Source organism: Phacochoerus africanus, chromosome 7 (genome assembly GCF_016906955.1).
Source record: "Phacochoerus africanus isolate WHEZ1 chromosome 7, ROS_Pafr_v1, whole genome shotgun sequence".
Taxonomy (NCBI): Eukaryota; Metazoa; Chordata; class Mammalia; order Artiodactyla; family Suidae; genus Phacochoerus; species Phacochoerus africanus.
Window position 1 is genome coordinate 22,563,405 of NC_062550.1, and position 67,625 is coordinate 22,631,029.

The 67,625-nt window shown below is 36.2% G+C and overlaps 3 protein-coding genes and 2 pseudogenes across 3 annotated transcripts; 2 read left to right on the forward strand and 3 right to left on the reverse strand.

Annotated features, from left to right (window-relative positions):
- Positions 1-4,577: 4,577 nt before the first annotated feature.
- On the reverse strand, positions 4,578-5,573 carry LOC125131780 (olfactory receptor 9K2-like). The gene has a single exon (XM_047788547.1). It carries the CDS (start codon positions 5,544-5,546, stop codon positions 4,578-4,580), a length of 969 nt encoding a protein of 322 aa, XP_047644503.1. The 5' UTR covers positions 5,547-5,573.
- A 10,114-nt stretch (positions 5,574-15,687) lies between these two features.
- Positions 15,688-16,623, forward strand: LOC125131763 (olfactory receptor 12-like; annotated as a pseudogene).
- An 8,828-nt stretch (positions 16,624-25,451) lies between these two features.
- On the reverse strand, positions 25,452-26,435 carry LOC125131775 (olfactory receptor 9K2-like). The gene has a single exon (XM_047788541.1). The coding sequence runs from the start codon at positions 26,406-26,408 to the stop codon at positions 25,452-25,454; it is 957 nt and encodes a 318-aa protein (XP_047644497.1). The 5' UTR covers positions 26,409-26,435.
- An 8,137-nt stretch (positions 26,436-34,572) lies between these two features.
- Positions 34,573-35,508, forward strand: LOC125131764 (olfactory receptor 12-like; annotated as a pseudogene).
- Positions 35,509-51,973: 16,465 nt separating this feature from the next.
- Positions 51,974-52,969, reverse strand: LOC125131680 (olfactory receptor 9K2-like). Its single transcript, XM_047788449.1, has one exon. The coding sequence runs from the start codon at positions 52,940-52,942 to the stop codon at positions 51,974-51,976; it is 969 nt and encodes a 322-aa protein (XP_047644405.1). The 5' UTR covers positions 52,943-52,969.
- Between the last annotated feature and the right edge of the window lie 14,656 nt (positions 52,970-67,625).

Consider the following 67,625-nt stretch of genomic DNA (forward strand, 5'->3'; position numbering starts at 1 on the left):
CCTGGGAAACTCCATATGCCGCGGAAGCAGCCCAAGAAATAGCAAAAAGACAAAAACAAACAAACAAACAAACAAACAAAAAACCCCACACAATTATGGGAAGGGGTTAGCATACTTAAAAAACAGGGCAACCACAAGCCAAAACCAAATATTGCATTTGCAAAAAAAAAAAAAAAATACACTCAAGCAGATAATAACAGGAGACCATCCAACCAAAAAAAAAAAAAAAAAAAAAGAAAGGAAGAATGGAGAACCATAGAATCAACTGGAACATGAGGTTCAAATGGCAATAAATAATCATCTATCAATTATCACCTTAAATGTCAATGGACTGAATGCCCCAATCAAAAGACACACAGTGGCTGAGTGGATAAAAAGGCAAAAACCTTCAATATGCTGCCTACAAGAAACTCACCTTAGGACAAAAGATACATATAGATTGAAAGTGAAAGGGTGGGGAAAAATAGTTCACGCCAATAGACATGACAGAAAAGCAGGAGTCGCAACGCTCATATCAGACAAAATAGACTTTCAAACAAAAGACATAAAGAAAGACAAAGAAGGACACTACTTAATGATTAAGGGATCCATCCAAGGAGAGGATGTTACTATCGTCAACATATATGCCCCAAATACAGGAGCACCCAGATACATACAACAAATATTAACAGACATAAAGGGAGATATTGATGAGAATACAATCATAGTAGGAGACCTTAATACCCCCCTCACATCAATGGACAGATCCTCTAGACAGAAAACCAATAAAGCAACAGAGATCCTAAAGGAAACAATAGAAAAGGTAGACTTCATTGATATCTTCAGGACACTACATCCAAAAAAAGCAGAATACACATTCTTCTCAAATGCTCATGGAACATTCTCAAGAATCGACCACATAGTGGGACACAAAGCTAACCTCAATAAATTTAGGAGCATAGAAATTATCTCAAGTATCTTCTCTGACCACAATGCCATGAAATTAGAAACCAACCATGGGAAAAGGAAAGAGAAAAAACCTACTACATAGAGACTAAACAACATGCTACTCAAAAACCAATGGGTCAATGAGGAAATCAAGAAGGAAATTAAAAACGACCTTGAAACAAATGATGATGAAGACACAACCGCTCAAAATCTATGGGATGCTGCAAAAGCAGGGCTCGGAGGGAAATTTATAGCAATACAGGCCTTTCTCAAAAAAGAAGAAAGATCCCAAATTGACAACTTAACCCTCCACCTAAATGAATTAGAAAAAGAAGAACAAAAAAGTCCTAAAGTCAGCAGAAGGAAGGAAATTATAAAGATCAAAGAAGAAATCAATAAAATAGAGACTCAAAAAACAATAGAGAAAATAAAACCAAGAGCTGGTTCTTTGAAAAGGTGCACAAAATTGAGAAACCCCTGGCCAGACTCACTAAAAAGAGGAGAGAAAGAACACAAACAACCAAAATTATAAATGAAAAAGGAGAAATCACAACGGATACAGCAGAAATACAAAAAACCATAAGAGAATACTATGAACAACTATATGGCAACAAGTTTGACAATCTGGAAGAAATGGACAATTTTCTAGAATCTTACAGCCTGCCAAAACTGAATCACGTAGAAACAGACCAACTGAACAGACCGATCACTAGAAATGAAATTGAAGAGGTCATAAAATCACTCCCTACAAATAAAAGTCCAGGACCAGATGGCTTCACAGGTGAATTTTATCAAACATATAAAGAGGAACTGGTGCCCATCCTCCTTAAACTCTTTCAAAAGGTTGAAGAAGAAGGAATACTCCCAAAGACATTCTATGATGCCAACATCACCCTCATTCCAAAACCAGACAGAGATACCACCAAAAAAGAAAACTATCGCCCAATATCATTGATGAATATAGATGCAAAAATTCTCAACAAAATCTTAGCCAACCGAATCCAACAACATACCAAAAAAGTTATACACCATGACCAGGTTGGGTTCATCCCAGGTTCACAAGGATGGTTCAACATACGCAAATCAATCAGCATCGTATACCACATTAACAAAAAAAAAGTCAAAAATCATATGATCATCTCAATAGACGCAGAAAAAGCATTTGACAAAGTTCAACATCCATTCATGATCAAGACCCTCGCCAAAGTGGGTATAGAGGGAACATTCCTGAATATAATCAAAGCCATTTATGAGAAACCCACAGCAAATAGAATCCTCAATGGGGAAAAACTGAAAGCCTTCTCACTCAAATCTGGAACAAGACAGGGATGCCCACTCTCACCACTGCTCTTCAACATAGTTTTGGAAGTCCTAGCCACAGCAATTAGACAAACAAAAGAAATCAAAGGCATCCATATAGGAAGAGAAGAGGTCAAACTGTCACTGTATGCAGATGACATGATACTATACATAGAAAACCCTAAGGACTCAACCCCAAAACTCCTTGAACTGATTAATAAATTCAGCAAAGTAGCACGATATAAGATTAACATTCAGAAGTCAGTTGCATTTCTGTATACCAGCAATGAAATATTAGAAAAGGAATACAAAAATACCATACTTTTTAAAATTGCACCTCACAAAATCAAATACCTCGGAATACACCTGACCAAGGAGGTAAAGGACCTATTTGCCGAGAACTATAAAACTTTAATCAAAGAAATCAAAGAAGATGTAAAGAAATGGAAAGATATTCCATGTTCCTGGATTGGGAAAATCAATATTGTAAAAATGGCTATACTGCCCAAAGCAATCTACAGACTCAATGCAATCCCTATCAAATTACCCATGATATTTTTCACAGAACTAGAACAAACAATCCAAACATTTATATGGAACCACAAAAGACCCAGAATCGCCAAAGCAATCCTGAGAAACAAAAACCAAGCAGGAGGCATAACTCTCCCAGACTTCAAGCAATACTACAAAGCCACAGTCATCAAAACAGTGTGGTACTGGTACCAAAACAGACAGACAGACCAATGGAACAGAATAGAGAATCCGGAAATAAACCCTGACACCTATGGTCAATTAATCTTTGACAAGGGAGGCAAGAACATAAAATGGGAAAAAGAACGTCTATTCAGCAAGCATTGATGGGAAACCTGGACAGCTGCATGCAAAGCAATGAAACTAGAACACACCCTCACACCATGCACAAAAATAAACTCCAAATGGCTGAAAGACTTAAATATACGACAGGACACCATCAAACTCCTAGAAGAAAACACAGGCAAAACACTCTCTGACATCAACATCATGAATATTTTCTCAGGTCAGTCCCCCAAAGCAATAGAAATAAGAGCAAAAATAAACCCATGGGACCTCATCAAACTGAAAAGCTTTTGCACAGCAAAGGAAACCCAAAAGAAAACAAAAAGACAACTTACAGAATGGGAGAAAATAGTTTCAAATGATGCAACCGACAAGGGCTTAATCTCTAGAATATATAAACAACTTATACAACCCAGCAGCAAAAAAGCCAATCAATCAATGGAAAAATGGGCAAAAGACCTGAATAGACATTTCTCCAAAGAAGATACACAGAATGCCAACAAACACATGAAAAAATGCTCAACATCGCTGGTTATAAGAGAAATGCAAATCAAAACTACCATGAGATATCCACCTCACACCAGTCAGAATGGCCATCATTAATAAATCCACATCTTGCTCAATTCTGTCTTTAAAAAGTGCCCTTATGGCATTTTCCCTGATCAATTAGACCACTCACCTCTACAGGATCCATTTCCTTTATATTTTCTATATATGTCTTTATTCACTGGGTTTACCGTAGGCACATTATCCTCTATTCAGATATTTCCTTCACCTATTAATTGTAAGCTTAAGTACAGAAATTATTTATACCTATATTTTCATAAGGCAAAGAGGTCAAAATTCAAAAATATCACTTTTCTGGAGTAGTCTCATAAAGGAAGATATATATGTGTACATACACACACACACACATACACGCATATAATATACAAAGGAATCATCTTTAATTTTGGTTTATTTTCATTACAATTTTCTTACTAAAAGGGAGTTTTTTTTTAAGAATAACCTATCCGATCATATATAAATGTGTTAGTCATCTACCCTTGGACAATTAAGACTGGCTCACATGTGCACTGCAGAGTATCCGATACATTCACAAAGCATTCAACAACTTTTTAGTAAATCTGATATTTTGTTTTGTCTGCTTATTATATCAGATTGTGTTACCTCTACCAAGTACATACATGTCCTCATAATATATGTTACTGACTCAAAATAAAAAATACATCCCAAACACCAACCTTACAGAGTCAGCAGCAAGTTTGGAATACTTGTTTTCCTAGAAACAAATTACATGGCAATCATTATTTTCACCCAAAATAACACTGAAGTGCAAAGAAGATGTACATCATGAAAGAATGAGGAAGTGCTGATTCCACTTCAAAGTCAACAGCCAGACAAATACAATCCGAATGTGTTCTTTGGCTATAAGCCCATTAAATTCAAATAAACTCTTTAAATATCTCTAAGATAAACGGGTGCATTTTTTTAGTTAATGTTTCCGATATTGTCATAATATCCCAGATTTTCAGTTATATCACTGTTAAAATGGAACTAAATAAAAACATTTTTCCCCCCAGGATCTTTCCCAGAGCCTCTTTGACATCTCTGTTTCTCAGAGAGTAAATCAAAGGGTTCAACATGGGAGTGACCAGGGTGTAACACAAGGAGGCCACTTTACTCAGCTCAGGATATCCATCAGGGATGAAATACATAAAAATAATGGCACCATACAGTACACTCACGACTCCTAGGTGAGAGCTGCAAGTGGAGAAGACTTTCTTACGCCCTTCAGCGGAGCGGATTTTCAGAACTGTGGACACAATATACACATAGGACACAACGATGACAATTATGGTAGGAAAAATGATAATGATGCACAAGAAAAAAGAAACCATCCTATGAACATAGAGATCAGAACAAGAAATGCTCTGAAGGGGACGGTCATCACAGTAAAAGTGGTCAATGGCCCGAGACGCACAAAAGGATAAAGTAAATGTCATGCTGGTCTGAAGAATGGAGCTGATGCAGCCACAAAAGTAGGAACCTGCCACCAACTGAGTGCAGAGACGTGTTGACATGTGGACAGAGTAGAGGAGTGGGTTGCAGATGGCAATGAAGCGGTCATAAGCCATGACTGCCAGGAGAAAGCCCTCAGTCACAATGAAGAGGGCAAAGAGAAAGAGCTGGGTCACACAGCCTGCCAAGGAGATGGTCTTGCTCTCAGACCAGAAGTTGATCATAGCCTTGGGTGCAATAACAGACGAATAGACGAGATCAACGAAGGAGAGGTTGCCTAGGAAGAAATACATTGGTGTGTTCAGCTGGGGGTCAGTCATAATAACGGCCATCATGCCAACATTCCCCAGCAGGACCATGGTGTAGACCAGCAGAAAGAGCAGGAAGAGGAGAGAGTGGAGCTCTGGGCGGACCCTGAAGCCTACAAGAATGAAGTCAGTCACTCCTGAGTGGTTGCTTGTTCCCCTGTCCCCCATGCCCATGGCAGAAACCTATTGAGAGGCACAAGGCAAAATCAATGAAACTGTGGCTGTGAGTCTGGTGCCATAAATCCTCTCTAAATTGTAGAAATAAATTATTTACCACCTAATGAGATACTGCACACAAAACAATTTTAAGTTCAAGAGGATGCAAGAATTTGGATTAGAGTTTACTAGGCTCCTGAAACTAGTAAGCAGCGAAAGAAGTTATTTGGTTATTTTATTTAAATCAGACCTTTGTAAGGAATTCAGTAAGAAAGTAGCTTATTTTCTTGTGTAATTTTACTTACTTTCTGAATTTCTAGTCTTAATATCATTATAATTATCTTTATCTAAAATAAGAGTACTGCATATTATTTAAAATAGAAGTACCGCATGTCATATAATCTCTATGATCGTGTTTGTAGTCATTATAATACCTAAGTTAGTGTCTGAATCATTACATGGCAGTAATACATATATTTTAAAATATTTTACCTTATTTACCTCAATATATTTCATTTCCATTATCTTTGTAGTCATCTTTGAAATAGACCAAAAATAGACATTATGGTTACGTGGAAAACAATAACATCAAAGAAATCACCAAGTGTCGATAAAATTCTCTCAAGCTATTCCCAAATATTTTTCCTTTCCTAGATCAAACCGTTTACCCAATAAATTCATTTTATTGCCTCGTGAAAAATATTTCATTTCCATGAACAGTTATTTAATTTTAAAATAGCATAATCCTTTAGCCCTCTTTTGGAGCAGAGAAAGAAAGTGGTGACATTCCAATCCTTACACAGTAATGAATGACTTTCTACCAAGGCGGCATCAATTCAGTTCAAGGATTTCACTCTTTAGACAATGCAAGTAACCTTCAGTAATGCACATAAAGGAACGTTCCTTTCCTGAATTCTAGTATACTTTACGTCTTAAAATAATGATAAAGGGGTAAATTACATGGATGTTTAAGTACCATAGCAACGTTGTGTCATCCAGAGCCCAAGATCATGTCCAGATTATCAACAGTGGTCTGTACGATGCCCTTAATTATTCTCACCCCTCTGAAGTCTTCCTCAGGATATTTCAGCATTGAGGTTTTGCTCATTCTCTGTGATGCATTCCACTGGGAGATGAGTAATCATGAAGTCAATTACAGTGGCATAAGTGTAGACTCCAGGGCTGTTGTCCATGAGGACTGCACTCACCTCAGGTCCAAACAGTTTAATGATAGTCCAAATACAAGAATTCTTCCTTCTCTAGTTGTACATATCCTTTGGGAAATTTTTCTGGACTTTCTTTTCTTCACTGCCAAAGAAGAGCTTGCTGGTATTATCAGAGCATACATATTGCTAGATAGTGAAGAAGAGATTTAAAAGTTTGTACTATATGAGAAATAGTTTTAGATAAATATTTTAAAATAATGCAGTAAATTATATCTTCTGTGATTTTAAAGGGACAAAAATTCACTCTAAAGTATGTCTACCTGAATTTCTCCCTGCAGGCACAATTCATGATGTGACAAATGTCCTCCAAATCATAAATCTAAAGTCACATAATGACTGCTCATGTTATGTTTTCCTATATTTTAATACCAAACAGTTAGTTAGAAAATATAATGGAGAAAATATCAATGAAATTATTTTTAAGTCCTTACTAAAAAATATTTTGAGATCAGAACTATATTTAAAAATTCCTTTAAAACCACACTATGCCTAAAAGACTGCATTAAAATTAAAGACATAATACTCTATTTAATAAGCCTAGTATTATAAAAATGGTCTTTTTAAAGAATATTTTTATAAGTCAGCTTTAATCATTTTTATAAAATCATTTTTTAATTAAAAGGTATTTTTAGCATTTGTATGAGGTTTTTTTTTTTTTCAGTGTACAGACAGGAAAATCATATGGAACCAAGCTTATCCTTAGTAAAATGCAGTATTAGTAAAAGTTTAATCAATGTGGAAGAGAAAGCAGTTTAGCTATTTTATTAATTTATTTTTAAATGATTTTTATTTTTCCACTATAGCTGGTTTATTTAGGTATTTTATTTATTTATTTATTTATTTATTTATTTATTTATTTAGGGTCTTTCTGCCATTTCTTGGGCCACTCCTGTGGCATATAGAGGTTCCCAAGCTAGGGGTTGAATTGGAGCTGTAGCCACCAGCCTACGCCAGGGCCACAGCAACGTGGGATCCGAGCCATGTCTGCAACCTACACCACAGCTCACAGTAAGGCCAGATCCTTAATCCACTGAGCAAGGCCAGGGTATGAACCCGCAACCTCATGGTTCCATACGGATTTGTTAACCACTGAGCCACGACGGGAACTCCTATTTAGGTATTTCAAACAGAAGATAATAATTAAGGTTAGTTAAAGTCTGTTGACCATGTCTTTGTCTTTTTGAAATAAGGTTATTCAGGTCCTCTGCCAGTGTTTTTTAAAATTTCTCTTAATTTGAGTTGTATGAATTCTTTGGGTATTTTGGATATTAACCTCTTATCAGATACATTGTTTGCAAATCTCTCTCCCATTCAGGAGGCTCCCTTTTCATTTTGTTGACTGACGCTGCAAAAGCTTTTGGGTTTGATGTAATCCCGTTTGTTTTATTTTTGGTTTTGTTTCCCTTACTAGAGGAGACAGGTGAAAAAATATATATTGCTAATAATTAGCAATATAGACACCGAATGATATTGTCAAAGAGCATACTGCCTATGTTTTCTACTAAGAGCTTTATGGTTTCAGGTTTTACATTTACACTTTTAATCTATTTTGAATTTACTTTTTCATATTGTATGAGAAAGAAGTCCAGTTTGATTCTTTTGCCTGTAGCTTTCTGGGTTTCTCAACATCACTTATTGAAGTGTCTATCTTTTCCCTATTGTGGATTGTCATATACGGCCTTTATTATGTTGGGGTATGTACCCTCATTGTTGACCATTTTTATCATGAATGGATGTTGAACCTTGTCAGAATGTTTTTGCATCTATTGAGGTGATCATGTAAATTTTATTTTCAATTAGTCAATGAGGTGGTCACATTGAATTGTTGATACTGAACCTTCCTTACATGCTGGGAATAAATTCCACTTGAAGATGATGCATGATCCTTTTAAAGTATTGTTGAACTTTTTTTGGCTAATATTTTGTTGAGGATTTTTGCATCTATGTACAACAGCGATATTGGGCTATACTTTTTTCTTTTTGTGGTCTCAGGTCTGGTTTTGTTATCAGGGTGATTTTAGCTTTACAGAATGAGTCTAGAAGATGTTTCCTATTCTTCAATTTTTTGGAATAGTTTGAGAAGGATAGATGTTACCTCTTCTTTATTTTTTTGTCTTTTTGTCTTTTTAGGGCCGCACCTGCGGCATATGGAGGTTCCCAGGCTAGGGGTCCAACCGGAGCTTTTGCTGCCGGCCTACATCACAGCCACAGCAACACGGGATCCGAGGAAAGTCTTCGAACCACATCATAGCTAACTGCAACGCCAGATCCTTAACCCACTGAGCAAGGCTAGGGATCGAACCTGCAACCTCATTGTTCCTAGTCGGATTTGTTAACCACTGCGCCACGATGGGAACTCCTGTTACCTCTTCTTTAAATGTTGGGTAGCATTGACCTGTGAAGCCACCTGAGCTGGACTTCTGTTCGTTGACAGGTTTTTATTATTGATTCAATCTCATTACTAGCAATAAGTCTGCTCATAATTCTTTCTTTTTTTTTCCCCCTTTTAAATTTTCTTTGGCTGCACTTGTACCATGTGGAAATTCCTGGGCCAGGGAATGAACCTGCACCACAGTAGTAACCTGAGGCACAGCAGTGACAAAGCTGGATTCTTTAGCTACTGAGCCACCTGGGAAATCCCTCCTCCTATTTTCTATTTCTTGATTCAGTCTTGGGAGATTACACATTTCTAGGAATTTGTCCTTGTAAGTTGTCCATTTTATTGCCATATAATTGTTCTTGGTAATCCTTATGATTGTTCGTATTTCTGTGATGTTGCTTGTAACGTATTCTCTTTTGTTTCTGCTTATGTATGTTTGGGTCCTCTCTTTTTTCTGATGTGTCTGGCTGAAAGTTTACCAATTTTGTCTTTTCAAAGAACCAGATATTAGCTGCACTGGTATTTTCTGTTTTTTAGTCTTTTATTTAATTCTGCTATGATCTTTATTGCTTCTTTCTTATTACTCACTTTGTAGTAGTTTTCCTTTTTCTCTATTTTCCTTTTTCTAGTTCGTTTAGGTACAAGATTAGATAATTTGAGATTTTTCTTCTTACCTGAGATAGGATTACATCAGTATAAACTTCCCTCTTAGAACTTTGTTTGTGCTTCCTATAATTTGATCATCATTTTTTCATTATAATCTGTCTCCAGTTACTTCTGATTTCTTCATTGACTCATTGGTGATTTAGTCGCATATTTTTTCACCTCCACGTGCTTTTTTTTCCTTATAGTGAATTTCTAGTCTCATACCATTGTGGTCAGAAAAGATGCTTGATAGGATTTCAAGCCTCTTAAATTTACCGAGACTTGCTTCGTGCCTAGTATGTGATCTATCCTGAAGAATGTTTCATGTACACTTGAAAAGAATGTGTATTCTGCTGTGTTTTTTTTTTAAATGAAACTTCTGTATATCTATTAATTGCATCTTACCTAAGGTATTACTTAAGAACCATGCTTTTCTTAATTGACTTTCCATCTGGAAGATCTTTTGAAGTAAGTAGGATGTTAAAAGTCTCCTATTCTTTTTTTTAATTTTATTTTCCCACTGTACAGCAAGGGGGTCAGGTTATCCTTACATGTATACATTACAATTACATTTTCCCCCCAGCCTTTCTTCTGTTGCAACATGAGTATCTAGACAAAGTTCTCAATGCTATTCAGCAGGATCTCCTTGTAAATCTATTCTAAGTTGTGTCTGATAAGCCCAAGCTCCCGATCCCTCCCACTCCCTCTCCCTCCCATCAGGCAGCCACAAGTCTCTTCTCCAAGTCCATGATTTTCTTTTCTAAGGAGATGTTCATTTGTGCTGGATATTAGATTCCAGTTATGAGTGATATCATATGGTATTTGCCTTTGTCTTTCTGGCTCATTTCACTCAGGATGAGATTCTCTAGTTCCATCCATGTTGCTGCAAATGGCATTATGTCATTCTTTTTTATGGCTGAGTAGTATTCCATTGTGTATATATACCACTTCTTCCGAATCCAATCATCTGTCGATGGACATTTGGGTTGTTTCCATGTCCTGGCTATTGTGAATAGTGCTGCAATGAACATGCGGGTGCACGTGTCTCTTTTAAGTAGAGTTTTGTCCGGATAGATGCCCAAGAGTGGGATTGCGGGGTCATATGGAAGTTCTATGTATAGATTTCTAAGGTATCTTTAAACTGTTCTCCATAGTGGCTGTACTAGTTTACATTCCCACCAACAGGGCAGGAGGGGTCCCTTGTCTCCACACCCCCTCCAGCATTTGTTATTTGTGGATTTATTAATGACGGCCATTCTGACTGGTGTGAGGTGGATATCTCATGGTAGTTTTGATTTGCATTTCTCTTATAACCAGCGATGTTGAGCATTTTTTCATGTGTTTGTTGGCCATCTGTATATCTTCTTTGGAGAAATGTCTATTCAGGTCTTTTGCCCATTTTTCCATTGATTGATTGGCTTTTTTGCTGTTGGGTTGTATAAGTTGTTTATATATTCTAGAGATTAAGCCCTTGTCGGTTGCATCATTTGAAACTATTTTCTCCCATTCTGTAAGTTGTCTTTTTGTTTTCTTTTGGGTTTCCTTTGCTGTGCAAAAGCTTTTCAGTTTGATGAGGTCCCATGGGTTTATTTTTGCTCTCATTTCTATTGCTTTGGGAGACTGACCTGAGAAAATATTCATGATGTTGATGTCAGAGAGTGTTTTGCCTATGTTTTCTTCTAGGAGTTTGATGGTGTCCTGGAGTCTCCTATTCTTATTGTGCTACTGTCAGTTTCTCCTTTTATGTTTGTTAATATTAGATTTATCAATTTAGGTGATCTATGTTGAGTATATATATATTTACAATTGTTATATCTTCCTGTTTGAGCAATCCCATCATCACTATGTAATATCCTTCTTTATTTTGTTACTGTACATTTTAAAGTCTATTTTGCATATTCCACCTTACCTTTGTCTTGTTCCATTGGTATGAAATACTTTTTTTCCATCTCTTCACTGTCAGTCTGTGTGTGTCTTTAGATTTTATTTTATTTATTTATTTATTGTCTTTTTTGCCATTTCTTTGGGCCGCTCCTGTGGCATATGGAGGTTCCCAGGCTAGGGGTCTAATGGGAGCTGTAGCCACCGGCCTACACCAGAGCCACAGCAACGCGGGATCCGAGCCGCATCTGCAATCTACACCACAGCTCACGGCAACGCCGGATCCTTAACCCACTGAGCAAGGGCAGGGACTGAACCCGCAACCTCATGGTTCCTAGTCGGATTCGTTAACCACTGCCACGACGGGAACTCCTGTCTTTAGATTTTAAATGAGTCTTTTGTAAGCAGCATATATATGGGTCTTTATTTTAAATCCATTCTGCCACTTTATGTCTTTCAAAAATAATTTTTATTAACACATAGTTGAATTACAATGTTGTGCTAGTGTCAGATGTACAGCAAAGTTATTCAGTTATCTATGTATATTATATATATTAATTTTTTTACATTCTTGTTCAGTATAGGTTATTACAAGACATTGAGTATAGTTCCCTGTGCTATATAGTAGCTCTTGTTGGTTATCTATTTTATATATGGGATTATATATATTTGAATTCCAAACTCATAATTTATCCTTCCCTCCTTCCCCTTTTGTTAACCATAAGGTTGTTTTCTAGGTTTGTGAGTCTATTTCTGTTTTGTAAATAAGTACGTTTGTATCATTTTCTAAGATTCCACATAGCAATGATACCGTATGATATTTCTCTTGCTCTTTCTTTACTTAGTGTGATAATCTCTAGTTGCATCCATGTTGCTGCAAATGGCATTACTTCATTATTTTTATGGTTGAGTAGAATTCCATTGTATATCAGTACCACATCTTCTCAACCCATTCACCCGTTGATGAGCATTTAAGTTGCTTACATATCGTGGTTATTGTGAATTGTGTTGCTATGAACATAGGGGGTACATGTGCCTTTTCAAATTAGCCTTTTCTCCACTATATGCCCAGCAGTTGGATTGCAGAATCATATGGTAACTCCATTTTTAGTTTTTTAAGGAACCTCAATACTGTCCTCCATAGCGGTTTCACCAATTTATATTCCCACCAACAGTGTAGGAGGGTTCATTTTTCTCCACATCCTCTCCAGCATTTATTATTTGTAGACTTTTTTGATGATGACCATTCTGACTGGTGTGGGGTAATACCTCATTGTAGTTTTGATTTTCATTTCTCTAATAATTAATGCTTTTTTTTCTTTGCTTTTAAGGGCCCACCGGTGGCATCTGGAAGTTCCCAGGCTAGGGGTCAATTCAGAGCTTCAGCTGCCAGCCCATGCCAGTCGCAGCAATGCTGGGATCTGAGCCATGTCTGTGACTCACACCACAGCTCATGGAAAAGCTGGATCCTTAACCCACTGAGTGAGGCCAGTGATCTAGCCTGCATCCTCACAGACACTAGTTGGGTTTGTTACTACAGAGCTATGATGTGAACCCCTCTAATAATTAATGATGTTGAACATATTCTGTAATTTTTCTTTTGGCATTATGATACAAAAATACATTACTGTTGAGAGAGAAATTAGTCTTTGAGGGGGAATACCTTGCGAAGAGAAGGCCCACCACTCTAGCTTCCCTCCCCTTGAGAGAATTTCTCTCAGGACCCATCCCAGGTATATTTGTTGGTTTAATCCATGAAAAATACAGTAAAGAAAAATATAAGCTACAACTTTTTGCTAGTATTTGTTCACCTTAGTAATTTGAGTCATGATCTTAATAGTGATGAAATGCAATTGACATTATAGAAAAACTTCCTGTTAAATGAAGGTTTGCTTCTTTTTTCATACAGTTGTTTCCTCATGAATGAATAATATAGTACATACAGTAGACGTCACATATATATAGCAATGTAGTATATATAGTCTATATATACATTTACATATAGTATATATATATAGCATATATTTGGTACATATGTATCCACACATGTGTATCATATATATAGTATATATAGTAAGATGGGAAGTAGTAGCCATCCTTGAGAATATAATTTATATTTTAGTTATTTATCCTCAACACTCATCTCTTTAAGGTAACTTTCTTTATGTGATTCTTTTCAGTTTCCCACTGAAACCATAAACTTTATGTAAAAGAACTTTAAGGAAAATATGCACTTGGTAATTGGCTGCTCTGTCAAGAGTTTATTTTGCCCGTTCCTCTGTCTTGTAAAATCTATCAGTCATCATTTCTAACAACCACCAATTTTTAAAAAAAAGTCAATATTGTAACTGGACCAAATTGATTTTTAGTATACTTTCATAGCCCCAATGAGCCTTAAAATAATTTTGTAATTACTGAAACCATAGCAATAATACCACCAAAAATTGTAAGAAACCTTATGAAACATTTTATAACTTAGGTCATACATAATTTTTCTTAGTGTAATTATATAATATATATTTATTTACGCAAAATTATAGATTTTTATTTTAAAACTATAAAAGACACTTATGTAGTATATCATTTTTTCAATTAATTTTTTAGTTTTCTTTTAATTTTATGATATATTATTGAATAATAAGCCATTATACTGCCCAAACTCATCATTCTAAGTAAGCCTCTTCAATCTGTTTTGGACTCAATTTCCCCATTTATAAAATTAGACTAAAAGATACTTTTTTTCTAGCTCTTACTGTATTTTGCTAAGGACACTTTATGGTCATTATAGCAAAAACCTAAATAAACATGATGCAAGATTTCTATTTATTTATTTTGGCTTTTTAGGGCCGCACTTGTGGCATATGGAAGTTCCCAGGATAGGGGTCAAATTGGAGCTGCAGCTGTTGGCCATAGTCATGGCTAGAGCAACACAGGATCCAAGCCGCCTCTGCGTCCTACACCACAGCTCAGGGCAATGCCGTACACTTAACCCACTAAGTGAGACCAGGGATCGAACCTGCATTCTTTATGGATACTAGGCGGGTTTGTTACCACTGACCCACAACCAGAACTCTGCAAAGTTGTTTAAATAAGTATTTCTTATTTTTTTTTCTTTTGGAGCCACTTTTCAATTGTCCTATGTGACTTCTACCTTTCATATGCACCAATCTTTGTATTTCTAATTTGATGTACCTGCTTCTGGAAGGACAGAAAAATCTCTCTTAAAGATCTTAGAATTCTATGCTTGTATTCCGATCTGCAAAATCCAAAGTAAGCAAAAGAGTTAAGAAAGGAAGGAAGGTAGGAAAGAATGAAGTAAGGAAAGGAGGCAATAAAAGTCTGATTTCATTGCGTTTAGGAAGTTTAAGCAAGAATCACTTCTGTTTTCAGCAGACAAATACTGTGCCACTAAGAGTATATGTCACCATGGGGCAAAAATAATAGAAGAAACAAGGATATGATGTTAGTGTGTAAAAGGATGATGCTTCTGTCCGGATCTGAAGGATTTCTACTAAGATAACAAAGACAGATACAATATTTATATATTATTTTTCCATAATAGATAAATTAAAAAGTCATTAAAAAATAAAATGAGATCATGAATTGAACAAATTTCACTCCAGGTAAAATCTTAAGTGGATTATAATGTCTGAGAAATAGTACTAAGGGAGGCAACTTTCAAGACCAATAAGCTGATAATAAATCCAGAAAGGAAAGGTTCTTATTTCCAGGTATTTTCTTAGAATCTACATTTTCTCAAAGCACACTTGGACTGCAAATCTGCACTATTTGCAAATTAAGCCAATCTGAAAAAGGCTAACCAATCATATTGAACTCTTCACCAAGTAGACTTTTTAAAAATAGTAACCTCAAAAAAAGGTAACTTCTTTAAAATAGTATAAAATATTTGGAACAATTTCATAGGAAATGAATTTTCTGGTTCCTACTTATTTTCATTACAACAAGTATTCTGATCATTCATTTATTTTATGTTTACCATGTTTCCAGTTCCACATACATCTCAGCTATGAAGAGTGAATTGCATAGGAACTACTCAGAGGTGACTGAGTTTATTCTGCTAGGTTTCAGAACTCCTCCAAAGTTACAGGTCCTCCTGTTTCTGGTGTTCTTGCTGATCTACATGGTCACTGTGGTGGGAAATACCAGCATGATAATTGTCATAAAGATGGACTCCAGACTTCAGATGCCTATGTATTTCTTCCTCAGAACCTTGTCCTATTTAGACCTCTGCTACGCCACGGTCATTGCCCCCAAAACTTTAGCCAACTTCTTGTCAAGTTAAAGGAAAATTTCTTACAATGGCTGTGCAGTACAATTTTTCTTCTTTGCCCTGTTTGTCACAACTGAGGGCTTCCTTCTAGCTGTTATGGCATTTGATCGATTCTCAGCTATTTGCTCCCCGCTCCTGTATCCTACGCACATGTCTCAGAAAGTCTGTGTTCAGTTGGTAACTGGATGCTATATCTGTGGCTGTATCAACTCCATAATACAAACAGGTTTCACCTTCAGTTTGCGTTTTTGTGTAGAAAACAGACTGGACCACTTTTTCTGTGACGTCCCAGCCCTCCTCAAGATCTCTTGTGTCGATACCTTTGTGAATGAGGTTGTACTGTTTCTTCTCTCCGCTCTCATCATCATCACCACCACAACAGTCATTCTGCTTTCCTATGTGTACATCCTCTGCTCTGTCTTAAGGATTCCTTCAACCCATGGCAGGAGTAAGACCTTCTCCACCTGTGGCTCCCATATAGCGGTGGTGAGTCTGTTCTATGGGACTGTGTTCTTCATGTATGGCCAACCTGGGGCCATCTCCTCGCCAGAGAAAAACAAGGTTGTGGCTGTGCTCTACACACTTCTAATACCCATGCTCAATCCTCTAATATACAGCCTCAGACACAGAGATGTGAAAGAGGCTGTGAAAAGAATATTACACAGGAAATGATTCCCTCACTGATATTTGTAAAACTATTATCATTGGACAAGGTTTGTTTTTGATGGGTCTTAGTCATCTTTGTTTTTGTAAAATGGTGATATCAAAGATATTTATTTATACGGCAACAAATATTTTTCTAAGTTTTAAAAATTATATTTCTTATATGTATAGAGATCATTATTTTATTTGCTTGGAATATGTGAAAATATTGTATGTTTTCAAATTAGGATGTGATAATATGATAATAGTTTCATTTGATTTTACTTAAGTAGTAAATATTATGGGTTTCTTTTATTCATTAAAATGACATTATATATATATATATATATCTGAAGTGTTCTTTCCCTTTATTATACAAAGCTAGTAATCTGATATATGTTTGGACAAGATGACAGCCCCATTGTGTAAGTGGCAAAATGGAATAATAATAGTTGGTTACATAGAACACTTTTGATAAAAGGTCTATCCTTTCCCAAAGATCCAGGTGTGTACTCTGAATATTATCATTCATTACTACTCATATAAAAAGGGGGCCTGTAATATAGTATCTGAGGCTCAATTCTTCACATGGAAAACATCTGTCAATAGCATTTTAATTTTTATTTCCCCTTTTCTTAATATTGAATTATATATTTTATTATAATAAAAGCTGTTACATAAAAATCGGGTACTATATGACAGATATAACTTTAATCACAATTTTCAAATGAGGAAATTGAGACTAAATTACTTGGTGTAGACAAAACTCTACACCAGCATGGCTTCAGCATTGTAATTACCCAAATATACCTTCCAAAGCACATGGAACACTCTAAAAATGTATCCTCACAACCTAAAAATCATTTCTGAATGGATTTATAGATATGGAGCCAGACTAAGGAATTATAACTAATTTGACCATTCCCCTTTTATTATGTTCGTAGACATTATTCTGTGTTTTCAACATCTTAATCAATTTTTGGTGTAGAGCAGTAAGACATGTGCATATGATTCTATTTATTGGACTTGACTCTCTTTTAAATTCTTAATATACTTAGGCACTGCAAATCAATTACTTTTTAACAATAATTTTTATATATAATTTTAAAATATTGGCTAATAAAAAGTTGTTTTAAATATATGATGTAGACTGAGGTATAACATTCCTATCATCAGGGATGGAGACTAAAGTCTGAAAGAATTCTGTACAACACAAACCTTTTGAAAATAATTTTTAACGTCCTTTAGTCTCACATATTTTAGTTACTTTCTCATAACTGACTTAGTATTACTTAGCATAAAACACTAGGTTTTGCCACTTGTTTGGGTTTTTATGCCTTTCTAAGTGCTCCTGCGTTCCACTGGACGTATTAAATAACTTTGTATGCTTTTCTCATATTAATCTGTCTCATTTCAATCTAATTATCAGTCCCACCCAAAATTCTAGAATGTAGAGGAAAAATTTCACCTCCTCTACATTATCAAGTGTTTTTATGCCTCTATCGAGATGATATAATTATTTTAATCCCTTTTTCTATGAGTGTGGTGAAATACACTGATTTTCTAAAACAAAGCCAACTTTGTATTCCTGGGCTTTAATCAACTTATATCCCAACATATTATGTACATTATATACTACTGAATCAGTTTCTGAATGCTTTAAAATCCTACTTTAATACGGTAGAGGCATTTACAAAATATTTTTCCCTAAAAGTAACTGCCTAATTGTTGTGAAGTCAAAGATACGATCCAGGCAAAGATGTGCTCAACTGCTCCGGATTCCTGGACAGTTCTTGTTCCAGGAGCAAACTCTGGCTGCAGCTGCAGTATGCTGCCATCTGGTGGCTGCTGTCCACTCTCACCAAATCTAAGGCAAAGATTCTAGGTACTGTGATAGAGTGGAACTTCCAGAATAACGGTTAATAAATCCAAGTATTCTCTGAGCAAAGGAGCTTGGGTGAAGATAGGTAGAAATGTAAAAAGCCTCCAAACACTTTCCTGTCTCCCGAGATAAGCTGTCTCTGGCATTGTCAGCCCTTTTCCCCTCCCCTCCTTTTGTCCTTTTCCTCAACAAAAATAGATCCTATAAGATCTCATTCTCTATTTCAATAAAGGAATGAATAGAAAATGGAAAACATTTGCCGATTATGGTATATCTGAATTTTCTTATGCTGAGGTACATTTTCACAGGGTCTTACGGAATTTTGTTTAAAATTGTTGTGTATATGTTCATCATTAAGGAGAAGCAATGTTTGGTTTCCTCATCCTAATCACTGCACATTTTGGACTCGAGCTTGTCCTAACATCGTTAAAAGATGGGGATTTTTTTTCTCCTTTTTTCATTCTGAAGAGAAGCTCTTAAAACAGTGAAATTTCTCCCCCTTTCAAGGTTTGCAAGAACTAACAGGAGTTGTCATCTGAGAAGGAGTTTTTATTATAGAAAGAATTGGGATTTATGAATCAATTGTTTTAGTAGTTACCAAAAGGTGTGCTGGTCAAAATATTTAACAGCTTCTTCGTAATTTTTATCTAAAATGCTTCTATATCAGTAAATAAATCAGTGATACAAGACAGCCTCTTCTACCAACATGGGTCATTCTAAGGGTTTCCAAATTATTGATTATTTTTACAAACTTCTGTGAGAAACATTTGGTTTGACGTGCTATCACTGAATGTTGCCTTGGGCATAGTTTACATGAGGAGAAAAGAATCAAGCAAACTATGACAACAGTTGCCACAATTAAATTGAAAGTTATTAGATGATTAATGTTTGAAAAAGTACAATTTTCTTTCAACACAATTGTTCATAAGGCTAAATCCTCTGCAGGCTTCTGCTTAACTAATATCAACTACATTTAATTTTTTAATAACTTCTTATCTTGTTCCTGATCTTTAGATGAAGTTTTTCAGTATTTCATCATTAAGAATGATATTCTGTATAGGTTTTTTTTAAATAGATACACTTTATCAAGCAGAGGAAAACTTCTGCAAATTGTTATCAGGAATGAATGTTGGGTTTTTTCAAATGCTTTTACTCCATCTCTTGAGATGATTAAATATATATATATATGTAGCACATATATGACATTTTCTTATATTTAATATATTTGTTAATACAGTAAATTCCATTTACTTATTTTTGAATGTTAAATCAGCTATGCATTCCTGAGATAACTTCTAATTTATCATAATATTTTTTGATTCTTTGTTGGACTGAGTATACTAAAATTTCTTTTAGAAATTTTGCATCTATGTTCACTACAGATATTGCCCTATAGTTTACTTTCCTTGTTTTGTCGCTGTCTGGCTTAATTCAAACTTTACTTTGGTTTCACAGAATAAATTAGGAAGTGTTCTGGAAGTATTCCTTTATTTTAAAACCTTTGGAAAATTTGTGTCAAGTTTTTAGTTAAGTTTTTACTTAAATGTTTGGCAAAAGTCACAAGGGAACTGAACTAGAGGTTTTCTTTGTGGGTAGCTCATAACTACAATTTCAATTTTTAAAGTTGCACTTGAAATAAACTGGAGCAATCGTTGGAGTTTCCACATTTCTTTTCTGTCTTTTCAGGAATCAGTGTTGGTCATTGCCTACTCTCCAATATCTTGGAAAAGAATATAAATGTATGTGTGTGTGGGGGGGGGTTTAATATTATAGTAAATCTTATAATTTTCAGAGTATAGCTCTTTTTCCTCCTTAGGTAGGTGTATCCCCAGGGTTTTTTTTTTTGATATTTTATTTCTCTTTCTGATTGTTGTTAATATATAGAAATTAAAGCTATTTCTGAGTATTAATTTTGCAACCTGCAACTTCACTGAATTCATTGATGACCACTAGGAATTCTCTGGTAGTGTCTTGAGATTTTCTATGTATAGTATCATGACACCTGCAAATAGTGACAGTTTTACTTTTCTTTTTGCAATTTGGATTACTTATTTCTTTTTCTGCTCTGATTACCATAGCTAGGGCTTCCAAAACTATGTTGAATAAAAGTGGTGAGAATGGGCATCCTTGCCTTGTTCCTGATCTTATGGAAAATGCTTTCAGCCTTTCACATTTGAATATGATGTTAGCTGTGGGTTTGTCATATCAGGCTTTCCCTCCATGCCCACCTTCTGGAGAGTATTTATAATAAATGGGTTTCTGCCTTTTCTTTTGAAGAACAGACTTACTTTATTAAACTCAAATTATTTCAGGGATGGCATTTTGAGTCTTGGGATCATTTCTCTTATGAGAAAAAATGGGATCATTTTTCATCCCATCCTCAAAATTTCTATGATCCCATGTTATAAATGATTTGGGTGTTATCATTCATAATCTAAGAACAATTAGGAATCACCACAGCAGGAGTCAATCATGTGCTTTTACTTATTTTGGAAAATTTAAAGTCTGATCATCTCCATGTTTGAGTACCATGGTCTCAGGTCTTTTTTTTCTTAATAGGTGTTGTTCATTCTCTTTTCTTGACAGTAAAGCTACATGGATTATCTCTAGTAGACTCCATTCTGCCACTCTTACACTTTCAGGAGGACAGCTTCTTCCATGCCTTAGTTATTATTTCCAGGAATCCAAGTGAGATTCTTTCAAATTTTGTTTTGGTGCAAAGAACTACAGTTTTCCATTTTTGTGGGCAAGCCTTTTTCTTTTTTCTTCATTTTATTTTATTTTCCCACTGTACAGCGAGGGGATCAAGTTATCCTTACATGTATACATTACAATTACATTTTTTTCCCCACCCTTTGTTCTGTTGCAACATGAGTATCTAGACAAAGTTCTCAATGCTATTCAGCAGGATGCAAATCAAAACTACCATGAGATATCACCTCACACCAGTCAGAATGGCCATCATTAATAAATCCACAAATAACAAGTACTAGAGGGGGTGTGGAGAAAAGGGAACACTCCTGCACTGTTGGTGGGAATGTAAACTGGTACAGCCACTATGGAGAACAGTTTGGAGATACCTCAGAAATCTATACATAGAACTTCCATATGACCCCGCAATCCCACTCTTAGGCATCTATCCGGACAAAACTCTACTTAAAAGAGACACGTGCACCCGCATGTTCATTGCAGCACTATTCACAATAGCCAGGACATGGAAACAACCCAAATGTCCATCGACAGATGATTGGATTCGGAAGAAGTGGTATATATACACAATGGAATACTACTCAGCCATAAAAAAGAATGACATAATGCCATTTGCAGCAACATGGATGGAACTAGAGAATCTCATCCTGAGTGAAATGAGCCAGAAAGACAAAGACAAATACCATATGATATCACTCATAACTGGAATCTAATATCCAGCACAAATGAACATCTCCTTAGAAAAGAAAATCATGGACTTGGAGAAAAGACTTGTGGCTGCCTGATGGGAGGGGGAGGGAGTGGGAGGGATCGGGAGCTTGGGCTTCCTTTTTTCTTGTTATGAGTATTCTTAGAGCTTATATTACTGTTGCTATTTCAATTGTATCATTTTTCATAGTATATGTGAGATATAATCATGTTTATATATATGCATATATATATAGTTCTAGGTTTTATATATATTAATTTAGTTAATGTACACAGCAACTCTATGTGAAGGTAGCATATCTCCAGTTTACAGATGAGGAATACATATGATTGAGAAAAGAAATGAAATAGTGAGATTATGAAAAGTATATGTGAAAGTAAGAAATTTAAATATGTTTAGCACCATGTATAGGTGAGAGTATAAATTCAGTTCAAGTTGAATATATATATGTATATATACACACACACAAATACATACACATATATATGTGTGTGTATATACATACACATAATGTCAACAGATTTATGTAAAAAGTCAAATAAAAACAGTTTGAGACAATGAAGATATATAAGATACTCAGGTAACTGTGAATAGAGTAATAACATTTTAATGTAGTTTAGAGTTGTTTTAAGGTATTTCATAAGTATGTAATATTTTACATATTTGTACATATATGTAAACACTGAATAAAAATTTATAAAAGAAATAATAAAATAATTATAATACTAGTAATTCAACTAGCATTATGCTATTAGTGGACTAAGCAATGCATATTAAAAAATTCCTTGCAAGTTTGAAGAGTAAAAAGGAAAAAATCACATATGTTCTTTGTGTTCCTTGTTCAATTATTATCAAATTAGTAGGTATGTCATTTTTATTCCTAAATATTTTGGGTTAGGAATTTTTTTAGAGTTCGATATGAATCATAAAACCTATCTGTCATGTAAATGCACAAAATGGACCTGCACTCTTCGTGTATACCCAACCATCTCCTCCTAAGAGAAAAACATGGTTATGGCTGTGTCCTGTGTTCTTTTCATCCCTTATATCCTCTGATTTATAGTCTAAAGAATAGGGAGGTAGAAATGCTGTGAAAAGGATATTATTGAGAAAAATACATTTTCATTGATCTCTAGCTATCTACAAAACTGAAGACGAGGGATTTCCTACTGTGGGTCAGCGAGTTAAGGACCCAGCGTAGTCTCCTTGAGGACATCGGTTCAATTGCTGGCTTCACTCAGTGGGGTCAGGATCTGGTGTTGCCAAAAGCTATGACATAGGTCACAGATGCGGTTTGGATCCAGTGTTGCCATGGATGTGGCACAGGCATGAAGCTATAGCTCCAATTTTACCCGTAGCCCAGGAACTTCCATACGCTACAGGTGAGACCATGAAAAGAAAAAAAGAAAAAAAAGAAAGACTAAACTTAATGGAATAGTTTCAAATAAAGGTTGAATAACCTTCTAAAGGTTCATCTATGCAATAGCAAATGTCAAGATTTCATTCTTTATAAAAAAGAAAAATTAATATTACCATACACACCATATACATATGTATATATAACACATCTTCATCCACTCATCTATTGATGACCACTTAGGTTCCTGATATACTTTGGCTATTGTGCATAATGCTCCAGTGATCACAGGTGTGTATATATCTCTTTGCATTACTGTTTTCTCATAGTTTGGTGAGATTTCTTGGGTTATGTTTAGATTCTTTTCCCATTGTTTTTGTGTATAGATTTTGCTTGGTGATTACCATAAGGGTCATATAAAACTACTAAAAGTTGCTATTTTAAGATGATAGCAACTTATGTTTGAATGTTGTCTCAATAAATTTTTACTTACCCCATATGTTACCTTTTTGGTGTTGTTTTTACATCTTTTTATTTTGTATATAGCGCAACCAATTATTCCAGTTTTCTTCATTTTACTACTCTTGTGCTTTAATCTTAGTAGCAGCTTGATAAATGGTTAAACCATTATTTTACTATATATTTGTCTTTACCAGTGAGTTTTTTTTTTTTTTACTTTTAAATGTTCCCTTGTTAATAGACAGTATTTTCCTCTTCAGGTCAATGAAGGCCCTTTAACACTTCTTATGTGGCCAGTTTAGTGGTGATGAACTCCTTTAATTTTGCTTGTTTGGAAAACTCTTAATCTCTCCTTCAATTCTGTATGATAATCTTGCCAAGTAGACTACTTCTGCTTGGAATTATTTTCCTTTCATCCCTCTGAATATATGCCACTCAGTCCCTTCTGTCCTGCCAAGTTTAAGCTGATAATTTCATGGGCCACTCTTGTATGTAACAAAACGGGTGCTTTTCTCTTGCTACTTTTAGGATTCTCTCCTTATCATTAGTTTTTGACTTTTTTTGTTTGTTTGTTTCATTCACAGCATAAGGAAGTTCCTGCGCCAGGGGTCAAATCTGATCTGCAGCTGCAACCTATGAAACAGATGTGGCAACACTGGATCTTTATCCAATGACTACAATGTCACCCCCACCACCCCAGACACAGGCTGCTGCCAAGGGTTCTGCAAACAAACACTGCCCTTTGGCCCCCTCCTCCCTTGGAACACGCACAGCCCACCATTGCCACTGCTGAGGGCCTCATGGCATGTTTCTGCCACCGCTTCTGAGGATCCTGTGACCAGGCACAATCCTTCACCCCCACCTACCCTGGGAATGCACAAGCCCTGACATTGCTACTGCCAGGGTCCCTGTGACTGGGTGCTGTATCCTCCTCCCTAGGAGTCACTGTCACCACAGAGGGCCCTGCAACCAGCCGCAGCCCTTGTCACCACTTCCCCATGGATCACTGCCACTGGCAAGGGACTGGTGACCAGGTGGAACCCAAATGTGCCACCTGTTGCCCCCAACTCCGTGGAAGCATCAGATACCTGCATATACCAGTTTATTACATCATATTGTGTTATCTCTACCAAGTACATACATATCTACCTAACATGTTTCTGACTCAAGATAAACACTACCCCAAACAAAAGGCTTTAAGAGTCAAGAGCAAACTTTGAATACATTCTTCCTAGAAACAAATTACATGGCAATCTTTACCTTTACCCAAAATGAAGACGAAGGACAGAAAAAATCATTCCACTCCAAATTCAACAGGCAGACAAATACACCCCCAAGGTATTCCTTGGCTATAAGCACATGGGATTCAAATAATTTTTTTTTTTGTCTTTTTGCCATTTCTTGGGCCGCTCCCACGGCATATGAAGTTCCCACGCTAGGGGTCAAGTTGGAGCTGTAACCACCGGCCTATGCCAAAGGCACAGCAACTCAGGATCCGAGCCGCATCTGCAACCTACACCACAGCTCACGGCAATGCAGGATCCTTAACCCACTGAACAAGGCCAGGGATTGAACCTGCAACCTCATGGTTCCTAGTCGGATTCGTTAACCATTGAACCATGATGCGAACTCCTCAAATAAACTCTCTTAAGAATAAATATTTCTATGATCAAAGGGTATATTATTTGAATCAGCGCTTCCCCAAATTGTTATCGTGCCCATGTCTTTCAGTTATATCACTGCTAAATTAAAGTGAAATAAAAACATTTTACCCCCAGGATCTTTCCCAGAGCCTCTTTGACATCTTTGTTTCTTAGAGAGTAAATCAAAGGGTTCAACATGGGAGTGACCAGGGTGTAACACAAGGAGGCCACTTTACTCAGCTCAGGAAAAGTGTCAGGAGTGAGATACATAAAAAAAACACCACCATACAGTACACTCACGACTCCTAGGTGAGAGCTGCAAGTGGAGAAGACTTTCTTACGCCCCTCAGTAGAGCGTATTTTTAGAACTGTGGACACAATATACACATAGGACACAACGATGACAATTATGGTAGGAAAAATGATAATGACGCACAAGGAAAAAGAAACCATCCTATGAACATAGAGATCAGAACAAGAAATCCTCTGAAGGGGACGGTAATCACAGTAAAAGTGGTCAATGGCCCGAGACGCACAAAAGGATAAAGTAAATGTCATGCTGGTCTGAAGAATGGAGCTGATGCAGCCACAAAAGTAGGAACCTGCCACCAACTGAGTGCAGAGACGTGTTGACATGTGGACAGAGTAGAGGAGTGGGTTGCAGATGGCAATGAAGCGGTCATAAGCCATGACTGCCAGGAGAAAGCCCTCAGTCACAATGAAGAGGGTGAAAAGAAAGAACTGCATCACACAGCCTGCCAAGGAGATGGTCTTGCTCTCAGACCAGAAGTTGATCATAGCCTTGGGTGCAATAACAGACGAATAGACGAGATCAACGAAGGAGAGGTTGCCTAGGAAGAAATACATTGGTGTCTTCAGCTGGGGGTCAGTCATAATAACGGCCATCATGCCAACATTCCCCAGCAGGACCATGGTGTAGACCAGCAGAAAGAGCAGGAAGAGGAGAGAGTGGAGCTCTGGGCGGACCCTGAAGCCTACAAGAATGAAGTCAGTCACTCCTGAGTGGTTGCTTGTTCCCCTGTCCCCCATGCCCATGGCAGAAACCTATTGAGAGGCACAAGGCAAAATCAATGAAACTGTGGCTGTGAGTCTGGTGCCATAAATCCTCTCTAAACTGTAGAAATAAATTATTTACAGCTTAATGAGATACTGCATATAAAACAATTTTAAAGTCAAGAAGATGCAGGAATTTGGATTAGCATTCACTAGGCTTCTGAAACACTTATTCTATTAAGCAGCGAAAGAAGTTATTTGGTTATTTTATTTAAATCATACCTTTTAAAGGAGTGCAGTAAGAAAGTAGCCTGTTTTCCTGTGCAATTTTACTCACTTTCTAAATTTCTATTATGAAATATATTTATAATTATCTTTATCTACATGTATTGCATATTATTTAAAATAGGAGTATTGCGTATCATCTCAATGATAGTGTTCATAGCCATTATGATAGCTATGTTAGTGTCTCAATCATTGCATGGCAGTAAAAAATAATTTTAACATGTTTTACCTTATTTACCTCAATATAGTTTCCAATATCATTTTGCCATCTTTGATTTAGACTAAAAACCAATGATATGGATATGTGGAAAACAGTAACATCAAAGAAATCACTAAGTGTTGATGAAATTCTCTCAATCTACTCCCAAATATTTGTTTCTTTCCTCAGATCAAAACCATTTACACAATAAATTCATTTTACTGCCTCATTATAAATATTGCATTTCCATTAAAAGCTATTTAATTTAAAGATAGTATAATCATTTTGAAGCAGAGAGAGAAAGTGGTGACATTCCAATCCTTACACAGTAGTGAATGCCTTTCTACCAAGGCTGCATCAATTCAAAGGATTTCACTCTTTTAGACAAATGCAAGTTAACTTCAGTAATATACATAAAGGAAAGTTCCTTTCCTGCATTCTACTATACTTTATATGTCTTCAAATAATGCTAATGGGGTAACCATGGACATTTAAGGACCATAGCAACCTTGTGTCATCCAGAGTCCAAGATCATGTGCCAGATTATCAACAGTGGTCTGTACGATGCCCTTAATTATTCTCACTCCTCTGCAATATCCTTCGGGATATTTCAGCATTGTGGTTTTGCTCATCCTCTGTGATGCATTCCACTGGGAGATGAGTAATCATAACGTCAACCATGGTGGCATAAGTGTAGACTCCAGGGCTGTTGTCCATGAGGACTGCACTCACCTCAGGTACAAACAGTTTTCATCATAGTCCAAATACTGGAACTCTTCCTTCTCTAGTTGTATATATCCCTGGGAAATTTTTCTGGACTTTATTTTCTTCACTAACAAGGAAAAATTTTTAAATCCCTAAAGCATACATATTGCTAAGTATATATAGAGAGATTTAAAAGTTTGTACTATATGTGAATCAGCTTTGGATAAATGAAATATTTTAAAATATGTACTAAATTATATTTTTTATGACTTTAAAAAGACAAAAATTCACTCTAAATTATGACTACCTGAATTTCTCCCTGCAGGCAGATTTCAAGATGTGACAAATGCCCTCTAAATCACAAATCTAACATCACATAATGATTTCTCATTTTATGTTTTCCTATATTTTAATTCAGGACAGTTCAAAATATAATGGAAGAAATGATAGCTTTCAATAAAATTATTTTTAAATTCCCAGTCAAAATATTTATGAGATCAGAATCTGTATTTAAAAATTCCTTGAAAACTATAGATGCCTGAAAGACTACATTAAAATTGAAGACATAATACAGATTTTCAAGAAACAATACTCTATTACATAAGCCTAGTATTATACAAAATGTCCTTTTTGAAAAATATTTTTATAAGTGAACTTTAATCATTTTTATAAAATCATTTTTTAATTAAAAGATATTTTTAGAATATTTCTGAGTTTTTTTTTTCAATGTAAAGACAGGAAAACGTTATGGAACCAGAGCTTATCCTGAGTATAATGCAGTATTAGTAAACATTTAATCAGTATAGGAAGAGAAAGCAGGTTAGGTATTTTAAAGAGGAAAATATTAATTAAGGCTAGTTAAAGTCTGCTGACCATGTCTTTGTCTTTTTGAAATATCACTATTCAGATCCTCTGCCTGTGTTTGTTTAATTTTTTTTAAGTTGAGTTGTATGAATTTTTTGTATATTTTAAATATTAACCTCTTATTCAGATGTATTGTTTGCAAATACCTCTCTGATTCAGGAGGCTCCCTTTTCATTTTGTTAACAGTCTCCTTCATTCTGCCAAAGCTTTTGGGTTTGATGTAGTCCCATTTGTTTATTTTTGGTTTTGTTTCCCTTGCTAAAGGAGACATTAAAAAAATATATTGTTAAGACCTAGCAATATAGATACTTAACAATATTGTCAAAAAGCATACTGCCTATGTGTTCTCCTTGGAGTTTTATGGTTTCAGGTTTTATATTTAAGTTTTTAACCTATTTTGAGTTTATTTGTTCATAATGTATGAGAAAGTAGCCCAGTTTGATTCTTTTGCAGGTAGCTATCTGGGTTTCTCAACTCCACTTATTGAAAAGTCTGTATTTTTCCCACCAATGATTATCCTATATTATGTTGAGATATGTCCCCTCATTGTTGACCATTTTCATCATGAATGGATACTGAAACTTGTCAAAATATTTTTGCACCTATTAATGTGATGATGCAAATTTTCAATTCTTTCTTTTTTTTTCTTCTTTTTTTTTTTTTGTCTCCAGGGCCACACAGGGCAGAAGGAAGGAAGTTCTCGGACTAGGGATCGAATCAAAGCTGTAGCTTTCAGCCTATGCCATAGCCACAGTGAGGAAAGATTCAGGCCACGTTGCAACCTTATACTAGAGCTCAAGGCAGCAATGGATTCTTAACCCACTGAGCAAGCCCAGGGATTGAACCCGCCTTCTCATGGATACTAATTAGGTTCTTTACCTCTAAGCCACAATAGGAACTCTATATTTTTATTTTCAATTAGTTAATGAGGTGATCACACTGAATTGTTGATACTAACCCTTCCTTGCATGCTGGGAATTAATCCCACTTAAAGATGAGGCATGATCCTTTTACGGTGTTATTGAACTTTTTTTTTTTTGCTAATACCGGGTTGAGGATTTTTGCATCTATGAATAACAGTGATATTGGGCTATACTTCTCTTTTTTTGATCTCATGTCTCATTTTGTTATCAGGGTTATGTTGGCCTTGTAGAATGAGTCTGGAATTTGTTTCTTCCTCTTTAATTTTTGGAACAGATTGAGAAGGATAGATGATACTTCTTTGTTAAATGTTGGGTAGCATTCACCTGTGAAGCAACCTGGTCTGGACTTCTGTTTGTTGATTGGTTTTTATTACTGATTCAATCTCATTACTAGCAGTCATTCTGCTCATATTTTCTTCTTATTCTTTCTTTCCTTTAAATTTTTTTGCTGCACTTTCACCATGTGGAAATTTCTGGGCCAGGGAGTGAACCTGCACTACAGAAGTAACCTGAGGCACAGCTGGATTAAATGACAAAGCTGGATCCTTTAGTTACTGAGACACCAGGGAAATCCCTGCTCCTACTTCCTATTTCTTGATTCAGTGTTGGGAGATTGTATGTTTCTAGGAATTTCTCCTTTTCTCTTAAGTTGTCCATTTTATTGCCATATAATTTTTCTTAGTGATCTTTATGATACTTTTTATTTTTGCAGTGTTGTTTGTAACATTCTTTTTTGTTTCTGATTATATATGTTTGGGCCCTCTTTTTTTCTGGTGAGTCTGGCTATAAGTTTACTGACTTTGGTAATATTTTCATAGAACTAGACTTTAGGTGCATTTGTATTTTCTTTTTTTTTAATCTTTTATTAAATTCTGCTCAATCCTTATTATTTTTTCCTACTGCTCACTTTGTAGTGATTTGTTTTCATTTATTTTCCTTTTTCTAGTTCTTTTAGCTATAAGATTAATTTATTTGAAATTTTTCTTCTTACCTGAGGTAGGATTGTACCAGTATAAACTTCCCTCTTAGAACTTCATTTGCTGCTTCCCATAATTTGATCATCACTTTTTCATTTTCATTCGTCTCTAGTTACTTTTGATTTCCTATTAACCCATTGGTTATTCAGTAGCATATTGTTTCACCTCCACATGTTTTTGTTTTTGTAGTTTTTTTCTTATAGTTAATGTCTAGTCTCATACCATTGTGGTCAGAAAAGACACTTGATAGGATTTCAAGCCTCTTAAATTACTGAGACGTGTTTTATGGCCTATTTTGTGATCTATCCTGAAGAATGTTTCTTGTACACTTGGAAAGAATGTGTATTCTGCTGTGTTTTTTTAATGAAACTTCTGTATATCTATTAATTGCATCTCATCTAAGGTGTCCATTAAGAACCATGCTTTTTTTTATTGATTTTCCATCCGGAAGATCTTTCGAAGTAAGTAGAATGTTAAAGTCTTCTACTCTTATTGTGCTATTGTCAATTTCTCCTTTTATGTATGCTAATATTAGCTTTATATCTTTTGGTGATCTATGTTAAATACATATACATTTACAACTGTTATAACTTCTTGTTGAAGCAATCCCATTATCACTATGTAATATCCTTCTCTGTCTTTTTAGTATCTATTTTACAGTCTGTTCTGTCTGCATTGTCAGGTGTCTTTGTTCTTGTTCCCTTGGCATAAAATACCAATATCTCCTCACTTTCAGTCTCTGTGTGTCTTTAGATCTGAAGCGAGTCTTTTGTAGGAAGCATATATATGGGTCTTTATTTTAAATCCATTCTGCCACTTTATGTCTTTAAAACTTTTTTTTATTAAAATATAGTTAACTTTACAATGTTGTGCTAGTTTCAGATATAAAGTTATTCAGTTATATATGTATATTATACATATTAATTTTTTTACTTTCTCTTTCACTATAGGTTATTACAAGATATTGAGTATAGTTCCCCGTGCTATACAGTAGGCTACTGTTGGTTATCTATTTTATATATAGGGGGATACACACACACACACACACACACACATATATATGTTAATCCCAAACTCCTAATTTATCCTTCTCCCTTACCCTTTTGTTAATTGTACATTTGTTTTCTAAGTTTGTGGGTCTATTTCTGTTTTGTAAATAAGTACATTTGTATCATTTTTTAAGATTCCACATATAAATGATAGTGTATGACACTTCTCTTTCTCTGTCTGGCTTTCTTCACTTAGTGTGATAATCTCTAGTTGCATCCATGTTGCTGAAAATGCATTATTTCATTATTTTTTATGATTGAGTAGTATTCCATTGTATGTAAGTACCACATCTTAATCCATTCATCTGTTGATGAGCATTTAGGTTGTCTACATATCTTGGCTATTGTGAATTGTGTTGCTATGAACATAGGGGCACATGTACATTTTCAAATTTATAGTTTTCTCCAGATATATGCCCAGCAGTATTCAGTATGATACTGTACTTCAACTCTATTTTTAGTTTTTAAAGTAACGTCCATACTATCCTCCATAGTGGTGTTTTCATGAACTTATATTCCTACCAAGAGTGTAGGAGGGATCCCTTTTCTCCACATCCTTTTCAGCAGTTATTATTTGTAGACATTTTGATGATGACCATTCTGACTGGGGTGGGCTGATACCCCACTGCAGTTTTGATTTGCATTTCTCTAATAATCAATGCCTTTTTTTTTGGTCTTTTTTGTGCCACACCTGCAGCATATGGAAGTTCCCAGTCTAGGGGTCCAATTGGAAAACTGGAGCTTCATCTACCAACCACAGCAAGGCTGGATCTGAGCCATGTCTCTTGGCAAAGCTGGATCCTTAATCCACTGAGTGAGGCCAGTGATCTAGTCTGCATCCTCATGGATACTAGTCAGGTTTGTAACTGCTGAGCCATGATGGGAACTCTAACAATTAATGGTATTGAGCATCTTCTTCTCTCATTTTTTTTGGCATTATGATGAAAAGTACATTACTGATGAGAAAGAACTTAGTCCCTGATGAATACCTTTCAAAGGGCGGGTCCACCATTCTGGCTTCCCTCTCCGTGAGAGAATTTCTCTCAGGACCCCTCCCAGCTATATTTGTTGGTTTAATCCATGAAAAATAAAGATAAAGATAAGCTACATTTTTTTTCTAGTATTTGTTCTCCTTTTTATTTTGAGTCAATGATCTTAACAGTGTAAGAATGCAATCCACATTGCAGAAAAACATCACAAAAGATTTGCTTCTTTTCAATAATTTTGCTTCCTCATGAATGAATACTATAGTACATAGAGAAGAGGCTTTAATAAAATGGGAAGAACAGCCTCTTGAGAATATGTTTCATATTTTAATTATTTATCCTCAACACTCATCTCTTTAGGATAACTTTCTTTACATCATTTTTTTCAATTTTCTATTGAAACGAGAAACTTTATGTAAAATATGAATTTTATGGAAAACATGCACATGTTAGTTGACAGCTCTGGCACAGTTTACTTTGACCATTCCTCTGCCTTCTAAAATCTATCAGTCAACCTTTCTATTAGCCTCCAATTTTCTCCAAAAAGTCAATAATGTAACTGGAACAAATTGATTTTTAACATATTTTTATAGCCCCAATAAGTCTTAAAATAACATTATAATTACTGAAATCATAGCAATGACAACACCAAAAATTGTAAGAAACCTTATGAGACAATTCATATCTTATATATAATTTTTCTTACTGCAATTATATAACTTACAAATATATTTATTTATACAAAATTATAAATTTTTATTATTTTAAGATTATAAAACACACTTATGTAGTATGTCATTTTCCAATTTTTTTTGTTTTTTTGAAAATTTTATGATAGATTATTGAATAATAAACCACTATGCTGCCCAAACTCATCATTCTAAGTAAGCCTCTTCAATCTTTTTTTGTATCCACTTCCCCATTTATAAAATTAGATGAAAAGTTACTTCTTTTTTCTACTTCTCACTGTATTTTATCTAAGGACATTTTATGGTCATTATAGCAAAAAACTAAATAAATATAATGCAGGCTTGTTTGTTCAATTTTTTTGTGTGTTTGTTTTTAGGTCTGCCCCTGTGGCATATGGAAGTTCCCAGGTTAAGGGTCAAATTGGAGGTATAGCTGCTGGCACATCCGCACCCACAGCAATGGGGGATTTGAACCAACATCTGTTTCCTATAGCACATTTCATGGCAATGCCACACAGTAAATCCACTGAGCAAGGCCAGGGATTGAACCTGCATTCCTTATGTATACTACATGGGTTCCTTACCTCTGAGCCACAACCAGAATTCTGCAAACTTGTTTAAATATGTATTTTTTCTTTTGGAGCTATCTTTCAATTGTCTCATGTGCCTTCTATCTTTCATATGTGTTGATCTTTATATTTCTAATTAGGTGTACCTGTTTCTGAAAAGACAGAAAATTCTCTGTGAAAGATCTTAGAATTCTCTGCTAGTATTCAAATCTACAAAATCCAAAGTAAGCAAAAGAGAGAAGAAAGGAAGGAAGGTAGGAAGGAATGAGGCAAGGAAGGGAAATAATAAAAATCTGAATTCATTGTGTTTCAGAAGTATAAGCAAGAATCACTTCTGGTTTTAGCAAAGAAACATTGTGCCACTAAGAGTATACTTCACCTTAGGGACAAAAATATGATGTTATTGTGTAAAAGGATGATGCTTTTGTCAGGATCCAAAGTCTTTCTCCTAAGATAACAAAGACAGATACATATGTACATCTTATTTTTCTGTAATTGATAAATTAAATGATCATTAAAAAATAAAATGAGAATATGATTGAACAAATTTCACTCCAGGTAAAACCTTAAGTAGATGATAATATTTGAAATTTCATCCACTAAGGGAGGCAACTTTCAACAGCAATAAGCTGATAATAAATCCAGAAAGGAAAGGTTCTTATTTCCAGGTATTTTCTTAGAATCTCCATTTTCCCAAAGCACACTCGGCGTGAATAGCTGCACTATTTGCAATTAAGCCAATCTGAAAAAGGCTAACCAATCAGATTGAACGCTTCATCAAGTAGACTTTTTACAACTAGTAACCTCTTTAAGTTCACTGATGCTCTCTTTATAAAATATTGGGAGCAATATGATATGAAAGGAATTTTCTGGTTCCTAGTTATTTTCACTATAACAAGTATTCTGATCATTCATTTATTTTATGTTTACCATGTTTCCAGTTCCACATACGTCTCAGCTATGAAGAGTGAATTGCATAGGAACTACTCAGAGGTGACTGAGTTTATTCTGCTAGGTTTCAGAACTCCTCCAAAGTTACAGGTCCTCCTGTTTCTGGTGTTCTTGCTGATCTACATGGTCACTGTGGTGGGAAATACCAGCATGATAATTGTCATAAAGATGGACTCCAGACTTCAGATGCCTATGTATTTCTTCCTCAGAACCTTGTCCTATTTAGACCTCTGCTACGCCACGGTCATTGCCCCCAAAACTTTAGCCAACTTCTTGTCAAGTTAAAGGAAAATTTCTTACAATGGCTGTGCAGTACAATTTTTCTTCTTTGCCCTGTTTGTCACAACTGAGGGCTTCCTTCTAGCTGTTATGGCATTTGATCGATTCTCAGCTATTTGCTCCCCGCTCCTGTATCCTACGCACATGTCTCAGAAAGTCTGTGTTCAGTTGGTAACTGGATGCTATATCTGTGGCTGTATCAACTCCATAATACAAACAGGTTTCACCTTCAGTTTGCGTTTTTGTGTAGAAAACAGACTGGACCACTTTTTCTGTGACGTCCCAGCCCTCCTCAAGATCTCTTGTGTCGATACCTTTGTGAATGAGGTTGTACTGTTTCTTCTCTCCGCTCTCATCATCATCACCACCACAACAGTCATTCTGCTTTCCTATGTGTACATCCTCTGCTCTGTCTTAAGGATTCCTTCAACCCATGGCAGGAGTAAGACCTTCTCCACCTGTGGCTCCCATATAGCGGTGGTGAGTCTGTTCTATGGGACTGTGTTCTTCATGTATGGCCAACCTGGGGCCATCTCCTCGCCAGAGAAAAACAAGGTTGTGGCTGTGCTCTACACACTTCTAATACCCATGCTCAATCCTCTAATATACAGCCTCAGACACAGAGATGTGAAAGAGGCTGTGAAAAGAATATTACACAGGAAATGATTCCCTCACTGATATTTGTAAAACTATTATCATTGGACAAGGTTTGTTTTTGAAGGTTCTTAGTTACTCTTGTTTTTGTAAAATGACTACATCAAACATATTTATACATATGGCAACACATGGTTTTCTAAGTTTTAGAAACTGTAATTCTATAATATAGGTACAGAAATCATTATTTTACTTGCTTAGAATGTGTGAAAATATTGCATGTTCTCAAACTATGATTTGATAATGTGTTAAATATTTTCATTTCAATTTTACTGAAGAACTAAATAGTAAGAGCTTCTCTTACTTATTAAAATAACATATGTGAAATATTCTTTACCTTTTTTATTATAGAAAGCAAGTAATCTGATATATGTTTGGACAAGATGACAGCTCCGTTGTGTAAGTGGCAAAATGGAATATTAACAGTTGGTTACATGGGACACTTTTTTTTTTTTTTTGCTTTTTAGTACCACATTCTTGGCATATGGAATTTTCCATTCTAGGGGTCGAATCAGAACTGTAACTGCTGGCCTACACCACGGCCACAGCAACTTGGGATCCAGGATACCTCTGCAACCTACACCACAGCTCATGGCAATGCTGGCTCCTTGACCACTGAGCGAGGCCAGAGATCGAACCCGCATTTTCGTGGATCCTATTCAAGCATTAACTGCTGAGTCACGAAGGGAACTGCCTATAACACTTTTGAAAAAAGGTCTATCCTTTCTCAAAGTTCCAGGTTGTGCACTCTGAGTATTATCATTCATAAAGTTACCACTCCTATAAAAAGGGGGCTCATAATATAGTATCTGAAGATCAGTTCTTCACATGGAAAATATGTGTCAATAGCATCCCAAGTTTTATTTCCCCTTTTCTTAACAAAAATTATATATTTTATTACAATAAAAGCTGATACATAAAAATCAGGTACTCTATCAAAAATATCATTTTAATTACTATTTTCAAATGAAGAAATTGAGACTGAATAAGTTGGTGTAGCCAAAACTCTACACCAGTATGGATTTAGAATTGTAACTACCCAAATAAACCTTTAAAAGCACATGGTATACTCCAAAAATATAGTCTCATAACCTAGAAACCATTTCTGAATGGACATATTGATATGGAACCAGTCTGGGAACTGTAACAAATCTGACCATTCCCCTTTTATGATATACATAGGTATTTTCTGTGTTTCTACTTCAACATGTTAATCAATATTTGGTGTAGAGCAGTATAACATGTATACACAATTCTATTCATTGGTCTCTCCTCTCTTTTAAATTATTAATATACTTATGCACTGCAAATCATATAAGCACTTTTTAACATTAACTTTTATATATGATTTTAAAATATCGGTTAATATAAAAAGCTTTTTTTTCTAGATGATGTAGGCTGAGGTAGAACATTCCTACCATCAGGGATGGAGAGCAAGTCTGAGAGTATTCTGTACAACACAAGTCTTCCTCAAATAATTTTTATCTTCCTTAAGTCTCCTCACATATTTTAGTTACTTTCTCATAACCGACTTAGCATAACTTAGTATAAAGCATTAGGTTTTGCCACTTGTCTGGGTTTGTATGCCTTTATAAGTGTTCTTGTGTCCCATTAGACATACTGGATAAGTCTGTATGCTTTTCTCCTATTAATCTGTCTCATGTCAATCTAATTATCAGGCCCACCTAAAAGCCTAGAGTGCAGAGGGAAAATTTCACCTCCTCTACATTATCAAGTGCTCTTATGCCTCTACTGAGATAGTACAATGATTTTTAACCCTTTTTTCTAGGAGTGTGGTGAAATACACTCATTTTCTAATACGAAACCAACTTTGTATTTGGGGAATCTAATCAACTTTGTCACGACACATTATGCTCTTTATTTACTGATGAGTCAGTTTCCTAATGCTTGAAAATGGTGGAAGCAGTTCCAAAATGCTTTTTAGTTTTCCACTAAAAGTAAGTGCCTAATTGTTGTGAAGTCAAAGATACGATCCAGGCAAAGATGTGCTCAACTGCTCCGGATTCCTGGACAGTTCTTGTTCCAGGAGCAAACTCTGGCTGCAGCTGCAGTATGCTGCCATCTGGTGGCTGCTGTCCACTCTCACCAAATCTAAGGCAAAGATTCTAGGTACTGTGACAGAAAAACGGTTAAAAATTCCAAGTGTCTCCTAAGTTATGTGGCTTCCATGCACATCATATTGTCCTGAGCAGAGGAGTTTGGGTAGAAGTACCTAGAAATGTGAAAAGCCCCCGAACACCTTCCTGTCTCCCGAGATAAGCTGTCTCTGGCATTGTCAGCCCTTTTCCCCTCCCCTCCTTTTGTCCTTTTCCTCAACAAAAATAGATCCTATAAGATCTCATTCTCTATTTCAAGAAAGCGATGAATAGAAAATGGAAAACATTTGCCGATTATGGTATATCTGAATTTTCTCATGCTGAGGTACATTTTCACAGGGTCTTACGGAATTTTATTTAAAATTGTCGTGTATATGTTCATCATTAAGGAGAAGCAATGTTTGGTTTCCTCATCCCAGTCATGGCACATTTTGGACTCGAGCTTGTCCTAACATCGTTAAAAGATGGGGATTTTTTTTCTCCTTTTGTGTTCTGAAGAGAAGCTCTTAAAACAGTGAAATTTCTCCCCCTTTCAAGGTTTGCAAGAACTAACAGGAGTTGTCATCTGAGAAGGAGTTTTTATTATAGAAAGAATTGGGATTTATGAATCAATTGTTTTAGTAGTTACCAAAAGGTGTGCTGGTCAAAATATTTAACAGCTTCTTCAGTAATTTTTATCTAAAATGCTTCTATATCAGTAAATAAATCAGTGATACAAAACAGCCTCTTCTACCAACATGGGTCATTCTAAGGGTTTCCAAATCATTAATTGATTATTTTTACAAACTTCTGTGAGAAACATTTGGTTTGCCATGCTATAACTGAATGTTGCCTGGGGCATAGTTTACGTGAGAGGATAAGAATCAAGCAAACTATGACAACAGTTGTTGAAATTAAATTGAAAGTTATTAGATGATTGGTGTTTGAAAAAGTACAATTTTTTTAACACAATTGTTCATAAGGCTAAATCCTCTGCAGGCTTCTGCTTAACTAATATCAATTACATTTAATTTTTTTAATAACTTCTTATCTTGTTCCTGATCTTTAGATGAAGTTTTTCTGTATTTCATCATTAAGAATGACATTAGCTATAGGTTTTTCATAGATACTCTTTATCAAGCAGAGGAAACCTTCTGCGAATTGTTATCAGGAATGAATGCTTGGTTTTGTCAAATGCTTTTACTCCATCTCTTGAGATGACTAAATGTATATCATTCATATATAAGATATTTTATTACATATATTTAATATATTTGTTAATGCAGTAAATTCCATTGACTTATTTAAATCGGCTTGCATTCCTGAGATAACTACTCATTTGTCATAATATACTATGTTTTTATTCTTTGTTTGACTGAATTTACTAAAATTTTCTTTAGAAATTTTGCATCTATGTTCACCACAGATATTGGCCTATAGTTTTCTTTTCTTGTTTTGTCTCTTTCTGGCTTAATTCAAACTTTACTCTGGTTTCATAGAATAAATTAGGAAGTCTTACGTTATTTTAAAACTTTCGGAATATTTCTGTAAAAGTGTTAGTTAAATTTTTACTTAAATGTTTAGCAAAAGTCACCAGGGAACTGAACTGGAGTTTTTCTTTGTGGGATAGCTTATAACTGCAATTTCAATTTTAAAGTCACTTAATGTAATAAACAGGGGCAATTGTTGGACTTTCCACATTTCTTTTCCGTCTTTCAGGAATCACTGTTTTTCACTGCCTACTCTCCAATATCTTGGAAAAGAATATAATTGTATGTATTTGTGTGTCAGTGCTTGTGTGATATGTGTTTGTGTGTTGTGTATTTGATATATACATAAATATGGCAAGTGGGAAAGGAAAGAGAGAGACAAGGAAAGAGAGAAAGCTGGGTCAGGGAAGAGGAGGAAGCAGTGGGGGGTGAAGAGATGCTGTTTCCTTGTTGCCTATTTATATTTATGAATGAGGGTGAATCTGTGTTATTATTTCATCTTGGCCACAGTCAGAAGTCCCTCTATCTCTCTTTTATTTTCCAAGTCGAATTAAACTACTTTTCCAATCAGCCTGAGTAGCAGGAAGGGAGATATTTTAGGTTTTTTTTTTTTTTTTAAATTACTAATCTAACTAGAGACGTTCATATGTATGGCCAATAGCATATACCCATTGCTTCTCATTGAACAATGAAGAGTTACTGATGGCAATTAAACCTAGATTTCCTATGAATAAAGCTGTTCTAAGGTTGATAAAGTTGCCTGAAAAGGCTGTATAGTGTTCAAGAAAGAAAGTTTTCGATTTCTATTCCTTCTTCTTTTCCCTTGATTTTATTTACTTAATTTCTTTAAATTTTAAAAATTTTAATTTTATATTAGAGTATAATTGATTTAGAATGTTGTATTAGTTTCAGGTATTCTGCAATGTGATTCCATTATACATAAACACACATCCATTCTTTTTCAGATTCCTTGCCATATAGGTTATAGAATATTGAGCAGAGTTCCCTGTGCTATACAGTAGGTCCTTGTTGAGTATTTATTTTATATACAGTAGTGTGTATATGTTAGTCCCACACTCCTCATTTGTACTCCCCCAGCCTTTCACATTTAGTAACCATAAGCTTGTTTTCTAAGCCTGGAGTCTGATTCTGTTTTGTAAATAAATTGGTTTATATGAACTTTTTAGATTCTACATATAATATACAATACAAACACTGTATATTTGTACCACATCTTCTTTATCCATTCCTCTGTCAATGGACATTTAGGTTGATTCTTTGCCTTGGGTATTATAATGATATAATAATGGTAATTGTTTTGTTCTCCATGAAGATTGGGATGCGTGTATCTTTTCGAATTATGCTTTTCTCTGGATATATGCCCAGAATTAGGACTGCTGGATCATATGATAGTTTTATTTTTAGTTTCTAAGGAACCTCTGTACTGTCCTCCATAGTGACTGCACCACTTCACATTCCCAGCAACAGGGCAGAAGGGTTCCTTTTTCTCCATACCCTCTTGAGCCTTTATTGTTTGTAGACTTTTTGATAATGGCTCTTCTGATTGAGGTAAGGTGATACCTTATTGTAGTTTTGAGCTGTATTTCTCTAGTAGTGACCTTGGGCATCTTTTCAGGTGTTTTGGGGCCATCTGTATGTCTTCTTTGGAGAAATATCTGTTTAGATTTTCTGCCCATTTTTTTGATTGCACTGTTCGTTTTTTTTGATGTTGAGCTATAGGAACTCTTTGTATGTTTTGGAGACATAAAATCCCTTGTTGGTCTCTTCAGTTGCAAATATTTTGTCCTCTTCTAAGGGTTGTTTCTTTGTTTTGTTCATGGTTTCCTTCATTATGCAAAACCTTTTAAGTTTAATTAGATCCCATTTGTTTATTTTTGTTATCTTATTTTCATTTTTATAGGAGGTGGTTCAAAAAATGTTACTGCGCTTTATGTCAAAGAGCATTCTGCCTATGTTTTCCTCTAGGAGTTTTATAGTATCTGGCCTCATGTTCAGGCCTTTAATCCATTTTGAGTTTATTTTTGTGCCCGGGGTTAGAGATGTTCTAACTTCATTCTTTTACATGTCGCTGTCCAGTGTCCTCAGCACCACATATTGAGGACACTGGACAGCGACATGGATAGTCTTGCCTCCTCTGTTACAGGTGCGGGTGCAGGGGTGTATCTGGCTTACTGTACTGTTCCATTCATCTGTATTTCTTGTGTTTGCACCAGATCCATACTATTTTGATGATTGTAGCTTTGTCATGTAGCCCGAATCCTGGGAGACTGATCCCTCCAGCTCTATTTTCTTTCTCAGGATTGCTTGGACTATTCAGGATCTTTTGTGTTTCCATACAAATTGAAATTTGTTTTTGGTTCTAGTTCTGTAAAAACTGCCATTGGTAATTTGATAGTGATTGCACTGAATCTGTAGATTGCCTTGGGTAGTGTAGTCATTTTGACAATATTGATTTTTCCAATCCAAGAACAAGTATAACCTGTTTGTTTCATCTTCAAGACCTTTCATTAGCACCTTATAACTTTCAGAGTACAACTCTTTTGCTTCCTTAGTTAGGTCTATTCCTAAGGTTTTTATTTTGGTTTTGATGCAATGTTAAATGGAATTGTTTCCTTTATTCTCTTTCTGATTGTTGTTAATGTATAGGAATGAAAGATATTTCTGTGTATTAGTTTTATATCCTGCAACTTCCCTGAATCATTGATGAGCCCTAGTAATTTTCTGGTAGTGTCTTTGGGATTTTCTATGTATAGTATCATGGCATCTGCAAATAGTGACAGTTTTACTTTTCTTTTTCCCATTTGGTTTATTTCTTTTTCTGCTCTGATTGACATGGCTAGGACTTCCAAAATTATGTTGAATAAAACTGGTGAGAATGGAAATCCTTGTCTTGTTTCTGAACTTAGTCAAAGCCCTTCACATCTGAGTATGATGTGTGGCATTGTAGGTTTGTCATATGGGGCCTTCCCTCTATGCCACTTTCTGGAGAGGTGTTTTTTTTTTTTTTATCATAAATGGGTTTCTGTTCCTTCTTTTGAAGAATAGTCTTACTTCATGAAAGCCAAATTATTTTAGGGATGACATTTTGCGTCCTGGGATCATTTCCCTTAGTTTTCAGCATTAAAGTAGTTTATAGCTATTATAAGGTGTTTTACAAAAAGTTTGTTACTATGCATAAAAATATATGAGAAATTACAAAATAATTACAATACTAATTGTGCACCAAGCATTACACTATTAATTGACTAAGTGATACATATTAAAAATACCTTTAAGAATGAAGGGTAAAAGAAATCACATATGCTCTTTGTGTTCCCTGTTCAATAATTATTATTTTAGTAGGTATATCTTGTCATTTTTCTTCCTAAACATTTTAGGTTAGAAATTTTTTCAGAGTTTTATATGAATCATAAAACTTATCTGTCATGTAAATGCACAAAATGGACCTTTGCTCTTTGTGTATACCCCACCTGGGCACATCTCACAAGTGAAAAAGCATGGTTATGACTGTGTTCTGTACCCTTATCACCCCTTATATCCTCTGATTTATAGTCTAAAGAATAGGGATGTAAAAAGGCTGTGAAAAGGATATTGTTGTGGAAAATATCTTTTCACTGACCTCCAGCTACCTACAAAACTGAAGACTAGAGATTTCGCACTGTGGGTCAGCGAGTTAAGCATCCAACATAGCCTCTCTGAGGATGCCAGTTCAATCCCTGGCCTAGTTCAGTGGGTTTAGGATTTGGTGTGGCTGCAAGCTATGGCATAGGTCATAGATCTGGTTTGGAACCAGTGTTGCCATGGCTATAGCATAGGACTAAAGCTACAGGTCCAATTTTACCCCTAGCCCAGGAACTTTCATATGCTACAGGTGCGGCCGTGAAAAGAGAAAAAGAAAAAAGAAAAAACTAAAGACTTAACTAAAATAAATATATTCAATAACTCCTTAATTTTTTTTTTGGTCTTGGTGTTCCCGTCATGGCTCAGTGGTTAACGAATCTGACTAGGAACCATGAGGTTGTGGGTTTGATCCCTGGCCTTGCTCAGTGGGTTAATGATCCGGCGTTGCCGTGAGCTGTGGTGTAGGTCACAGACGTGGCTCGGATCCTGCGTTGCTGTGGCTCTGGCGTAGGCTGGTGGCTACAGCTCCGACTGGACCCCTAGGCTGGGAACCTCCACATGCCATGGGAGTGGCCCAAGAAATGGCAAAAAGACAAAAAAATTTTTTTTGTCTTTTGTCTTTTTAGGGCTGCACCCATGGTAGACAGAGGTTCCCAGCCTAGGGGTTAAACTGGAGCTGTAGCTGCAAGCCTACACCATAGCCACAGCAATGCAGGATCCGAGCCACATCTGCAACCTACACCATAGCTCAGGGCAATGCTAGATCTTTAACCCACTGAGCAAGACCAGGGATCAAACCTGCATCTTCAGGGATGCTAGTCAGATTTCTCAACCACTGAGCCATGACAGGAAATCCATATTCAGTAATTTTTAATGGAATAGTTTCAAACAAGGGTGTCTAAAGTTCCATCTATGATACCACAAATGTCAAGATTAGATTCTTTATAAAAGCAAATAATATTATTATACCACACACATGTACGTATACCACATCTTTATTCATTCCTCTATTAATGAGCACTTAGGTTGCTTACATATTTTTGCTCTTATTTAAATAAAGCTCCAATGAATATAGGGGTGTATATATCTTTTTCATTACTGTTTTCTTTTCTCATGGTTTTGTGACCCTTTTCTGTGTTATCTTTATCTTCCTGTCCCATTGTGTTTTTTGTATAGATTTTCGCTTTGTGATTACCATGAAGGTCATATAAAACAACTAAAAGTTGCTATTTCAAGGTGACAGCAACTTATGTTTGAATGTATTTTAGAGTATTTTTACTCATTCCATGTGTCATCTTTTTGTAATTTATACCTTTTTATTTTATGTATACCTCACTTAATTATTCTAATTATTCTTTAGTAGCTTTCTAAATGGTTAAACACTACTTTTACTATATATTTGCCTTTACCAGAGAGATTTTTTACTTTTAAATGTTTCCTTGTTAATAGATAGTACTTTCCCTTTTCACCTTAAAGGATTCCCTTTAACACTTCCTATGGGACCAGTTTAGTGGTGATGAACTTCTTCATTTTTGCTTTTCTGGAAAACTTTTTAACCCACTAAGCCACACTGTCACCCCCACTACCCCAGAGACTGAGGTGCTGCCAAGGGTCCTGCACTGCCCGTTGCCCCCCACCTCTCTTGGAACATGTGCAGCCACTGATGAGGGCCTCATGGCCACTGCTTTTGAGAATCCTGTGACCAGGCACAGTCCTTCACCCCCACCTATCCTGGGAATGCACATGCCTTGCCATTGCTCCTGGATGCTGCCTCCACCTCCTTGGGAGTTACTGCCACTGAAGAGGGCCCTGCAACTAGGTACATCCCTCTGTCTGCACTTCCCCATGGGTCAGTGTCACTGCCAAGTTACTGGTGACCAGGTGCCACCCAGATGTGCCACCCATTTCCCCCACCCCCCTGGAAGCAGCATGTACCTGCACAACCAAAATCATGGGGATAATGGCCTCAACACACTTAAGAAAGAGACAGCAAGCATCCAAAGCAACAGCAGCCCTAATGCCAAAAAAATACTAAACCCATACAAGCTACCCAGGAATGCTCCTGCATATAAATAGCCCTCCAGGATTACAGTAGATAATTGTTTTACCTAAACTAACAGAGTAAGAAAAATATAAGCAAAATGAAGAATCACATGGAACATTCTCTGGGATTGACCACATACTGATGTGCAAAACTAACCTCAACAAATTTAAGTATATAGAAATTACCTTAAGCATTTTTTCTGACCACAACAGCATGAAGACAGAAATCAACCATAGGAAAAGAAATGAGAAAAAGCTGACTACATGGAGACTAAACAACATACTACTAAAAAACCAATGGGTCAATGAGGAAATCAATAAGGAAATTAAAAAAATACCTTGAGACAGATGATGATCAAAACACAACCATACAAAATCTATGGGATGCCACCAAAATAGTGCTTAAAGCCAAGTCTAGCAATGCAGGTTTTTTCAAAAAAACAAGAAAAATCTCAAATCAACAACCTAACCTACCACCTAAAGTAATTAGAAAAAGAAGAACAAATAAAACCTAAAGTAAGCAGAGGAATAAATCATAAGGATCATAGAGGAAATTAATAGAGATTTAAAAAAATAGAAAAATCAATACAACCAAGGGCTGGTACTCTAAAGGGTAAACAAAATTGACAATCCCCTGGCCAGGATCACTAAGAAGAAAAGAGAGAGAACTCAAATAAACAAAACAAAAAGTTGAAACAGGAGAAGTCTTGATACTGCACAAATATAAAAAACTATAAGGAAATGCTATAAACAATTACATGCCAACAAATTTGACAACCTAGATATGGACCACTTTCTAGAAACATACAGCCTACACAACCTGAATCAAGAAGAAATAGTTTGAACATCCTGATTACTAGAAGTGAAACTGAATATGTAGTAATAATAAAAAAAAAAATACCTACAAACAAAAGTCCAGGACCAGACGGCTTTACAGGGGAATTCTATCAATCTTACAAAGAAGAACTTGAATGAATCCTTTTCAAACTCTTCCAAAAGACTGAGTAGGAGGGTACAGCCAAAGACATTTCAAGAAGCCACCATCACCCTAATAAGAAAACCAGACAAAAATACCACCAAAAAAGAAAACAGGCCAATATCTTTGATGAATATAGATGCAAAAATTGTCAACAAACTTTTAGCAAACAGAATCCAATAACAAAAAAAAATATCATCTACCACAACTAAGTGGAATTCATCCAAGTTCACAAAGATGGTTCAATATATGCAAATCAGGATTCCTATCATGGCTTAGTGGTAACAAACGTGACTAGTACCCATGAGGATGCAGGTTTGATCCCTGGCCTTGCTCAGTGGGTTAAGGATATGGCATTGCCAAGAGCTGTGGTGTAAGCTGTAGATGTGGCTTAGATCTGGCATTGCTGTGGCGGTCGCATAGGCAGGCAAGTACAGTCTGATTCAACTCCTAGCCCAGGAACTTCCATATGCTGCAGCTGTGGCCCTAAAAAGACAAAAAAAAAAATTTACACAAATCAATCAATGTAACACACTACATTAACAAAAGAAAAGTAAAAAACATATGATCATCTCAACAGATACAGAAAAAACATTTGATAAAGTTCAACATCCATTCACAATAAAACTCTTACCAAAATGGGTATAGAGAGAACATATCTCAACAGAATAAAAGCCATTTATGACAAACCCACAGCCAATATAATACTCAATGAAAAAAGCTGACACCCTTCCCTCTAAAATCTGGAACAAGACAAGGATGCCCATTCTTGCCACTGTTATTTAACACAGTATTGGAAGTCCTGGCCACAGTAATTAGAGAAGAAAAAGAAATTAAAAATGTCAAAATTGGAAGGGAAGAGGTAAAATTATCACTGTTTGAAGATAATATGATACTTTATATAGATAACCTTAAGGACTTGACCAAAAACTACTCGATCTGATAAACAATTTTCAGCAAAATAGCATGATAAAAGATTAACATTCAGAAATTGGTTGCATTTTTTACAATAACAATGAAATATCAGAAAAGGAATGTAAACAAAAACACCTTTTAAAATCACATAAAAAGGAGCTCCTATTGTGGCTCAGTGGTAACAAACCCAACTAATATCCATAAAGACATGGGTTCAATCCCTAGCCTCGCTCAATTGGTTATGGATCCGGTGAGCTATGATGTAGGTCACAGACATGGCTCTGATCTGGTGTTGATGTGGCTGTGGTGTAAGCCAGGAGCTACAGCTCTGATTCGAACCCTATCTTGGGAACTTTCATATGCTGCAGGTGTGACTTTACAAAAAACAACAACAACAAAATAATACACATGCACAAATACCTAGGAATAAAATTGACCAAGGAAGTGGAAGACACATATGGAAGTAAGACTTATATATAGAAGTATAAACATTAAACAAGGAAATTAAAGAGGATTCAAGAAATGGAAAGATATCCTGTGCTCTTGGATTGGAAGAATTAATATTGTTAAAATGACCATGCTACCCAAAGCAATCTACAGATTTAATGTGGTCACTATCAAATTACCCATGATACTTCTTCACAGAACTAGAACAAATAATACAAAAATTTAAATGGAATTATAAAAGACCCAGATTTGCCAAAGCAATCTTAGAGGAGTGGGAAACAGAGCTAGAGGCATAACTCTCTCAAACTTCAGACAACACTACAAAGCTAAAATAATCAAAACAGTGTGGTATGGGTGTATAAATAGACATCTGGATCAATGGAACAGAATAGAGAGCCCATAAATAAACTCAGATACCTATAGTCAATTAATCTTTGTCAAAGGAAGCAAGAATATAAAATGGGGAAAAGATAGCCTCTTCAGCAAGTGGTACTGGGAAAATTGGACAGCTGCATGTAAATGAGTGAAATTAGAACACCCTCACACCATGCATGAAAATAAACTCAAAATAACTTAAAGACTTAAACATAAGATATGACACCATAAAACTCCTACAAGAGAACATAGGTAAAACATTGTCTGACATAAATCATACCAATGTTTTCTTAGGTCAGTCTTCCAAGGCAAAAAATTAAATTCAAAAATAAACAAATGTAACCTAATCAAACTTACAAGATTTGGCACAGCAAAGGAAACCATAAACAAAACAAAGACAATCTACGGAATAGGAGAAAATATTTGCCAATGATGCAACTGAGGAGAGCCAAATTTCCAAAATATACAAACAACTCATACAACTCAACAACAACAAAAAACAACAACCCAACTGAAAAATGGGCAGAAGATCTAAATAGACATTTCTCCAAAGAAGCATATGGATGGCCAGCAGGCACATGAAAAGATGCTCGACATCACTAATCATTAGGGAAGTGCAAATCAAAACTACAATGAGGTACCACCTCATACCAGCCAGAATGCCATCATTAATAAGTCTACAAAGAACTAATGCTGGAGAGGGTGTGAAAAAAAGGGAACCCTCCTACACTGTTGGTGGGAATGTAAATTGGTATGGCCACTATGGAGAACAGTATGGAGGTACCTCAGAAAACTAAATATGGAACTACCGTAAGATCCAGCAATCCCACTCCTGGGCATATATCTGAACAAAACTTTCATTCAAAAGGATAAATGCACTCCTATGTTCATTGCAGCACTATCCACAATAGCTAAGACATGACAACAACCTACATGTCCATTGACAGATAGATTAAGTGGTATATTATATATATATATATATATATATATACACACACATACACACGCACACACACACGCACACACACACACACAATGGAATACTGCTCAGCCATTAAAAAAAGAATGAAATAATAACCATTTGCAGCAACATAGATGCAACTAGAGATTATCATACTAAGTCAAGTAAATCAGAAGGAGGACAAATACTATATGATATCACTTATATATGGAATCTAAAACATGGCACAAATGATCCTATCTACAAAACAGAAACTGATTCACAGACATATAGAACAGACTTGTGGTTGCCAGCAGAGAGGGTGGAGGGAGTGGGATGGACGGGGAGTTTGGAGTTAGTTGCCACAAATGATTACATTTAGAATGGATAAGCAATGAGGTCCTACTGTATAGCACAGGAAACTATATCCAATCTCATGGGACAGACCATGATGGAAAATAGTATTTTTTTTAAAAGAATGTATTAAAAAGAGTAAGAAAAAGACAAAGAATAAGGATTTACTGTGCAACACACGGAGCTAAATTCAACGTATTATAATAACCTATAATGAAAAAGAGTCTGAAAAACTACATATACATAACAATCATTTTGCTGTATACCTGAAACTAAAACAATACTGTAAATCAATTAAATGTTAATTAAAAAATTCCAGTCTCTTGGGACAGACCATGATGGAAAATAATATGAAAAAAAAAATAATGTTTATATAAGTGTGATTGGGTCACTATGCTGTAAAGTAGAAGTTGACACAGCACTGTAAATCAACTATATTCTAATAAAAATGAAATAATTAAAAACTCAGTTTCTCAGGAAAAAAGGTAAAACTACTAGTTATATAATAAACAAATCCTGAGGATGTAATATACAACATGATAATTATAGCAGTTTATAATATTTGAACATTGCTAAAAGAATAAATCTTCTCATCCCAAGAAAAAAATCTGGTATATGTGTACAATGGAAAATAGAATATTACTCAGCAATGGAAAGAATAAGCTGCTTATACATGAAAAAATAAGGAAATCTCAAAATCATTTTACTCAGTGAAAGAAGCCAGAGGGAAAAGAGCACATACATAATCCAATTACATATCATTCAGATCATTGGTTATCTGCAAATGGGTTTGGAGGAAACATCGATTGAAAAGAGGCATAATAAATCTTTTGGAAGTGAGGGAATGTTCTGTTATCTTGATGTGATGATGTTTTCATTTATGTAAATATTGTCAAAACTCACAGAATTGTGCACTTTGAATGCATACTCTTTGTTTTACACCAATTATTCCTCAGTAACTGTTTTGAAAAAAAATAATGAGCAGATCCTTTTTTAGATCCAAGGCTTTGCATTTTAGAGCAATGACTCAAAAATACCTCTTTTTTTGAATGAAAGTTTAATTTTCACATAAAAAGTCATAAGCTACACAAAGGAATAGAAAAGGATTATTTACATATTTATCATAATTATATATAATGCCTTTATAGTTTATGATAATAAACAATGATACTATCATTAATTAACTAATTTATCTAGATATTTCTTATATAAAAACTTGAAAGTTAAAAGTAGGCTAAAACTTTTTAATATAATTGTTAGTGTAGCAGCAGCTGAGTGAAGAGTCAACACCATGAATACTATCATTTAAATTAAGAAAATTTCCTTAGTTATGACACTACAATTAGTTATAGGTATACATTTAATGGGATGTCACAAGATGAGTTTAAAGAAGTAATGATGTTTTAGACTACTGTGGAATTTAGGTTACTTAGGCATGTTTTACTAGCACTCCTTTAGGAGTAAAATACAGAATCTTTCACACAACACTCTGAGTCCTATAATGGAATGATCCTTCAATGAAAGAGGCTCCTGATTTTTTAAAATTGCAGCTCACCTAAATCTCAGACACAGGGGCTTTGCCCACTGGATATTAGTAATCTTATATTAAACTGAGATAAAAGAGTTACTGCAAAGTCAAGACAGTTGACTGTCAAGCACATAGGCAAAACTGTAATTTGAAAGCTCAGTTCGAATCCTGAACTTACTTTCTTAACTCTTGATGATTAACTGTTATTACTCGCATTTTCCTCCTCATTTATAAGGCAGCATTTCCTCAGTGAGAGGTGCTCAAAAATTAGAAGTCATTATTCACTCCCACCTCATTCTCTTTTTATCAACCATCAAACAATATCCAGCTTAGTTTACCCACAATTTTAAAGATTTTCCCTCTCTTCACTGTCTCGTGTACAACTGTCATTCCTAAACCACCATAATCTCTTACTTGGACAATCACACACTTCCTGGGATTATCCTCTTCTCCCATGAATATGTGTCTACCGCAAGCTACCAGTGTGATTTTTATAAACTGCCAATTTGAACATAATACATCCTGTAAAAAATCCCCAGTGCACCCTGCTTCCTACAGAGTAAAGGCCATCTGCCTTGTTTTGTTATATAGGACTGTATGATTTACACGAATTTCCTTTTGAGTCTCTCATTTCCTCTCTTGTATATGAAAAACCAGGATTTAACTTCGATTAGTTCAAATATAGGTATTTATTTTCCTTGGCACAGAAAATTTTCTATTTTATCTTGCTCAAGTCCACTTATGTTTTAAAATGTACTTGTGAAGTTTTCCCTGCTCATTCAGATCACTCATCTTTAGAGGCTGCACTCTTCTTGTACTTCTATGTATGCCTTTATTCAATGGGCTTTATTCACCATACGACATTGTACCTCTCTATTCAGCTATTTTTCCCCTCAATTATTGTGAGGTCAAGTACAGAAATTACTTATCCCTATGAATTTTTACAGGACAAAGAGAACTTCAAAATTCAATAAATACTAATTTGATGAATGAATTCTAAGGCATATATAACAAGATATGAATCTTATGTACTCTTGCTTATTTTTATTATAGTTTTCTTGTGAAAGTGGAGAATATTCAAAAATAACTTATATGTTTAGTAGATATTCAAGGGGGGGAGAAATAATAAGGATGCAGGTCAGAGAAACCATGAAATGAATGTTATTCATTTAGCCTCTGGACAATTATGAGTTACTTATATGCCATCTTTCAGACTCTGTGCACTGCAGACTACATGATTCTCTCACTAAATGTTCAAACAGATTTATTCAGTAAATCTGATATTTTGATCTTTCCTGTTTATTACATCATATGGTGTTACCTCTACCAAATAAATACTTATCCACCTAACATATGTGTTTAACGCAAGATGAATAATACATCCCAAACAACAACCTTTAAGAGTCAGGAGCAAACTGTGAATACAGTTTTCCTCAAAACCAATTACATGGCAATCCTTACCTTTGCCCCAAATGAAGATGAAGCACAGAGAAAGTCATTTCACTCCAAAATCAACAGCCAGACAAAATATATCCAAAAGGAATTCTTTGGCTGTGAGAACATGGAGTTCAAATAAATAAACTCCCCTAAGAATAAATATTTCTAAGATCATTTTTTTTTTTTTTTTTGAGTCAGTGCTTCCCAAATTGTTATAATGCCAAGGTCTTTCAGTTATATCACTGTTAAAATGGAACTAAATAAAAACATTTTTCCCCCCAGGATCTTTCCTAGAGCCTCTTTGACATCTTTGTTTCTCAGAGAGTAAATCAAAGGGTTCAACATGGGAGTGACCAGGGTGTAACACAAGGAGGCCACTTTACTCAGCTCAGGATATCCATCAGGGATGAAATACATAAAAATGATGGCACCATACAGTACACTCACGACTCCTAGGTGAGAGCTGCAAGTGGAGAAGACTTTCTTACGCCCCTCAGTAGAGCGTATTTTTAGAACTGTGGACACAATATACACATAGGACACAACGATGACAATTATGGTAGGAAAAATGATAATGACGCACAAGGAAAAAGAAACCATCCTATGAACATAGAGATCAGAACAAGAAATCCTCTGAAGGGGACGGTAATCACAGTAAAAGTGGTCAATGGCCCGAGACGCACAAAAGGATAAAGTAAATGTCATGCTGGTCTGAAGAATGGAGCTGATGCAGCCACAAAAGTAGGAACCTGCCACCAACTGAGTGCAGAGACGTGTTGACATGTGGACAGAGTAGAGGAGTGGGTTGCAGATGGCAATGAAGCGGTCATAAGCCATGACTGCCAGGAGAAAGCCCTCAGTCACAATGAAGAGGGCAAAGAGAAAGAGCTGGGTCACACAGCCTGCAAAGGAGATGGTCTTGCTCTCAGACCAGAAGTTGATCATAGCCTTGGGTGCAATAACAGACGAATAGACGAGATCAACGAAGGAGAGGTTGCCTAGGAAGAAATACATTGGTGTCTTCAGCTGGGGGTCAGTCATAATAACGGCCATCATGCCAACATTCCCCAGCAGGACCATGGTGTAGACCAGCAGAAAGAGCAGGAAGAGGAGAGAGTGGAGCTCTGGGCGGACCCTGAAGCCTACAAGAATGAAGTCAGTCACTCCTGAGTGGTTGCTTGTTCCTCTGTCCCCCTTGTCCATGGCAGAAACCTGCTGAGAGGCACAAGGCAAAATCAATGAAACTGTGGCTGTGAGTCTGGCACCATAAATCCTCTCTAAACTGTAGAAATAAATTATTTATAGCTTAATGAGATACTGCATATAAAACAATTTTAAAGTCAAGAAGATGCAGGAATTTGGATTAGCATTCACTAGGCTTCTGAAACATTTATTCTATTGAGCAGTGAAAGCAATTCTTTGGTTATTTTATTTATATCATACTTTTGAAAGGAATTCAGTAAGAAAGTAGCCTATTTTCTTGTGTAATTTTACTAACATTCTGAATTTCTGTTCTTAATATATTTACATTAATATTAGGTTTATCTAAATTAGTATTACTCACAAAATAAATTAGGAACATTACATTTTCTCTAAAACAGGAGTAGTACATATAATATCAATGACAGTGTTTGTTGCCATTATGATAGACAAGTTGATATTTGAATTAGTATACAACACTAATAAATATATTTAAAATATTTTTTCCTCATTACAACCTCAATTTATTATTTCCATTATTACTGTATCCATCTTTGAAAATAGAATAAAATAGGTAAGTTACTGGTATGTTAAATGTATAAACATCAAAAAATCACTAAGCCTAGAGAAAACAAAATTCTCTAAAGCTGTTTCCAAACATAGCTTCATTTTCTCAGACCAAAGCTGTTCCCTCAAATAAATGCATTTTTAATGACTCATGATTAATATTTAGTTGCCATTAGTAATTTTTTAATTAAAAATACCACAATCATTTAGCCCTCTTTTTGAAGCAGAGGGAGAAGGTGGTGGCCATTCCAACCCTTACAGCAATGAATGACTTTCTACCAAGGCTGCATCAGTTCAAAGGATCTCACTCTTTAGGCAGGGCAGGCAAGCCTAAGAAAAATATACAAAGGAAAGGTCCTTTCTTGAGTTCCAGTATGCTTTATACATCATAAATTAGGAATAATAGGGTAACCATCAATATTTAAGGCTATCAACCTTGTGTCATCCAGAGTCCACGATCATGAGCGAGAGCATCAACAGTGGTATGTATGATGGCCTTAGTTATTTTTAGACCTGTGAAACCTTCTTCAGGATATATCAGCACTGAGGTTTTGCTTATCCTCTGTGATGGATTCTACTGGGAGAGGAGCAATCATAAAGTCAATTATAGAGACACAAGTACAGGCTCTAGGGCTGCTGTCTATGAGGACACTGACAAAGAAAAACTTTGTTGTAATGGCCACAAGCAGGCAAATTGATAGGCATAGAGAAACACTGAAAAGTTTGTACTATTTGAGAAGTTTTAAATAAATAATTATTTAAAATTAGGTAGTAAATTACTTTTGCTATGATTTTAAAAGGCAAAAATTCACTCCTTCAGATTATGGTTTCCCTGTATTTCTTGATGCAAATATATTTCATGGTATACAAATTCCCTCTAAATCACAAACTCAAATTTAGATAATGTTCTGCTAATTTTATGTTTTCCTATATTTAAATAGGTTAGAGAATATAATGGAATAAATGATTATATTAAATAAAATTATTTTAAAAATCTCTAGTAAAGTAGAGCAGTACTTATATTTAAAATTCCTTAATAGCTAATGTGTGACTGAAAGGCTAGATTAAAACCAGAGACATTATAATCTATTTAATAAGCCTAATATTATAAGGATGTAATTTTTCCTAAACATTTCCATAAGTTAATTATAATCATATTTTTAGAAAATCCCTTTTTAATTAAAAATTATTTTTAGAATTTATCTGGAATTGTTTTGATCTAAAGGTTGAAAAATGATATGGGGTCAGAGCTTCTCTTTATTATACTACAGTATTATTAAGAGTTTGGTCAGTGTAGGAAAAGAAAGTTTAGGAATGTTAAACAGGAAAATATTAATTAGGTTGAAATGAAGCCTATGAAATTTGGAAAGTCTGGAGGAAATTCTAGCTGAAACTCTTGTAATGACTCTTAGAACAACATAGCCCTAATTCACAAGGGAGGCTACTATTGTAGGTACAAACTTAAAAATATAGTACTGTTAACTGTGATCCAAGGATTAGATATATAGAAGCAAAAATATGCCACTACTTTCTCATCCCTCAAAAAAGCTTCTTTAGAAAGTTGGAGGCTCAACAAGGCTTCAGAGAAAAGCCCCCAGGTTTCCACAACTTCCTAACTGGTAGAAAAGTCAAAAGGAATAGAATCCTCATTGATCCCCAACACACTGTGCCCTTCCAAATTCTGAGTCTGTATGGATGTAACTGGTGTAGTAAAATCTGTGTCAAGAAACTTAGTAGGAGGAGACATTTTAATCTTTTAATATCACCAACTAGAAAGCACATGGAAAGGAGCTTGGTATCTAATCTGTAAAATCTACCAGAATCCAATATATTTTTTCTCATTCCTAAACTTCCCACAGTACCATTAGCAATAACAACATTCTACTGCTTATGAATGCATAAGAAACACTGACATTCACAGTAAATGGGATAAACTCTAACAAATTCAAAGACTGAAATCATTAAAGGTAAGGTTTGTGTTTTTGTTTTTGTTTTGCTTTTTAGGGCCACACTCGTGGCATATGGAAGTTCCCAAGCTAGGGATCAAAATGGAGCTACAGCTGCTGGCCTATGCCATAGCTACAGCAATGTGGGATTCCCAGCCCTCTGTCAGGGATCGAACCCTCGTCCACATGGATACTAGTTGGATTTGTTTCTGCTGCGCCACAGTGGAAACTCCTAAGTGTATGTTCTTTGACATGGTCAGCTTAAAAACAGATAACTAGAAAGCATGGACATTAAAAATAAACACCGCTTAGAAGTCCATGGAAAAAATTAAATCAAACCACATTTTGATTTAGTTTGAACTAAACTGTAATAAGTTATGATATATATAAACTTCTGTGGTGCAGAAAAATAAACATAAAGCCCTATAAGTAACTATTATAAAGGAGAAAGGCAGGAACATAAATAGATTGTCTATCTTAATAACATGAAAGGAAAAAAAAGGCTGTCAAAAAAAGTAAAAAAAGGTAAATAATATAGATAAAAATTAGTTAAATGGAAATGTATAGATAGTATAGGATGTTTAAAGGGATTACTATTGGGTTTTTGAAAGATTAGTAGGATGATAAAACAATAGCCAAATTAGAGGTAATACAGCAACAATGAATTGCGAGCGACAGAAGTAAAAAGGGGCTATTATGACAAATCCTCCTGTTATTAAAAAAGAGTATTGTAAATATTTTTATCTGAAATTGATGATATTTAAAATAAAGGCATTTTAAATAAACATAATAATCTATAAATGATAAATACAATTTTTTTTGGCCGTGCGTGTGCCATGTGGAAGTTTCTGGGCCAGGGATTGAACCTGTACCACAGCAGTGACCTGAACTACTGCAGTGACAACACCAGATCCTTAACCGACTGTGCCACAAGAGAACACTGATAAATATAAATTTTAATATTTCTATTAATTAGAAGATACAAATTACTATATATAAAATAGGTAAACAACAAAGTCCTACTCTGTAGCACAGGAAACTATATTCAATATCCTATAACGGAAAAGAATATGAAAAAGAATATATAAGTATGTGTGTGTATATATAATATGTGTGTATATATATATAAAAAACTGAATCATTTTGCTGTACACCAGAAGCTAACACATTGTAAATCAACTGTACTTCAATAAAAAATATAAACAAATTAAATATTTTAAAAATCTATTAAAGAAATTAAATTTTTATTAATAATCTTCCCATGAAGAACGGCCCTTGCCTAAATAGTTTCACTAGTGCTTATAAGCCCATTCTTACATAAACTCTTTCAGGAATGGCCATAAAGGAAATACTTCTTCACTATATTTATGAGTCTGGAAAAAGTTTCACATAGAAAAGAAAAAATAGACAAATATCTCCCAGAAGCTTTAATTCAAAAGGTCTAAACAGAATACTGACAAATAGAATATACATAAAGAATAATAAAATCTCACCAAAGTGAATGTTTATAGTATAAATGCAAAGATCACTTAACACTTAAAAAATGAATTTAATGTTTCCACATCTACCTATGAAGGAATAACTACTACAAGATTTGCTTATGACAAAAAAAATCAATTCTGGAGAAAATATATGAATGAACTGCTTTCAATTACTGGACAATGAGCAGTGAATGACTATAACTCCTTAGAAAAAGGAAATATATTCAGTTAGCACTATGACCCTTGAGCAGGGGACAGTGATGGAAGCAGAGCCTGATGTACTCAGAGTGAAGGAGTTGGGGGCTGAATTTTACTATTTTATTTTAATTTCCAGAAGCTCAAATTTTTAATCCAAACTTTAAAAGGTCAACCGGGCCCATACAAAGGCTGCTGGAAGCCCTGGTTTCTATAGGGTCGCTAAAGGGGAGTGGGCCACACGCCCATGTGATGGAAGGCTGGGATGAAAGTGAATGGGTCATGAGGGGAAGGGAGAACGAAGGTGGGGCACACAAGATGGGGGAGGGGAGAGGGACTATTGATGAAAATATTTTTGTTTGAAAATTGCATCAAAGTGACAAACCTGACTTTCTGGTGTTTGCAGTTCTCCTGCCTAAGTCTGCCCCACTAAATTAGAGCAAAGAGCACCCCAGTTCATACTTTAGTCAGCCCAACACAGACCTCTATCTAAAAAACAACCAGGAGAAAGACCTATTTGCTTCCACATTCACAGGCCCACCAGGCCCAGGCCCCAGCCCAGCCCCAGTGACGAATTGCCACCTCCCACCACAGCCACTGAGGGTCTTTAGGACGCCTCAAGAGAGATCTATAGGAGTACTGCTGCCTGGCCCACGGGCAGGTGCAGCCAGACACTGGCTTGGTTTCAAACATTCAAAAGAGCTGTCAAAACAGCAAACTGAGTTTCACAGAGGACACCAAGATTTCCTTGGCAACATCCCCAATGGATCCCTGCCTTCTTTCAGGAGGAGACTTGGAATACTCATGACAAGGATTCTGACAATTGTTGAGGCTGACTGTGTGCAGATCCTGACCTCCCTTGACCTTGTATGGATAAAGGGAGCACTATGGTGCTGTTGTTGTTATTACTATTATTAATTACTATTATATTTGGCTGCACCCATACCATGTGGAAGTTCCTGGGCCAGGGACTGAACACCCACCACAGCAGCCAGGTGGCCTGTACACAGAATTATAAAGAGAAATCCAAGTTGTAGCCTTAGATTGCTAATCAGTAACAAAATATTCTTCTCATCCTAGTCCTGCCCTGAACTCACAGAGTGAGAAGGGAAAGGAAAAAGTTAGGCTAGCATTCCACTTCCCCTGGTCCAGTTCCGACCCCAGCCCCCAACTCAAGACACCTACAGAGACCACTCCGCCACTTAATCAAAGACAGCATGTCCAGTCCCCACCCCACCCTCCAGCTGTCACTCTGGGACAGAACAGTGCTTTAAGGCCTATATGCATTTTCTCTGAATTAGGAAAGCTTTTAAAGAGAACCAGAAAGGGATGTTTAATCTCTACCTTCAGGCAAATAGTTCAGGCTGCAGCAACTGCACCAGAAATAGGAGCCAATCCTCCCCACTGCCTCTCCTCCCTCCCACCCCCCACGGCAATGTAAAAGGACAGGGAAGCAGGGGAGGAGACAGCAGCAGGGAGGAGCCACTGATCAGAGGGCTGGGAAGGGGCCCTGGCTGCCCTGTTCCTACAGAGCCTTCTGCCCTAGACCCAACCGTCACAAAGGCGTGGAAGAAAGTAGCTGAGCTTTCTCGAGGCCAAAGATTCTCCTACCCACATCCTGGCCACCACCAACTGTGGCACTTCCGCTAAGGTGACCAACAGTTTACAAATCCCTTCAGAGGTCTTTATCTCCACCTCAAATGCAGGCGGTAGGGACCATCGTTTCCATTCTACAGATAAGGAAACTGAGGCACGCGTAGATGAACAGCTAGGATCCATTCCAAGCATACATGCCTTTGGGAAGTCTCAGAGCCTCAGCTGAGAAAAGTCCCTGGACCCTGGGAAGTGCTGGACTAATAGCAAACCAGGAAGGCTCCTAGCCCCGGGTCCTCTGGCCTGGCTCCCTCAGCCCCTTCCCAGCGGGCAGGCAGGCAGCAGGGAGAAGCCCAGGTGGAAGTCCAATCCCAGCGCACGCGCGAACACTGCTCAGGTTTGGGGCTGCCTGTTGCTCCAAGTAAGAGGGGAAATTTCACTGTCGCGAAATGGGCCTTTCATTCCCCCCACCACCCCCATGAAAATCCTCCTACTCGAAAGGATTTCCAGGCTGGGATGCGGCGCCTCCAGCCAGCCCTGAAGGGTCAGACTCTCATATTCATGACGCCGCAGGAGAGAAACTTTTTTGGAGTCTGGCGGGTCCCGCGCCCACTGCGTTTTCGGAACGGGGATAGGACAGGCCTGCATCACTGAACCAGAAAATCACCTCCCAAAGCCTCACTGCGGGTGGGCTGGGCATCTCCAGGCCCGGAGTCTGGATGCCAGCTGGTGGAGGGGTCCGCAATGGCGGCCACTCGCCGAGCGAGGGCCTGTGGGCCTGAGACCCGCGCTGCCCCGCCGGGGCCGTCCTTACCTTGCAGGCCTTTGGAGATGCTTCCGTGGTGCCAGGGACTGACGCGTCGCGACGGCCTTGTTGTCTGAGGCCTTGTGAGGCCCAGGAAGACAGCAGCGGGGCCTGACGTGATGGTGGTGGTGAGGCCTGTCGCTGCTGCCGGCGCTGGACGTGCTGCTGCCTTTGCCCAAGTCTCGGGTTCTGGCCTCCGCCCCGCCGCCCGCCAGAGGCCGGCTCCAGCAGGCCTGGCCGTCGATAGAGCTGCGGGAGCCGCCTCTGCGCGCTTCTAGCCCAGCAGCAACAGCTCCGGGAGCTCTGGGTTCTCGCGGAGCTGTCTCTCGGCGCGCCTGGAGCTCACGCTGCTTCCGCGGAGAGGGGCCACCTCGTGCCACGCGGCGCTGGCGTGGTGGCGCCGGAGGAATTGCTGCCCCCCGCACGCCAGCTTGACCCCCTTCCTGCCGGTGGTCGTCCAGGAAGCCGCAGATTTCAGGCAGCTCAGGGTTGGCGTCCTGGAGCCCCTGGTTCACGTCGCACGCCAGGCCGCGGCGCTCGGACAGGAGGCCCGTCTTCCAGGCCGTTAGCGCTGCGGATTCCTCGGCGGTGTCACAGGAGCTGAGCCAGGTGCCCAAGGAGGAGCCGTTCCAGTCTTCTTAAAGGTCTGGTGAGTTTACTATTTAATAATTTCTTCTTTAAGTTTTCTTTTTCTGTTATGATACAAAACTCCTTAACGACTGGTCAGGAGACATTTATGTCTCTTGCAAAGGGAATGACCAGTGCTTTGGTTTTACACCCCAAGAGAGAATTTCTCTCAGGACCCATCACGGGTATATTTGTTGGTTTAATCAATTTTTAAAAAGTACAGAAAAACTAAAGAAAAAGAGGCTGCTATTTTTTTTTTTTCTAGTTGCTCATCTTAGCAAATTTAAGTCATGGTCTAAACAATGAGGAAATGCAATCTACGTTGCAGACTTACTCCTCATTAAACTAGTATATGCTTGTTTGCATACTTTTGTTTAGTCGGGAATTACTTGATTTCGTTTTTGGTGGAGGGTTTCATTTACAGGGGTGTAAGAATCGTATGCATTCATGGACTGCCTTATATTTGTTTATTTGCAAAACTTTTAGATGGTTGTAGTTACATTTCTTTCTTTTTTTTTTTTTAAGTTTCTGTTGAAACCAGAAATTTGTTTATGTAACAAACGAAGTGACTTTAAGTCTGGAGAATTGTCATTTTATTTTCATGATACTGTGTTACTGTGGTTTTTCATGGTGTTCAATGAGTTGTTTCTCTGCTGGTGCATTTGAAGCAGTGACCTTCCTTCGGTAGATAAAGCTGCTTTTTAAAAAACTTGATTATATTGATTTAACAGGTTAGTAATTAGAGGTCTTCTTGATTGTTTTCATTAAGTGGTACTGTGGCACCAGTTTTCAGTTTCTCTTACCTGAGATGCCTCTGGTTATTAAAGAATTGGCATTTTCCACCCTCCACCCCCTCTGCCAGAGGTGTGGCCTGGTGCCCTCCTGGTGGCTGCTTGTGTCTCCAGGGTCGCTGGTGCCTTGCTGCTGCTGGTGTTGCTGCTGCTGTGGCTGACATTACCACCTGGGGCACTGGGCTGGCAGGCACTTCTGCTGCCTTTGGGGTCTCCAGGGACACAGGCTCTACCGCCACAAGGGGAGGGCAGAAGTGCAGGGGGAACTGTGGTCATGGACCCCTCTGCTGCGTCTGGAGTTGTCAAGTTCACAGGTTCTGCTGCTGTGGGCAGGGGACCAGAGTCATGGGTGCCTTGGTGGCTAAAGAAATAGGGTTGCAGGCTCTGCTGCTGCCTGATTTCTGTGGCTGCAGATGCTATTGCAGTCTGGAGGTCTGAGTGAAGTGTGTCACCTTCCCTGCTACTTGGTTCTCTGGGACAGCTAGGGATCACGAGCACCAACTCCTGTCATGCCCTGGTTCTGCCTCCTCAGTGTACTCCAGTCTACCCCACTTTTGAATATGCAGATGTGTGGAGTTCTCTGCTGTCCCGTTGTGTTGGATAGAGGCACATTTGTTGAATGATGGATGTTTTACTGGTTGTAGATTGAAGGGGAGACACATGGTGAGCTAAGTGCTCATTAAAAAGATTGTATCTGGTGTATCTTGTTAAAACTTTGATTTTAAACTTTTTTATATAGCATTTTATAGCTGTGGCTTTTAAAGGCTTAAGCTTCTACCCCCGCCATATATGGTAGACACCATATTCTGAAATGATCTCATTTACAATACTTGTTTAGATATATTATTGTACTTTACTTTTGCCATTTTAATATCCTCGTTCTTTCTATGTTCTTTTTTTGATATTTTTCTATAAAGTAAAAATTACCCACTCACTTTCGTCTTTGAGAAATGTAAGCCTAGGAGTTATTTAGAATGGAGGACTTGGACTAGATAATTAAAGATTGAATTCCAATACTAATTTGGTGCTTTAAATCTAAATATAAGAAGAGGAGTTCCCATCGTGTCTCTGGTTAACGAATGCGACTAGGAACCATGAGGTTGAGTGTTCGATCCCTGGCCTCGCTCAGTGGGTTAAGTATCTGGCTTTGCCGTGTGCTGTGGTGTAGGTCACAGACCACAGACGTGGCTTGGATCCCACGTTGCTGTGGCTCTGGCGTAGGCTGGCGGCTACAGCTCCGATTAGACCCTGGGCCTGGGAACCTCCCTATGCCGCGTGGATACGGCCCTAGGAAAGACAAAAAAAGACAAAAAGAAAAAAAAGAAATGTAAGCCTAAATTATATGTATCACTTGTGTTTATATATAGGAATTTATTCTCCCTTTATGTGTTTACCCTCTCCCATTTAAAATGTAATTTCCAAATATAGCTGATCTATATAATATCTATTTAGGACTACAGAAGACAGTATTATAATTTTTCTTCAACCGACAAATATAGTTAGAAAACTCAACAGAAGTAAAGCCTATTGTATTTACTCACAATATGGTATATCATCCACATATATATTATACTTTGGATTTCAGCTTTTCTTTTTATAAATCAGATTTCCTTTCCTCATCAGAAATGTAATTCTCTTAAAATGAAGAATTACTCACATTCATCATTATAATGTATTTTACTTCAGTTTTATCATTTTTTATATTTTCTTATTTTATGTATGTTCTATTTTTTATGTTGTTTTAAAGAAAATAATACTTCTGTTATTTTTGAGGAATATAAACCTATATTACCTCCCTTGTGTCTATAATTAGCAAATGTATCACATTTTTACCTTTCAACTTTAGATTCAACAAATTATTAAAACTCATCATTTACTTTTAGAAATAGTATTGTTCTTTGAGCCTTGTAAACTTACACGCATCTGTCAGTTGTTCTTCTGTGTAAACAAATGATCTGGAATGCAACTGAATTTTTCCAGAAAATATTATTGTATCATTTAACATAATAGAAATAGAGGTCATTTTAATTTTATAGATTTTAAATTATATACTTTATATGCCCATATGTAGAAAAAGTTTATTATTTTAATTCTTAAAAATCAAGTCACACTTATTAGAATCCTATATTTCTCTTTGATATCTCATATTTTCTTTTGCATTTTAAATATGTCATAGTTATTTTTGTTTCCTACAATAACAAGTGAATCTCTCCTTAGCAGACTATATCCTATTTTCAGAGGCTTTCCAAGGGCTTAGAGTCTCATTTTGACTAAAAAATTTCACTTATTTAGAAAATGTAGAATTAGTAAGAAAAAATTTTGTAAAATATGAGGAAACATAGTAAAAAAATAAGTAGAATGGTCTGATACAGGCAAGGATGTGCAGAACTGCTTAGGATTCCTGTTCTGGTTCCAAAAGTAAACACTAGCTGCAACTGCAGTTTGCTGCCATCTGGTGGCTGTTGTCCACTCTAACTCTAAGGCAAAGACTGTAGATACTGTAATAGAATGGAACTTCCAGAACAATGGTTCAGAATTCCAGTTATATCCTAATTAACGTGGTTTCCATCCCCATCATATAGACCTGACCAGGGGATGTTGGTTGGAAATAACTAGAAATGTCAAAGCTCCCAACACCTCCCTGTCTCGGAGATGAAGTTGTCTCTGGCATTGTCAGTCAGTCCTGTTTTTCCTCCCCTCGTTTTGTTCTTTCTCTCACACAGCCACAGACACAGACAGACAGACACACACACACACACACACACGAAGTATATGTGTGATATAGTAATAATGTTGGCTTACATATAGAGTACTGTGTTTTACATATGTTAACATACTTAATCGACATAGCAACTTTATGAGAAAGTAGTATTGTTATCTCCAGGCTGCAAATGAGGAACATAAGGGACTGGAAAAACAAATAAAATAATAGAGATTGTGAAAATAAGAAAAAAATATGTTTGACACTCTGTAGTGGGGAGAGATTATAAATGTTAGTAGAGTCGATATTTGAAGCTAAATATTTGAAGCTTAGTAGATTTAATGGAGTTCCCTGGTGGCCTAGTGGCTAAGGAGCCCGTGTTGTCACTGCTATGGCTCAGGGCACTGCTGTGGCATGGGTACAGTCCTTGGCCCAGGAACTTCTGCATGCTATGAGTGTGGCCAAAAAAAAGATTAATAGATTTAAGTAAAAACTCAAAATGAAAACAGTTTGAGGCAATAAAGATATATTATACAAAAATACTCAAGTGACTGTAAACAATAATAGGATTTGTTATAGAATTTTAAATTACTTGGTAGCTATCATAAGGTATTTTACAAAAAGTTTAGTATGCACAACAGATTTATAAAGTAAATACATATAATGCTAATAATGTATGAAGTATTATTATTAGTTGACTGAGTGAAGTATAGTAGTAGATACCTTGCAAATAGGAAGGGTTAAAAAAAGGTCACATGTTTTTTGTTTTCATTGACCAGTTATTCTTAACTTACTATGTTTAACTTATTTTTATTCCTAACAATTTTAGATTAGAAAATTTTTTAGTTTGATATAAATTATAAAACCTCTCCATTATATAAATGTACAAAATTTTTAAACAAAATTTATAAAAGTTTTTGTAAAATCTCAAGTTTCTTCAAATATTATATATGTAAAATATATTATAATCTCAGAAGTTTCTTCGAATATTATATATATAAAAAATATACTCTCCACTTTTGGGAGTTCCTGTTGTGGCTCAGAGGGTTATGAACCCGACTAGTATCCATAAGCATATGGGTTCAGTCCCTGGCCTTGCTCAATGGGTTCAGGATTTGGCTGTGGCATAGGCCAGCAGCCGCAGCTCCGTTTCGATCCCTAATCTGAGAACTTCAATATGCTATAGATGCGGCCCTGAAAAACAGCAAAAAACAAACAAACAAAAAAACACACCTCTCTAGTTTTATGCCATTCTTTAAAAGATCTTTTAGTACCCAAGATGAAACTGTACATTTGAAGTGAAAACGTAAAGAAACTAAAAGCATGCCTGGGAATTGCGAATGAGCCTGGTTTATATAAGCAGCATTTAGTGATCTAGTTTTAGTATCCATTGTCCATTGGCATCAGAAAAATAAGAAATGAATTAGATTTGTTACTTGTTTGTGTTGAATAAAGACAGAAATTTCTGAAAGTGCTATTTGTAAAACAATGCAACAAAGATGAAAAATATACTTTCAGAAGAATCTTTATAGTTAATAAATGGCTTTGATTGACTTTGAGTGAGAATATTGCTATTCTGCCCAGAAGCAATAAGACCAAATTCACTGGTCCTCAAACTTCTATGTAGGGACTAACTTCATTAGAGTCAGTTAAGAATCTTAAATAAAATACATAAATGAATGCTCCCTTCACTCATCTCCTAATAGACAATTTTCAGTATTGAGACTAATTAAGAATGAGGTGTGATCCAGGAATCAGTATTAACAGCAAAGCAAAACAAAACCTCCCAAGCTGATTCTGAGATATGGGGAAGTTTGGTAAACACTGACCTAATTGACCTCCAGAGCTCTTTTTAGTTTTCAAAAATATCCCACATTTATATATGTATATATATATAATTCTAATTTACTTTTTTGTTTTTAAGAATAGTGATATGGCTAGATCAAAGGATGTAGAACTTATGGAGATTCAGTCTAAGATTCTCTTGGCTCTAATAAATAAAAATGAAGTACATGAGACTTAGAAATAAATAGATCTACTTTTAGTGTTATCAGATAGTTGAATAAATATATACTGTTAAGCATGTTTGCAATTAACTGAGGTTGTTTTGTTTGTTTTTTGCTTGCACCTGCTGCATATGGAAATTCCCAGACTAGGGTTTGAATTGGAGCCGCAGCTGCTGGCCTATGCCACAGACACAGCAACTCAGGGTCTGAGCCATGTCTGAGACCTACACCACAGCTCACGGCAACACCAGATCCCCAGATCCTTAATCCTTTGATCAGGGTCAGGGATCGAACCCGCATCCTCACGGATACTAGTTTGATGCATTTCCACTGCACCACAATGGAAACTCCCAAAATGAGCTATTAAAATTCTTCAGTGAAGCTCCTTTTGGGATCTGCTGGATCTCAAGTAAGGTATCTGATTTTTAAAAATCACAGCTTTTTCTGAAGATACATACTTAATTTAGCAAAACCTTTTTTTGTTCAGTCCGTCATATATCTTAATGAGCACTTTCTATTTCTCAGGCTCTACCTATTTCATGTAATTTATATACATCACTTAATTTAATCCTTTCAATACTATCCTATATTGGGGTAGATGTTCTAAGACATGTTTTGCTGATATGAAAACTGAGGTTCATGGAATTTGAAAAATTAACCCAGTGAGTGGCAAGATGTGGATTAAAACTCAATTTATGTGAATTAAAATGCTATAATTGTAACTAATAAGATACTTTTGAATTCATAAAAAATAATTAACAGAGGCGAAGTCAGTTTCATTTTTTCTGACTTTATTGTACTTTTAATTTTATAAAAATTTCCATTTAAAGTATGACTTCAACTATGATATTAAGTTCCAAATGGGACTTTTTTTTGTTATTGCAGAAATTAAAGACATTAATAACACATATTTATGGCATAAAAATTCTTTCCACTTGGATTGAATTTTTCAGATATATTAAAATTATTGATGTTTTATCCACGTCTTCAGTGTTTGCTATTAAGCATTGATAGTTATTTAAAAAGAGAAAAACAGAACTTGTGCAATACATATTTTGTTTTCCCTGTGTATTTGAATTAATGTCTTTTGTTTGATTAACAATGTATGCAAAGAAAAAAACACTTCTCTGAAAAATTAATCTTGCACTTCAACCATAAAAGTTTACTTCCATATAAAAAGAATAATCATGTAATCTAAGATCTTAATATTTGACTGTAAAAATAAAAGATGTGCTGACGTTTGGCTGCCAGAAAGGGAGCAGAGCTACTAGCACTCGGTTAAGTAGTAATGGAGTTGGTGGTAGAGGTTGAAGGGTATGGGGTTATTGTAGTGGTAAGAATTGATTTGTCATTTCAGAAGACTTTCTTTAAGATTGGTGCTTCATTCCACCTCATGAAACGCTAATCCCATGTTTCCCAGCTTTTTTATATATAGAAGAATGCTTTAAGACAGCCAAATTAACTGCATCTCGGGGTGGGAAAAGTAATTGACCTAAGTTTTCACTTGATAACCATTACTACAACAAAAATAACTTTTAGGAGCTTGTTTGCTTGTTGGTTTATTTGGTTAATATTTATTATGCATTTAGGATGCTCTAGTAACTGCAAGTATTGCTTTTCATACTCAGTTTCGTGTTATTCTCACAACAATCCCTAAAGTGGATATTACTTCCCTTTGATGGAAGAGGACTTCAAGCCATTGAAAATGAGGTGATCTTAGATTCATTTAACCTGAAAGAGGTAAACTTTGGACTCAGTCCATTTGATTCCAAAGCTCTAAAAATGTCATAAAATAACTCATAACATCACTAACCCAGATGTCCTTTGCCTGTCCACATTTACTATATCATATTGATGTTAAATATATATATTTAATAAAATATATTAGGAAAATTATATATGATATATTTGGGTACTGGTACTTCCAAAAGTAAAGCTATTCTGTCAGGTGTGTTGCTAAGAGAACCTCATTTC

Coding starts and splice junctions, on each gene's coding strand:
- LOC125131780 (XM_047788547.1), bottom strand. CDS start 5,546: ATGGGCATGGGGGACAGGGGAACAAGCAACCACTCAGGAGTGACTGAC.
- LOC125131775 (XM_047788541.1), bottom strand. CDS start 26,408: ATGGGCATGGGGGACAGGGGAACAAGCAACCACTCAGGAGTGACTGAC.
- LOC125131680 (XM_047788449.1), bottom strand. CDS start 52,942: ATGGACAAGGGGGACAGAGGAACAAGCAACCACTCAGGAGTGACTGAC.